The sequence below is a fragment of the Thalia democratica genome, chromosome 8 (genome assembly GCF_965202585.1).
Source record: "Thalia democratica chromosome 8, ktThaDemo2.hap1.1, whole genome shotgun sequence".
Classification (NCBI taxonomy): domain Eukaryota; kingdom Metazoa; phylum Chordata; class Thaliacea; order Salpida; family Salpidae; genus Thalia; species Thalia democratica.
The window spans coordinates 21372668-21444756 of record NC_139172.1 but is presented as its reverse complement, the minus strand read 5'-3'; the positions used below and the strand labels follow the sequence as shown (position 1 = coordinate 21444756).

At 26.0% G+C, this 72089-nt stretch overlaps 3 protein-coding genes across 3 annotated transcripts in view; 1 reads left to right on the top strand and 2 right to left on the bottom strand.

The window, feature by feature from the left end:
• LOC145842665 (tRNA-dihydrouridine(16/17) synthase [NAD(P)(+)]-like) overlaps window positions 1-2307 on the top strand; it is a 3060-nt gene extending 753 nt beyond the window's left edge. The window contains exons 1-2 of the mRNA XM_082950138.1: window positions 1-1096; window positions 1475-2307. The exon at window positions 1-1096 is cut by the window's left edge and continues 753 nt beyond it. Of these exons, the coding sequence (XP_082806264.1) occupies window positions 1-1096; window positions 1475-1591 (1213 nt within the window). The 3' untranslated portion in view covers window positions 1592-2307. The remainder of the gene's footprint in view (window positions 1097-1474) is intronic.
• Window positions 2308-24193: 21886 nt separating this feature from the next.
• LOC145843000 (glutathione peroxidase 1-like) lies at window positions 24194-36379 on the bottom strand. Its single transcript, XM_082950469.1, has 5 exons — window positions 36331-36379; window positions 35577-35728; window positions 31070-31112; window positions 25435-25616; window positions 24194-24487 (listed from the first exon to the last, which is right to left on the bottom strand). The coding sequence occupies exons 1-5, from the start codon at window positions 36377-36379 to the stop codon at window positions 24194-24196; spliced, it is 720 nt and encodes a 239-aa protein (XP_082806595.1).
• A 6445-nt stretch (window positions 36380-42824) lies between these two features.
• On the bottom strand, window positions 42825-47535 carry LOC145842734 (uncharacterized). Its single transcript, XM_082950212.1, has 3 exons — window positions 47410-47535; window positions 43617-43780; window positions 42825-43276 (listed from the first exon to the last, which is right to left on the bottom strand). The coding sequence occupies exons 1-3, from the start codon at window positions 47510-47512 to the stop codon at window positions 43217-43219; spliced, it is 327 nt and encodes a 108-aa protein (XP_082806338.1). The 5' UTR covers window positions 47513-47535; the 3' UTR covers window positions 42825-43216.
• Window positions 47536-72089: the final 24554 nt, after the last annotated feature.

The following is a 72089-nucleotide window of genomic DNA, read 5'->3' as shown; positions in this document are numbered from 1 at the left end:
GACCAACCCGGCAATATTTCAACCGGCAACTTTCCCCGACGTGTGCGATGTCGCCGACGAGTATTTGGACATCGTTGAAGGGGAATTCCCTCATACGAACGTGAGCCACGTGAGGGCGCATTTGTTCAGGTTGTGGAAGCACTCGTTCAAGATTCATACCGACGTTAGGGACAAGTTCGGACCGGCCAACAGTCTAAAGAGGTTCCGGGAGCTGAACGAGGAAATGCGTCGGAAATGTAAAGAGGACCATGAGCAAGGGAATACCGGAAAGTGGGCGATTTGCAGCGGTAACAAATACGACCTGCCGCACTGGAAGTGCCAGCCGTACGTCAGGCCTGTGAAAACTGAGGAAGAAAAGTTCGCTGACGGAGTGGAGAAAGTTAAAGAGAGTTGCCATGGTGACGAGAAAGGGGAAACACCAGAAGAGGGACTGACGAAGAACGAAATGAGGAGGCAGAGGAACTACCAGCGCAAGCTGCTGGGCAAGAAGCTCAAGCGGAAGAAGATGCGGGAGAACAAGAAGGAGAAAGTGCGCGAGTTGAAGCTGAGCGGGGAAGTCCCTGAGGTGACGGCGGGGGACAGGAGGCGGTGGAAGGAGAGGAGGGAAGAGAGAGTGGTGGCGGCGATGGCGGAGGGGAGCGGTGCGCTCAAGTTCTGCGTGGACCTGGGATGGTGCGAGCAGATGAATAAAAAAGAAGTGTCGAAGTTGGCGGGTCAGCTGGCGAGACTGTACGGCGCAAACAGGAACTCCCCCAATCCGGCACATTTGTACTTTGCCGGGTTTTCCACTGAATCGCACTTGAAAGAGGAGTGCCGCCGCAAGCACGAGGGATTCGACGACTTCAAGGTGACTATGACGTCACAGCCGTCAGTGGAAATGTTCCAGGATTCCAAGGTGGTGTACCTCACCCCTGACGCGCCGGACGCTTTGGAGAAAGTGGACTGTGACGTGACTTACATTGTGGGGGGCCTTGTGGACGAAACGGTGTCTAAGCGGCTGACGCTGGGGAGGGCGGAGGAAGGGGGTGTCCCTGTTGCGAGACTGCCCATTGAAGAACACATGAGGAGGAGCGGCTGCCACAAGAACTACTCTCAGGTGAGTTTTTTTAAATATTCTGCCAGGATTTTTTTTGTAGTTTTAAAATGAAGTTTTGTTTTGACTGGTTGCCGCAATAACTTTGTTGAAACAGATATGCTGTTTAAGTATTTATTTGCATCCGTAAACTTATGTAATTATTATTTTTTATATAAGATAATTCTTACGATTACATAATATTTTTTGGATGGTAACTGTAAAAAAAAGCAGTCTTTAATGCAGATTTTTTACAAATCAATGACAACAGTACTCTAAGTTTTAGCCAAGCTGTTATTTGACTATTGCAGTTTTTATTAATTTTCGTACATATTTGAAATCTACAGCGAGTCCGATAGATTTTTAGTTTTTTCTATTTTTATTTACAGCTACTTATTTCAGGTGCTGGCCGTGAACCAGGTGTTGGAAATTTTGCTGAAGTACGTTGAAACTGGTTGTTGGAAGAAAAGTCTCGTTGTGGGGATGCCACCCAGGAAGGGATTTGTGCTGAAAGAATAAGAAATTTGAATAAACTTAAAGTTTAAATTGCGCGTTTTTATGTTATTAAGTTACAACAAGCTTATTTAGTTTCCTATAAAACTACTGGTTTTAAACATTTGCACATTTTATATACTTTAGTTTTTTAATTTGTTAACACGCACCAAAAATAGCGATGGTTATTGTATCCCCTGACACGATGCACTGTTGAGTTAAAAAGGTACTAAGTTACTAAGATTTTATTAGTAAAACTTAAAAGTTTAATGTAAAATTTTAAACGCACAAGTTTAAAATAAACGACTCACATAGTTTTTATTTATTGTTAATGTTTCTTTTTAGGTTAATCTACTTAGGGAATTGTATTTTACTGAAGTTTTTTATAATATTTAGGCTTTTATTTATTTGAATTAATTATTAATGTTCTATTAGTTTTAGTTTTACAATTTAGTTGTACATTGAAAATATTTAAAGTAATATACTTAAAATTGAACAATGTAGTCATTCAGACGTTTTTTGTTCTAAAACTTTTAAACACATTTTGTTATGGAGTTTTTTTATTTGAAATGTAAACATTTTAAATTGTTTTGGTTTATGTGTTCTCGTAGATAAATACGTACAGACAAATAAAGGAAATATTGCTTTTTTCGAAAATTTTGAGCTACCTTGTTTTTGTTTATGTAAGACTAATAGCTGAGTTGTGCAAGTTTTTCTTGTTTATATTTATTGCTTATATTTAGTTTAACCAGTTTTCTTGACACTGTGGTATTTTTTTGTAATATTAATATTTTAAAATATTTACTTGGTTTTAGAAGCTAAAAAAAACAGTATAAGTTTGCTACTGTAAAGTAATAGAAAAAATCGTTATTTACAAAAATAATCAAAATAACGAACTTGGTTTTGAGAACTATTTATATGTGTTTTTATTGCAAACTACAATCTAAGTTTAATCAAAATGAGCACATTAAATATAACACATTATTAGTTATAAAACATTAAATCTTATAGAATGTTGTAAACTTATTCAGTACATTTTAATGAAAATAAAGTTTTGAAGCTAAACTTCTTTATAAGTAAATACTACAATTTCGTTTTAACTTAAATGTTTTTGTTATTTTTCTAAAGACTTATGCATATGTAAAGATAAGAACGCATTAAAAATGAGTTTTTTTTTTTACTGAAGGATTTTTAATAAACAGTGCTCATTTATTTTAAAATAAAAGTTATGGCTTTTGAAATCTGTCACATATCAAATATTTTTTTATTGTAACAAAGTTGAATATTAATTGTTTTTAAAACCCATGTTGAACGATTGATGTTTTGTACTAGTTTTTGTCTTAACTATTAGCTAGACTAATTATTTTCTTAAATATATTATATGATTTTTTAAATTCATATCCTTACCATTTTTGAAGTTAATTTATTAATGATTAGATTTGAACAAAGCTTTAGTCCAGGGGTCGGCAAACTGCGGCCCGCGGGCCAATTGCGGCCCGCGGGCCAATTGCGGCCCGCGAAGGATAAATCTGCGGCCCGCGAGCACCTTATTTTTTTAAATGGAATGCGGCCCGCGAAAGAAAATTGTGTGGCCCGCGAGCATGAAAATGTGGCCCGCTGAGCAAAAAAATATTTCAAGTTAAATTTCTTTCAGTAATTCGATTTAATTTAATTAGTTTGGTTCTAAGTCTCTGTATTACATTTTAAAATGATTATAAGAAATTACTGCTTTTAGTTTTAAAATGTAAAAAAGACAGATTAGCATTCTAACAGGATAATTTTTTCATTTTCATAAAGACTTCTTTTTACAATAGCAAGTAATTATCTGAAAATTTCTGATATCTGATATTATATGTTAAATTTTAAGTTTTTCAGCTGATATAATTCAAAATTTTATTTATATTATTGTTTACATTTAAGTGTGAACAATCAGTGTTGCCAAAAAACTTGAATACCGGAAAAGCTTTGAATTTGAAAATATGTGCTTAAAATTCTGGAAAAAAAATTGAATTGGAGAAATATTTTAAAAACCCAAAATTTCAAACAATTTTTATATGTAAAGTAATGAAATTTCGATTTGACACAAAAAATTTACCAAATAAATTTTTTTTATTAATAAATATATTAACGTAGCTTAACAGTATTTTTTTATATTAATATACTTTTAAGAAATTTTTTAACTTTAATTAAACTTTATACTAAAAATAAAAGAAGAGTTGTACTTTCAAAAACTTTGTATTGGTGCATTGCACCTTTACTTGAAAAATTTCACCGCTTGTTGTGCTTGGGTTTGGAATTAAACGAAGAAATTCTACCAAATTGTCAAAGTTAGTAAAAACATCTCTAATAAAAATTCTCAGATAAGCAATAGTTTTTCTATCAGTGCTCTCATGTTAACAGATTGATTAAAATCCTGTTTTGATTTTTGCGACTTTATAACCTTAATGCAATTCCTAAACACAACTTCTTGATGTCATTGTAGAAATAAACATAAGTTTTTTATTACCGCCAACATAAATTCTTTAAAAAAGTTTTTAATTATATCGGTATCTCATTTTAAGTAATAAATTTTGCTACTTTATAACTTGCCTTAACAATTTTTTCTGATCATTCTGTAGTTACTGAAGATAATCATGTGCTTTGTTTGAACTGACCTTGGTGATTTGTTTTATTATTGTTTCTCGCAATAACTCCTAACAAACGTTTTTTTTATTCTTGTAGCTCGTCTTTTATTTTACAGTTACTATTTTTTAATGCAATATTCTTATTGCAGATAAAGAACTGTGATAATGCTTAATAAAAAAAATTTAAATTTCAAATATAAATAAAAAAGTTTTTCTTCTTCGTTAATTACTCAATAAAGTTTTATAGTTTTGTTAAATTTGTTTAAGAAACTTTATTGTCCATTTCAGCTGACTTTTATTTTTTTGGCATGTAATTTATTTACTGTTAATAACCTTCGTTATTTCTTTATGTTTTGAACTTTATTTTAACTGGGTTGCTACACAAACAGGCTGTTTCAAAAGCTTTAAAACTTAGGTGTGTGTAAAACTTTTATTTAAAAATTCTCAGAATAGTTTTTTAGACTGTAGTGTAGTTAACTAATTGTAACTTTTTCTTGTTTTCTTACATTTTCTTTACTTTCTGATAATGATGATATTTTAACTAGGTATTTAAGCTTGATTAACAACTATTTATTAGCTTTTTTAACTTTTAATAAACTTAGGCTGGTATGATACAACTCAGAAACTTTTTGCTTTTTAAGTGGCAACGTAGTAAAAGTCTAATTACTAATAAGATATTATATTAAAGTATTCGAGAATGAACTATGTTAAAGAATTTATTTTTGCTTTCTGGAATACAAACAGGTATAAATTTTATTAAGTTAATTGATCACTAAATTCTTTAATTAGTGTAAATTATTTAACACGCAAAAACTTTTTTTGAGGTTTTTATCGAGAGTTAGGATGTAAGTAAAATTAGAAAAGTATTAAGTTTAACTTATCAAGTGCTTATGAAAGTACATAGTTTATTAACAATTAAGTATAGTAGTCAATGTAAGTTCTATTCTAATAAATGTTAAATTAAAGAGGCATTTTATGTATAGCTAAAAGTCGTTTAAAATTATATGGTGAAAAAAAGTAAATTTTTTCTCTAGTGTGACTAAAACTAAAAGATTATTCAAATGTCACTAAAACTAAAACTGCGGCCCGCGAAGACTTTGGAAACTTGAATTTTGGCCCGCGACCACCTACTGCCTGCCGACCCCTGCTTTAGTCCAATAAGGCAGTAAGAAAATGATAAAGTAAGTATGTACTAACAAATTTGTACTAGTTTTAAAAGTATAATGTTTTGTAAAAAATCTATACTAGTTTTTTTTCCTTCACAAGCCAGATATTTTAAAACTTAATTATATTGTTTATTGAACGAGCGAAAAAAAAAAGCGCTCAAATATTTGGTCCAAGGACCTGGTGTACGAAAAAACCTTTCGGTTACCGAGTCATACACCTGGATACAGTTTAAAGTCATGTTAAGGACAATTACTTATAAAACAACCAATTAAACAAAATAATAAAGGAAATAAAACTGAACGAAAACTAACTGAAATTTGTGTTTAATAATGTACTATGAATCTTGTTTTGTAACATAAGAAAACTTTAAATTAACTTTTAAAAGGAGATAAACAACACTAATAGCAAACGTGTGGATATTTGAATTATAGGTTACAACCTCTAAAAAGAAAGTAAAATGTAATACGCTGAAAGATTTTTATTAAAAAAAAAATTAAGTATTTTGTGCTAAAAAGGTAGTTTTTATTTGATAATTTAAGTTAAAAACTTTTCAAATTTGAATAGTTAAATAAACTATTGTAGAACTTTTAAGAATGTTAAAGAAGTGATTTATACATTAACTGAACTTAACTTTAATAAATGAAGATAAGTACTGTAAAACTTATGCTTTCAATAAGAAAAAAATAACAATATCGATGTTAACAACAACAAATTTCTTTCCATTATATCAACTAAAAAAAACTCTAATATTACAGTTAAGACTTAGACAAGTGTTCAAAAAAGATAAAAGAGTTTTTTTTTTCAAAATTCAAAAGCAAATTTATTTTTAAAAATCTCTTTTTGAGCAATTCAATGAAAAATTATTCTTTTTTATGTTTGCAGATGTTGTTTTCTTTCTAATATTAAGACTTAAACAACATTTGCAAACATAAAAAAGAAGAATTTTTATTTGCTCAAAAAGAGATTTTTTGACATAAATTTGCTTGAAACAGTTATCTCAGCTTACTTTTTAAACACTCTATTTTCTGCTAAAATATAAACATCTATAACTATTCTTTTTACGTTTGCATGGAAAATTAAAAGTTGTAATAATAAAATATATAAAAAAAGTTTGTAAGTATTCTAAACTTAATTCAAAATAGTAATCTTAAAGAATAATTTTAAAAATAACTAGACAGAAAATGCTAAAATCTCGACTAAACCAATGTTAATGTAACCAAACAAATCTACTTTCCAACAAAAATGTTAAAAATAAAAATTTGGATATTAAATGAATTATTAAATAGTAATCTTAAACTACAATTTCAAAAATAACTAGATAGAAAATGCTAAAATCTTGACTAAACCAATGTTATTGTGACCAAGCAAATCAACTTTCGAACAAAAAAAATAAAATATAAAAATAATAGAAATTTGGATATTAAATGAAAAATACTATTAACTCCTTAAACAAAGTAAATAGGCGAGTATGAATGATCACTAATGACCTTGAGAATCACTATTTAAAAGATAACTTTTAAGTTATTCTGGAACTTTCCAAAATGACTTATATTTTTTAGATATAATGGTAGCTTAATCCATAACTTACTTCCTTGGTAGAATAGCGATTTATGACCTATTTTGCTGTTGAATCTAGGTAGGAAACAATTTGTTTCCGAGTACCTCGTATGATAATTATAGACATTTTTTACACTTTTATAGAAATTTTTAAAAATTGTCTGGTAACAAGTTATTGTTAAACTTAAACATAAACAGACCTATTTCATATAGATACAGACTTTAAATAATTAATATTTTTTTCTGAGCTTTTAATTCTCTTACACTATCATCATATTTCTTATAATGTATGCATCTAAGTGCTCTGTTTATAAGAACATTGATATCATTTATTATTTGCTTTTCCCAAGCACAACAAGCCATATCTAACATTGCTTTTAAATAAAGAACTAAATATTAAATATAATGCTTTTTAATTTATTTAGAACTTACTACGCTGAGCCAATATACTTTAAAGGAAATTTTAATAACTACTTTAACTAACCTCTCCGTTTAAAACTTCGTATACAAGATTATCAACTCAGGTGAAATTTGTTTTCATGTCTTTCAAAACAGTCATTATCCTGCAAAATATCGTTTTAAAGATCCAAAAATAGAGCATATAATAAATTGTTGATAAAGTAAAGATGTAAAAAAAAATATAATTTGAAAAATGTAAAAAAATAAAACTAAAGATGTTAATAGTTAAAAAGCCTTAAAAATAAAACTATTAGTAGAATAAAATACTGTAGAACTTAATTTTTAGAGTTAGAAAAAAATCATTTATAGGATTATCAGTTTGTTTAAAAACTCTGCTTAATTTATAATTTACATCTTTTATGACCAGTACTTGTTTTAGTATAGGTAACAGTGTTCTTTTTGTTACAAAAATACGATGTTTACAATAAAAGTTCTTTATTACATGCACTAGCTTTTACTAGCACTAACTATGTATATTTATGTATATTAAATACAAACTTTACAATTCTAAAAAGATGGTAATTTAACTAGTAGTTAAATTTTTTGAAATATGCATAATAATAATAATTAGATAAAAAAAACTCAGTTAAAATAAATTTAAACACACTAATACTGTTGATTAACAAACTTACATCTTTGCTTAAATGTTTCTTTGTATAATAATAAGTAAAAAAAAAATTGTTATTTTTTACAGTTTTAGGCCTAGCAAAATGGTAGTCTTCAAACGAAATAAACTGCTCTGTTCTTGTAATCAATCACTAATAATAAACATTTAAAACCGCTATTAGTGTGTTATACTTGTTTTTTCATTTTACAATTGTGATAGAAATTAACGGCAAAAAGGAAACAGTTTTTACCATAATTAAGTAAGTTCAATTAAAGTTACATGAGATCGTCTGACTGTGGTACAAAATATTATATAACGTAAAGTTTTAAAAAGCTTTTAGATAAGATTAAACTTAACTTTTTTCTTAGTACTGAAAAAAGAAAGAAGTTTTCGCCTCAAATTGAAAAAAAAAGTATCACTTTGAATGTTTTTAGATGTCAGGTTAAACATTTTGAACTCTTCGTTAAAATTTTTGTAATAAACTTGATTGTTGTAGTCAAAAAAGCTGAAATATCGTTGTGTTGTCATTTTATACTTTTTATAGACATTTGCATAAATACAAACATAAACAGTTCGTATAATGTTTTTTTTTTTCAAAAACAACATTTTAAAGATAAGTTATCAGATAACACATAATCTAAACTAGAATAAAAAACTAGACATATGATCAGCAAATCTTATACAAGCTATTTTAATATTTATGCCTCAGAAGTTATTTATCTTCTAACTGCAGTTGTTACAAAAGTAATTTAAACATAAAAACTTGATAAAGTTATAGAAAAAAAACAGAACTAGATTATATTCTAAACAAAATTCGTTGGTAATGTTAAACCTTTTTAAGTTAAAAGCATAACAGTTTGGTTGCTTGTTATACATTTTTTGTTCACAGCCAAGTAAAAAAAAAAGGTTTCACTAACTAGTTATTTTGTAGTCTATATCAAATCGAGACAAATTATATTTAAAGTCAAAATACATATGAATAGTAACTGGAAAATTGTCTTTATCTATAAATGACTATGTCGTTAAAAGATGTAATTTTCTTTGTTTACATGCGGCAATGTTATGCTAGAGTTGGATATCCGACCTACGTAGTTGTTTCCGCAGTTGCTTTTATAAATGTATACTACAATACCTAACTTGTGGGTAAAAGTGGAATTTTTCTCAACTCAGTTTAGCGGGCGGTTGGTGTTGTACACAACACGTATCGAAACGCATTTAAACTTTTATTTTATAGATAATGAGGTTTGCTTAGCCAACCTAATTGAGTTTTCATCCATATAAGTAAGGCAAAGGTAGACTGGGCAAGGATGTGGGCCAAGGAAGGTAAGCGATTCATTTTGAACTGAGTTGTTTCGATTCTCTTCATGATGACTGTTTTCGGGGTATCCTAATGAGAATTTTTTTCTAAATATTGTCCAATTCTCAATTTGCCGTTTAAACTGTAATGGCTTTATTAGTTATGCATTGCATGGTCTTTTTTTTTGGTTGTACAAAATGAATTCCAGGAAATGTATTGGGCAGCAAAACTGTTTTTTCTGAACATGGAACTAATAAACTTTTTGTTTCTATTTCTAATAGTTTTTATGTTTAAGAAGTTAATTTTTCCGAAAATTTCTTCTTCAAAGGTTAAAACTATGCATTTATGCATCTTTTTTAGCGAAATAAAGAAGTTTAAGACGTTACTTTTAGCAGGGAAGATAGCAAAAAGATCATCAACATACCTAAAATACGCAATTGGCGACTGTTATCTATTAAGAGAAAACTATTTTCATGATAACCGACAAAACTATTAGCAAGAATAAGGCATAAAAGTCTTCTGATCGCAATACCATCTATTTAATGTAACTTGAGATAATTAAAACTAAATTGCACAAGTTAACAAAAATTAATAGTAGTTATAAATTAAAAAAAACTATGCAAATAGATTGCTTAACCAATACAACTAAATGTAACTTAAATTTAGTTTATTGTACTATTAACATTTAAATCTTCTTAATACATGCGTGCAAAATTAAAGGCAATCATACTTATACACTGATATATGTTTAGTAAACTTAACAATAATACTCTTTAAATTCTTATTGCTATAAAGTTTGTAAGTTTTTTAATTATTCTGTAAATTTTTATCACTATTTATTTTTTGTTTGTCGATCAACACTATAAGACTACCATTACTTTATTTAAAAATACTTTTTTTTGCAACTTCGAACCTAGTAAAAGAATATCTTTAAAGTTTGATGTGTCAGTTTATCTGCTTCGAAAGTATTAGTTTTATTTTTATCAGCAGGGTAACTCATAAACAAATATACATCTAACCACTTTATAAATGCTCACCATGTTTGAGCAACTAAATCTATCTTCAAAAGCTATTTAATATAACAAAGAGTGCATTTTAATTTATATTGTTTATTTAAGTTTAGTAGTTTATACAAGATATAACCTAACAAAACGTTTTGTTTACTAAAAAATCGAGTAACTTACATACACTATAATGTTTGGTCAAACGAAAACTTAACATGTAAATGTAAATAACTTTTTAATATTTTTTTCAGATTGGCTTCATATGGGCTAAAAATGCATACCAATACAATTTAAATAAACTGAAGTAAAACAAAATGTGTGTAAGTAAACATTTTTCGGAAATAATTAATTTTGCTCAGCTTTTAAACAGTTTATAAACTATTGATTTTCGTTTTGATTAAAATGACTTTGAAGTTATTTGATGATAAATTTCGAACAGTTGACATGTTTGTTGCTTATTAATATATATGTTCAGTTTGACAACTTTTATAAAACACGTTTTAATTTTACCTTTTAAAAATGTTTTTGTATTTTTCAGTGTAAAATATTGATTATAGTATGATGTATTGTTAATATAAAAATATTTTAATCTTAGTTTACGTCAGTAATGAAGTGTATTTATATGATGGTTTTTATTTTGCCTGCTTATACAAAAAAAAGCTTTACTCAATAAAATTTGCTTTATCAACAATCGTTGTCTTTTTTTTAAATATAAATTAGTTTCTTTACAACTTGAAAACTAAACCTTTGATTGAAACAGTTGTTGTAGTAGTCATACAGAGAGATTTTTAATTTTACATATAAAAATTTATACTAAACACAGTTTATTTAAATTACTACTACATAGTTTAGGTCATAAAAGTAAGATGACTGAAATAAACTTATAAGACTATTTTTTGAAGTATAAAAGGAATTATTATTTATTTTGAAAGAACACAAAAAAAAGACTTAAATTTACAGAAAGTCAACTGACAAAAAAAATTTTAAACGTAAAATCTTCAAAAAAATGTTTTAGGTAAAAACTTTTGTTCAACTAAAGCGCTGTTTTAATTCAAAACATAAGTTTTTAAGTTAAAGCTAAATTAAAACATAAAAGCACGAGTTACATTTTTCACAAGAGTAATAAAAAACAGAAAAAAAAAGAATTAAAATTAAACAGAAAAAAAACTAAAAGATAATTTAATATAAATAAAAAAGAAAATAAAAATTACTGACTGGGGGTAAGAGTTAGGGGTAACATTGATAGTATAACCAAAAACAAAAACTAACAAGAATTAAAAAAAAAAAAAAAAAGCCACCGACCGAGAGTAAGGGTTAGGGGTAATAGTGATAGTAAAAATAATAAAACATAAAAAAAATATATTAAATAAAAACTAAATAAAATTAATAAGAAAATAAATAGCTTACCGACCGAGGGTAAGGGTTAGGGGTAACAGTGATAGCAAAAAAATAATCTAAATTAAAAAAGAAAAAAAAAACAATAATCGAAGTATAAAAGGGAAAAAAAATAACTCGTGCAAAATTTTCTGCTTGTGCAAAAGTACCTTCGTGCAATTTTATCTTCGAGCACTTTTATCCCCTCGTGCAAAAGTGTCTTTGTGCTAAAGTATCTTCGTGCAATTATGTGCACTCGTGCAATTTTGTCCCCTCGTGCAACTTTGTACGCTCGTGAAATTTTGACAGCTACCCAATTTAAATACCACACAAAAAAATTTAAAGTAAGTTTTAAATCAAAACAGACTTAAAGTTGTAAAATATGTTTTTTATAAAAAGACATTATTCTAATTCTATCAAAGAACTTAAATTATTTTAATTAGGGTTTCTCAGTTTTCGATACAATAGAAAATCCAAAATAAATGATATAAAAGTTACAAAATAGTAATAAAAACTGTTGAAGTTTAATTGCAAATTCCAGTTGTACTTTCCATCTTGATTTTACTGTTTAGATTAACCAAGTTGTTTGAAGAAATAAAGATAATTCGCTGTCGCTGTGTTTTTAAAAGTCTAAAAATACTTTAATTAATACTTTTTTATGATACTTTAAGTAAATTTTACATTAATTTAAAATAACAACCTACAGAAGAAACATCTTTCTTAATTTTCAATACAAAGTTATTTGAACTTAAAAACGAATTCATTTTTCAAAAATTTTTTAGTGAATTTTTAAAAAAATTAAAATTATCATATATAAAATGTTAAATGTTTTAGTTTTAAGAAAACAAACAGAGAGATCTCAACTACTTGAGGAGGAATAATAAATTTATTCTTTCAATAATTTAATTTACAAACTAAGTTTCGATCAAAGATCTCGTCAGTGCTTAAATAAATCTTTTTCAATATAAATCGATATATATCGATAAAAACTTGCGTTTTGCTTTTATAATCACATTTACAAGTCATGTAGGTTTACTATTAATTTTTTTTCTGCAAGTTAGTATATATATTTTATTGAAATGACGATTTTAAAAATACTGGAACATATGTTTCATAAAGACAAAAAAGATTGTCTTTAATCTTCAGCCAGTTTAAATTGAAAATAAAAAGCACTTTGGTATACGAAGATGCAAAAGTTTACAAAAAAACAAAAACATTATGACGTAAGAATTGAACATTGTACATTACAAATATTCAGTACAAAAATCGATCTACCATCTAACTAATCAAACAACTAAAATTAACGAAAACAATAGTTAATTGACTATAAAATACTTCAAAATTTGTTGTATTTTAAAAGGAGCTTTTTCATATGTCGACAAGACGATATGAATTCACTCCTCTTATTTAAACAACCAGGCTGAAGATTAAAATTTGAACTGGCTGAAGATTAAAGAAAATCTTTTTTGTCTTTATGAAACATATGTTTCAGTATTTTTAAAATCATCATTTCAATAAATTATTTTAAAGCCCTTCAAGTGGGCTCAGTAGAAGGTGTTCAAGTTTGAATATTAACCTTATTCTATATATATATATATATTGTTTATTGAACAATAAAAAAGCGCTCAAAAAGTTTGGTCTAAGGACCTGGTGTACAAAGGAACCTTTCGGTTATCGAGTCCTACACCACATGCTTATAAAGTTTCTTACGAGCTATTACACATAGTTTTTTTTATCATTTAAATATTTAAATCTTTAGTAATGAACAATTAATTAAACGAAAGTAAAAACGGAAGTGCTGATAGTTTTTATTTTGATATACTTTATACTCGACAACTTTTAATTTTTATAAAAAATTTTGACAGTATAAATTGATGGAATGGTTATTTATCTGCTGTTATCAAAAGCGCATGGTGTCACCTTATGTTTGAAGAATAAAACCAGTGCTTTATATAAAATACTGTATGTGTGTAATGCGTAAAATATCCTTTGTTAGTACTTCGGCGAATAAAGCTTTTCTGGATTATAAAACAAATTTGGTTAAAAAAAATAAAACAGAAATTATTAACTACTCCATTTAATAACCAGGTTTTGGTGGTAAAACAAACTGATCTGTTTTTCCAACTGAAACCTAGTAATAAACAAAATAGTTAATTTGCTTGTATAACTTTTATTACTTAATTTTGAGAAATATCTAACTCATCATAAATAACTATTTAAAAAACGTGCTAAAAAATCATCCTTATGTTTCAATCAGGAAACCTATTTTTATAGCCTTTGACATAAATATTTTTTTAATTAATCTTGTATAAAATCTTGTTCCCTGAAAATTCAAATAACTTATCTTACTATATTTATATGTAAGATCTACCAATAATGTTTTTTAATTACTTTATGATTTTTTTAGTTTTTATAACATTTACACTTTTAAATGGTTTTATATAAAGAAACATTCTTTTACATGTACTTGCATTTAAATAAGAAAAATGAAAGTAGCTACGATGGTTTCATAGAATAAAATTTTCAAATAGTAAAAAACAAAGTTATGAAACAAAGTTTATCTAAGAAACAGTTTTAAAATTTTTCGCATTCTTAGCTAATTAGTATAAGTCAGTTATAAAATTCTCTCATTCTAATAGCAACAAAAGGATATGGCTACTGAGTTAAATTTTTGTCTGTAAAACTAAGTTTTTATTCAAAGGTCTCATTTAACTTTAAATCATTTTTTTCTTGTTTTTGTAAGTCGATCAGAACAAAAAGCACTTATAATTCAAATTTGTTCAAAGGTTCAAAGTGTTCAAAGGAAAAATCAACCCAGGACATGCCGACCGGGATGAGCGCCAAGCTGGAAGGTACCCTGTACCGGATGATATGGTGCACGCTGCAGCTTACCGCATGTGACGTCATACTCGTGTTCGTGTACGTCACCTCCGTCATGACGTCACGCGTCCGCGACCCCGTCTGCGTCTTGTGTAACGTGATCGTGGACGCGCTCATCAGTTAATCCTTAGGCTTAGTACTTGTAAAGCTGGCTCTTTATTAAGAAGTTAACAAAATATTAAGCTAAGATAAAACTTATTATTAACAGTTACTTCCAATTACAATTTATTTTTAAATTTTATACTTGATTGTTATATTTTATGAAGCTATATTCACAGACTAGCCTAAAGGTTTAATGTTTTTAAATTTTCTTTTTATAAACGTTTAATGGCAAAAAATATTTTTAATTGATATTTTTTAGAAAAAATGTCGTTAATGTTTGAATATTATAAGCATTATTAACTAAATAGTTTAGCTTAAGCACTTACAAAACAATCTATTGGTTTATATTTTTTATATAAAAATTTTACAATAAAATTTGTTAGATGTTTAACTATCAGACAATTATTTAATAAAGTTTACTCATTAATTACTTTTAGTTTACTTTGACAATAGCAGTAGAAAAAAAAAAGAATAATGTATTTTTGTTCTGTTCAAGATCTTAATTATTTGCTTAACTAGATCACTGAATTTATTTACAATAATTTAATTACCAGTTCTTGAACTTTAATCCAACCTAGTAAAAATGTACTTCTATTTCCGTTCGGTACACTAAACTATTAATTAAATAAAAGTATCTAAGAGACAAATTTTACTAAAACAAACTTGACTGCTTACTTTTTTTAGTTTTTATAATATCTTGTATCTATAAATGGTTCTATATAACCATGCTTGCATTTAAATAAGAAAAATGAAAGTAATAACGATGGTTTCATAAATTAAAGTTTTTTAAATAGTAAAAAAATAGTTATAAAACAAAGTTTAACTAAGAAACTGTTTTAAAACTTTGCGCATTGTTAGCTAATTAGTATTAGTCTGTTATAAGATTCTCTTATTGTAAATACAACAAAGGGATATAGTTAGAGAATTAAATTTTTATCTGTCAAAATAAGTCTTAATTCAAAGGTTTCATTTTACTTTAAATCATTTTTTACTTTTTATTTTTTTAAGTCGATCAGAAAAAAAAGCACTTATTACTCAAATTTATTAAAAATTACAAAGCTTGTGTTCAAAGGAAAATTGTGTAAAAATGATTTCAATGATTACTATTTTTATAAGTATATTATAACTTATTGTTAATTTTTGGTTGTGGTTTATATATAGAATACATAATCAAGTAAAAACTAAAAAAATAAAACTTTTATTACGAAAATAAGAATATCAAACTAGTTTTAAAAGATAACAATAAAAGTTGTCAAATTTTATGCGCCTCGTGAATTACTAGTTTCGTGAAAAAATAAAAAAAAATTTAAAATTTTGTTGTACCATACCTGATACATATTATTTAGAAGTCGTGAAACGTGTATATTAACTTGAAAATTTTATAAAACATCTTTTAATCTTACATTTCAATGACAATTGGCAATGAAAAAACTTTTTGTCAATAAAAAAATTGATCAAAAAACAGTGCAGGTTGTAAAGCAGACACGTTGCCAAACGTCTTTTTAGATCAGATCTCAAAGTGGAAATTTATATATATCAAGAATTTTAAAAACTTTAAAAAGTTTGATTAATTAGCTATTTTTCTAACATAAAACCAACAAAAGTCTTACTTTAATACTCAAATTTTCACCATTCTGGTTAAAAATTTTCTGAATTTATTTTACAAACTAGACAGTAGCCAAAAAAAAAGCGTGTATTTTACAACATAGTAACAATCAAAAAATGTAAATGTAGAAAGAATAATTCTAGGCTTCAATTATAGTTTATAAATACATATAGATAATATTTTTAAAAGTTTTAATTAAAAAAACTAACTTAAAGTAGATGACTATCGTTTATGAAAAAAGGTATAAAAACGACTGTTGTTGTAACACAAACGAGTATACTTTTTTTGCTTTTTAAAGTTTTTTTTAAACTTAAAATTTACTACTACTGTTTTTTCACAATTTTAAAATTAAGTTTTACGAAAAAATAAAGAAAAACTATGTTGTAATAGTTCATAATCCCGTAGACTAAACTCTTGTATTAACCTGGTAAATTATTGCTAATTAAGTAATTAAATTTAATACTTCAGAATTACAAGAGTTTTATTTTATTTAAATCAGTCTTATTAACAAGATTTTATTTCTCAATTGTTAATTAAACAATTTTTCATAGTTTTTAACACCTTTAAGAGTTAATTTAGATTGTTTTTTAAGCTTATCATTGTGCAAAGATTTTTTGAGTTAAAAAAAAAGAAATTACAAAGTTTATTTTTTTGAGAGTATAGTTGAATGTAATAATTTTTTTTTTTACAGTTTTTATTTTCACCAATAAAGTGTTTTAATATATGTTTGCATTTTTTAGTAAAATTAAAGTAGAATTATCAAAAACTAAAACTAACATTTTTTATAACTTGCCATAAGAATTTAAACTAACCGTAAATGATACTTAAAATAAAAATAACAAATAAAAAAACTTTTTGTGAGTTTTACAAAAACATTGTTTGTAAAATATAGATTAGAAACCAAATTTTTTTAAAGAGTTTTAGCTTTGATTTATTTTTTGGAAAAGTAGTAAATTTTGTTAAACTTTATAAGCAAATACTCTGAGCTAAAATAGACTGAGAGACTTTACCAGCTTTACAAAAATAACTTCTTGCACCATCGTACATAGTTTAGTTTGTTGCTCTAAAAAAGGTCAAAATGCTAAAAAATACTAGAAATTTTTTCTTGAAATAAAATCAAAGGACAACTTTAATTTTTTCTTAGAAGACTAACTTTTTTAGCTCAGTAAAGTTTTGATAAAGTAAGTCTTTAGTGTAACAAAATATTTTTAACTTTTTTGTTTACTGTTAAAGTTTAATCACTTTGTTTGGAGTACACACTTTTGTGTATAGAATACAGAATTAAAAGTTACTAGGGTAGAAGAAAGTACGTGCACTCATGCGAAAAATTATAAAAACAATTTAAAAAATTCATTTAATCTAATTTTTATTTTTTATTTTTTCTATTTTGCACATTTTTGTTATTTTTGACTAAACTTGTAAGGTACTTGCTACGTATGACTATTAAGCTCATCAGTCTTTGTTGACTTTATAAGGTTTTTAATTTGTCATTTAGGAGTTTGTTTTAATTTACAAAATAATAATAAATTAAATACAGTTAGATTTTTACCAACAAAACAGAATTGTTAGATTTATTTCAAGTAAATTTAGATTTGGACTTAGGTACTTTTTTACGTTTATAGGCTCAAACTTTATCATTTAGGATAGTTAAATTTGTATCTAATAATCTGCTTTATTGTACGACGCACTCGTATAATAAGTTAACAGTTTAATTGTATATTTAAGTTGATTCCAATAAAAAAATTAGGTTAAGTGTTAAAGTGTTATTACTACTTAATTAAAGTAATGTTAACCTGCTTAACAGGATTAAAAAAAACTATAACGCATAACTTGTTTATACGCTAAACATTAGAAACATTTTACTTTTAATTTTTTTATAAGTTATAAGTTTGTGAAATATACAAGTAATAAATTTTTGTTTGTTTTAATAGTTTTGTAAAGTAAATTTTTCAAAAGTTAAGAACTTATTTAAGATGTGGATTGCTGTGATAAACACCTTAAAACATTTGTATGAAAAACATGAATTTTATGTGCATTCTAAAAAAAATAATTGCATATGAAAAATATTTAGCTATAAAAACTTTTTATTAAATTTAAAGTCGACATAACTAAAAGCAAGCATTAGGTAGTTTTAGATATTTTATACTTGTTCAGCTACGTAATTTTTTGAAATGACTAAAAAACACTCTAAAAAACGTCGTTTTAATCATTAAATTTTGAAAAATTGGCAGCTTTTTAAGATTTTAGTTTAAGTTTTCATGCAGATATGCTTTAAGCTAAAAAAGTACTTACAAGTATGTATTGAATACTGAAGCTTTTGTTTTGATTTAAATTTTAAATTTTAAATTTTGAGAAATTGGAATACTTAAAATCGTTGCTAGATTGCAAGTCAAAAATAATTTTTAAATATAATTCTTAAAAGCATTCAGTACCGCCAAAATATTTAAGAAGTATATGTGAAGTACCAATCTAACAGGGAAAATCGTTAGTTTAAAGTTAAAGGTTTCTGCTATGTATAAATTTTAAACTTGTTTGTCTGTCAAGGATTTTTATTTAATTAACAAAACTAAAACGTTGTTTGAGTAGTTCTATTTTTTATTTTTCAAAATTTTAGATAAGAATATGCTACCGTTTTTTATGTAATTTTACACTATTTTAGTGATACTAATAAATCAAGGCTTAAATTGTTAAAAAAATAAGACTTTTTAAAATATTATTAGTTTTTAATCTTAATCTTAAACTAATTTCAAAGGTATACAGAATCCAATAACTTAACATACTTTGGAAATAAACATTATCTATTAATTAAATTTACATTATTACATTAACTCTGCGACAATAGAGCATTTATTTACTAATTCATACCAAAACAAGTTTTGAACAAATTTTGATAATTTTTGTGTTTTTATAGTTAAGTAAGTATAACAAAAATATTTTAATACGTTGTTTTTTTAAACAAGATATACTTTATCAGAGCCTTTTACACTATTAATAAACTATCAAAACCTTTTTTCATTACTGTCTAAAAATATTAAACCCGTTAACAAATATTATTTTCAGGTTTGTTTTTCAGTAATCAGCTGTTCGAAATTTTTGTAACTGCTAAAAGTATAACTAAAAAAAACATTCGTACCAAAAGTACTTAACAACATATGCAATGGATCACACGGGCGCAGCGTTTTTTCTCTCTATCGCACTTTACTTGGCAGTTGCCAGCTTCACTTACCTCGTAAAAAACTACAAAGGGGGGAGGAGGAAAGAAAACTTGTTCGTGTTCTTCTGCAACTTAAACTGCTTCGTCCTATCAATTTTCATTTTCGTGTTGGAACTTTTAAACGGAGGGTACGAGTATAAATTAGAAAGCAAATTTTTGTGCGCTCTAGTCCCTCTGGTGTTTAAATTTTTAATCATTGCGAGCAAGGTTTTTCAGAACCTGATCTTCACGTACCGCTACAAAGCGGTGAATCGATCTATTAAGCTGACGGCTGCCAAAAGAGCCGGCGTCTTTTCAGTGGTGATCGTCATTTTCTCAATACTGGAGTTCGTAGCCGACGTAGCCTACTTCGCCTACGTAAACACCAACTCTGACGACTGCTTCAGCGACAATAAGTTTTACGAGAAGAACCTCTACTACGGCTACGTCCAGATCGGCGTTTTCTCCTCAAAAATTTTCTTCCAGACGCTTGTCTCCGCCTACGTCATAAAGCCTATATCCTCCCACTTCTTCAACCAGAAGATGCCGACCGGGATGAGCGCCAAGCTGGAAGGTACCCTGTACCGGATGATATGGTGCACGCTGCAACTTACCGCCAGTGACGCCATACTCGTCTTTGTCTACGTCACGTGCGTCATGACGTCACGCCTCCGCGTGCCCGTCTGCGTCCTGTGCAACCTGATGGTGGACGCGCTGATGCTGATATTTTCGTACGGGGACAACAAGAGGAGGTTGTTCCCCTTTGTTAAAACTTCAAAGGGAGAGCAACTGAGCAACAGCCTTGTCGAAAGCAGGAGCCACAAAGTAAGGAACAAGAAAAGCACCGAGTCGAGCCCGGTGTGAGCTGCTGTGGATTGGAAGAAATGTATAAAAGGTCTGTGATATATCCGAGATCGAAAAAATTTGAGAATGCCTTGTTTTTCAATAAAAAAGAGTTGATTATGAACTTTTTGTACAATTTTTCTTTTTAAGATGTCGGTATTTTTGCCAATTTTTAACGTTGAGGGAATGTTACTTTTTAGACCAAACGGTTTTCAATAAAAATAACATAGTTTTTCTAAAGTTTTACTTTTAAGATGTTAATATTATGGTTGTTACTTAAATACTTAAACTTTAGTAGTTTAAAATATATTTTATTTAAAATACTTTGAAATATGAGTTAATTCTTAGGCTTAGTACTTGTAAAACTGGCTTTTTATTAAGAAGTTATTAAAACATTAAGTTAAGATAAAACTTGTTATCAACAGTTACTTTCAATTACAATTTATTTTTAAGTTTTAAACTTGATTGTTATATTTTATGAAGCAATATTCACAGACTAGCCTAAAGGTTTTAATGTTTTTAAATTTGCTTTTAATAAACGTTTAGTGGCAAAAAGTATTTTTAATTGATATTTTTTTAGAAAAAATGTCACTAATATTTGAATAATATAAGTATTATTAACTTAATATTTTAGTTTAAGCATTCCAAAAACATTTTATTGATTTTTTTATGATTCAAAACTTTTACAAAATGTTTGTAAATACTTTACTATTAGAAAATTATTTCGTAAAAAAAGTAAAAAGTTCAAAACTTAAGTTTACTTAAACAAAATCAGTAGAAAAAAATTGAATAATATACTTTTGTTCTGTGCAACATCTTAATAAATTATTTGAACTAGATCACTCAATTTATTTATAATAATTTTCTGACAAATTCTTGAATTTTTATCAAACCTATTAAAAATTTACTTCTATTTTTATTTGGTTCATTAAACTACGAGGGTTATTTTGGCTCGAATAGCTTATTTTTGCAATTATTAAAAAATGTCCAAACTTTAGATCCAATTCTTTTCCAGATCTTTAAAGCTAATTTAGATTTTTTTTCTAAAAATTTTTCCTTTGCCTTTAATTTTAAACAAAATTCATAGGATTGGGGTTTGAATTTAGTAGTTGGGCCCCTTTAAAAATTTAACATCTTTCTAATTTTTTTTCTTATTTTAGTTTTTCTAAAAAATAAAATAGGATTTTTTTTTGTTTTTTTTACTTATTTATTAAACTAACTTTTTATAATGGAAATATTTTTTTTTCCGTTAATTTCTTTATTTTAAGATATCCCCAAATAAAATTTTACAAAATATTCAAAATTTATCATGGCTTTACTGCAAATATATAATATTTTTCAAATAATTTTTTTATATTCTTATTTAATTAAGTTTTATATTAAGGAAATATTAATTTTTCTATTATTTTTTATTATTTGACCTATTCAAGTTTTACATAAGTTCATAGCACTTGACTCAGAAATCCCTCTAATAATATAAATTTATGTTAAACTTGCATTGGTAATAAAATAAAAAAATTAAAAAGGGAAAAATTAATATTTATTCAATATAATACTTAGTTATATAAGAAGATCGATAACATTTTTGTTTTAAATCTTTTATTTTTGCAATAAAGCAATGTTAAAACTTGAATATTTTGGAAAATTTTATTAAGGGATATTTAGAGATATCTTAAGAAATAAATTTTAAAGGAAAAAAAATCATTTCACTCATAAAAAACTTAGTTTAACAAGTAAGTTAAAAAAGAAAAAAAATCTTGTTTTATTTTTGGAGATAAGCTAAAATAAGTAAAAAAAAAACGTTAAATTTAAAGGGGCCACTACTGAATTCAAACCCCAAATCAATGATTTTTTTTTAATTAAAGGCAAAGGAACGTTCTCTATAATTAAAAAAAAATTAAAATAGCTTTAAAGATAAGGATTATAATTTGATCTAAAGTTTGGACATTTTTTTTTAATTGCAAAAAAAGCTTCTCGAGCCAAAGTAACCCAAAGTTAATTGTATATAAAACTCTAAGAGACAAATTCGGCTAAAACAAATTTTACTGCTTACCATTTTTTCAAAGTAAGCTCATACGATAAGAAAAATTTATACATCCATTCTATTTTAAAACTCTTTTATTTAACTTTGTATTATATTAGTTACGCAACTGCGTTATATGTTTCTAATTCTTAGGAAGTAGGAACGCTGTTAAGTTACAATTTAGAATTTACCGAATTAAAAGCATATTTAAAAAGCATATGACACTGTTTTAGTGTGAACTATTTAAGAAATAATAAACCATTTTTTGATCTTTTAAAATTATTTTCAAAAATAAATAAAGTTTTGTTTTTAACAATACACTTTCTTTTTAACAGCTTTCGTTAATAATTCATAAAACTTTAATTATTAAACATAATAATTGCAGTAGATTATTTTGAAAGCTGTTGTTATTTTTTAACAAGAAAACGTCTAAAAACTATTTAGGCCATTTTCTTTTAATTATTTTATACTGTTTATATACAGAAGCAAAACTGTTATTGTTTATTTCAAAACAATAAAAAATCTAACATAGTTATTTCATAACGAAATTTTTACAGAAGTATGAGATAATTTAAACAAAAAGTGTGTACTCAATTTCATTTAAATTAACTTATATACTGTTAGTATAAACTTAAGAATAAGTTCAATGAAAAAAAAAGTTTTTAACACATCATAAAATATTTATATGCAGTAATAACTATTCAAAATTGTTATTGGTTAAACTTTTTATTTTAATTACTTAATTAAAAATCTAATTTAGTACAAAATAAAAAAAATGGTTGTGTAAAAAACTAAAAAAAAAATTTACTGTTTTATCTTGTTTAAGAATCTTTCTTAGTTAAATCTAAATTTAAAAAAGAATGTTTATTTTCCGTTGAATTCATAACTTAATTTTAACATACAATACTGATTTGATAACTGTTTTTATTAAATGATCTAACTATAACAACAACATTACTAGTCTATAAAATTGTGATCTAAGTTTTGAAAAAATATTTAGCGAGTTATATGAAAATCAATATAATCGTTTATTGAAGGACAAAAAAGCGCTCAAAGTAATTTGTCTTAGGACCTGGTATACGTCGATAAAAATTTTCGATTTCCGAGTCGTACATAACTTACTTTTTTTTAGTTAAGTAAATTAATATGTAAAAAGTAAACTAAGTATAAACTACAGTTTTTATAAATAGATTTCAAACACACGTGATTTGTTAACGTGTAATTAAAATAAGAACTGGTGTAATTTATTAGAAAAGGTGATAAAATAAAATCAGAATTTATAATTTTAGCAGAAAAATTACACTACTAAATAGTACCAAACAGATTTATGTAAAGTTTAAAAGACTGAAATAAAAGTCTGATAACATCTGTGTTAGAAATTTTGAACATATTTATTTTTCTTAAAGAATAATTTTCAAACATAATTGTCTTAATGAAAATGAACATAAAATAAGAAACACATAAATGTATCAATTGAACAGTTCGGTGAAAAACAAACTTTTTTATTACTTAACTCCAAAAAAGTTACCTCGCAAATAACCGATCAGCATTAAGCAAAAGTCTCACGATTTTCACACTGCTGAGCAGTTTACTGAAAATCGGTCATAAACAAGTCTGTATCTCAATCAAATAACTCATTTTTGTGTTTTGTTTAAATTAAGAAAAAATCAGAGTGCGTTGTACTTAACTATAAATAAAAGACTTGACCGTAAAAATGAAAATAAAATACATTTAATTATTTCAAAAACTGTATATAATTAAAACATAAGTTTTTTTAACAAATATTTTAAATAATAATAAGTAAGAATCTGATGCTAACAAAAATTGTATAAAAATATCTTTTGTTTTTAATTTATGCTACAAAGTCCTAACACATACAACAGTTTTAATTTTTTACAGCCCTGACACCGGCTTGTCCAATTCCGCCTTTATGTCCTTCTCAAAGCTTTTCGGCGCGTCCTTGGGCCCGTACCTTTTGGCGGGAACACCGTCGCGACCAATCAGAAACTTAGTGAAGTTCCACTTGATGGAGTTGGTGAGCAGGCCTTTGCCGTTCTTGTGGGATTTAAGGTATCGGAACAGGGGGTTTTCTTTCTTGCCGTTCACGTCCGTCTTCTCGAAGAGGTCCCAAGTGGCCCCGTGGGTCTCCCTGGCAAATTTTTCAATCTCCTCATTTGTTCCCGGCTCCTGTGAGAGAAATTTCAAGTTTTATAGGAGTATTTCATAGAAACAACATCTTGTATTTTGTAATTTCTATCAATTTTTATTTTAATTTGTATATGTTTTTTTTTATATAGGTATATTTGTTACTGTGCTTTAAGTTATTTACAATTTAAAAGTTATTGATATAGTTGTAATACTTTGTATGAACATAAAAAACGTACTGACACAAACAATGTCTATTGTCAATAGTTTATAATAATATTGTTGTTATAATTTAAATATAGCATTAAAACTACTTCTAAAAAAACTAACTTTTTTTTATCAAGTTTAAGTAATTTTCTGTAAGGCGTAAAATACAAAAAACAAAGTATTAACCTGTAAATACTATACTTATACAGCTTCTAAAAGTTAGGCACACATTAAAAAAAGAAAACTAGAGTTTTGAAACTTAGATTTATTTTTCAATATTATTTAAATATTATTTTCTAATATGTTTTCTTATTTATTTCAAGAATTTAAAAAGAACCTTCATTTAAAACTTTAAGCAATTTAAATTGTTAAATCTATGTTAATTATTTTTTTCTAATTTGAAGCTATGTGCCTAATGCAAACATAAAAAAAAGAAACAAACATGGTTATATTTAGCTTGGTATTTAATAAAATATTAATAGTATTTTTTTAAACCTATATTATATGCTGTTTGCTAAACAATAGTAAGCCTCCGAATGTTTAAAGATTAAATAGTACTTTCACTTTAGGATCAGAATGTTCTAATATAAGAAACTAAGTTAAGGTGTTAGATTGTTATAAAAACATACTAGCAATTTTTTTTTTATTAAAAAAACGTAATTTTATACATCTTGGTTTTTGAAGATTTACCAATCTCGAAAAAATTGCTAATCAAACCCTAAAAAGTCATAAAATCAAATAGCTGTGCTTAACGGCGAAAACAACAAAATAAAAAAGTTTACTTGTTTTCCGAACTGGTTGCAGGGAAATCCCAGTATCCTCAAGCCCGCCTCCTGGTGTTGGGAGTAGAGTTGTTGGAGTTGCGAGTAGTTGGATTTGGTGAACCCTCATTTGGAGGCCACGTTCACGACGAGGCACACTTTTCCCCTGTACTCCTCCAAACTCACGTCCTCACCTTTCAGATAATTTTTATCAGAAAAAACAATTATAAAAAGTTTAATTTTTTCACTGACCCTTGATTTTGTAAATTAGATTTATAAAAATAATATCAATATAAAGACTTTTTTATATTTTTACTGACCTTTTATTGACTTCAGTTTAAACTGGTAGATTGTGTCCGACATATTTTTTGTTCGATAAAATGTTCTAAAGAGAATTTGTTATAAGTAGACTAAAAAAAAAACTTTTAATTTAACTTTTCATTGAAAATCCTAAACGTTAAACAAATACTTATGTATTAGCATTTTTTGTCAATTTTATTTGCTTAGACTATACACTAAAATGATTATGCTTAAAAAAAACTTCAGCTCCAAGTCACTAACATAGATAGATTGTATTAATTCTGTCTAGAAGTTTAAGTAAGTAATTTTCCAACTAAAATAAAAACTTGTACAGTAGATATCTTATAAAAAAAATACAACCCTTAGAGTTTGATAAAATTATTTCAATAAAATATTCTAGCGTAATGGTTTTGTGACTTGACATCAAGTATACATCGCAAATGAAACAGAAAATAAGTAATTAAGCTTAGAATATGTTGTTTATTGAACAAAAAAAAACGCTCAAATATTTGGTCTAAGGACCTGGTGTACGACAAAACTTTTCGGTTTTCGAGTCATACACCAGGATACAGTTTAAAGTCATGTCTAGGACAAGAAAGTGAAAATAAAAAATATAAGTCTTAATAAAAAATAATTACTCATAATATTTGTATAACAAAATTTTTAATCCAATTTTGTTTTTAGGTTGTGCATACTGTACATAAATGAATCATCATTTTAATGTTATAAACTCAAAATTAACCAAAAATGCTTTAACGTTTTTTTTGTAAGTAAAAAGTTTAAAATTTGTTTAATTTACAACTTTAGTTTTATAAAACGTTTAAAAAACAATATTGTTTTCTTATCTTTGAGCAAGCATACTTTAATAAGATATTTTTTTCGTACTTATCTACTTTCTTTTGCTAGATTAGCAAGTTCATAATACTTTTTTAGTATTAATTAAAACAATTATTAACAGTTAATTTTTGAAAAGTAGGAATTAAAAAAAATCGGATTTAAAATATCAAAATCTTAAACTAAATTTAAACTAGCTTTAAATCTTATTTTTAGAACACAATTGAAAAATGGTAAAGCAGCAAATATTTAAACTTTTAAACCTATGGAAAACCATAAAAGTTTTGCATCAATAAAGCTTAAACAAAATTCTATGCTATAGATAAGCAATATAATTAAATTTTTATGAGAACTTGGTGAGTAATTAAATGCATTTTATTACTTTTATTTTTTAAATACAAAGCTTAACTACGTTTATCATAACACATCAATTAATACTTAAACAAAAAATAAATAAAACAACATCTCTGCAAGATATGATGCTTACTCTAAGTTAAGCAAATTTTATTAAAACTAAATAGCTAAGAATAGCTTTGTTTTTAATTTTATAGTCAAAAATTAGCTAAAATTAAATAAAATATGTATATCCCCTGTGGGTGTTTAATAATTAAATCTCCACATTAAACATATACTAACGTAAAAGTAAGCAATTTTTTACGCTTATTTGTTTATTTTAAGTTGCTCATTAACTTTCTGGTATGTTAAAACACAACTCATGTTAAACATACTTTTTATTTGCTTGTTTAAACTTTTAAGATAAAACTTAAACGTGTCAATCATTGACTTTTGTATTTGTGTTCGTACAGTGTTTTTTTTTCTTGTATTTTGATAAAAGTATCTAAAATACGAACTAAATTAAACTAACACGGTTAATGCTTAGTACAAAAGTTTACCTGTGTTTAGCTTTAATATATTCAAGGTTTTCGCTGCAAAACTAAATGTATATATTAAAAAAAAAATGAAAAAAACTCCTTAACCTTGTTACATAAACTGTTTATTAACACAAAGCGGTTTGCATACTGAAAGGAGGAAGCTTTAATTGTCAACTATAAAAAGTGCTGCTTATAATGAAATAGCTTTTTACAACTTGCTCATAAAGCTTTTTTTATGAGTCTTGTCTCGCTTTTGGCAATCAATAAGTACTTTGAAGCTATTTGGCCTGAAAATAAGCTTTTTATCTAATTTATATCATATCTGCTTCTCAAGTAAAACTAAGGTTGTAAAAATTTAAAACTATTTTAAACTTATCTTCAATTCCGTAAAAAAGTCTAGAATAGTATGAAAAGTAGCTATGTTTGCATAGAATTTACTTTAAAGTTTGTTCTAATTAGGTAACTAATTTAGTTTTTACAAATAACTTAGTAACTTAACTAATTATAATAATAAACTTAAAAAATAGTTTATTTACTTTGAATTCAATTTCATGCTAATAAATTTTAAGCGAGTCATAATTTTTTATTTGTACTTATCTGCTTAAAAGATATAAACTTATTTATGTGTTTCACTTTCCAAAACAGTTAAAGTAAGTTTTTCAAAGGTTTTAAAAACCTTTTCTGAATTTAAAACTTAAAAATAAGTTACAACAAAAAATTAAGTAACTCTAGTTAGAATACTTAAAACTTCAATCTTATCATTTGACTTCCTAAAAAATCTTACAAAAATAATTTTCACGATGTTCGATAAACGATTTATAAAAACTAAATCTATAAATTTGAAAATATAATTATTGTTTTATAATTTGCATCTAAAAGAATTAATTTTGAAAACTTATTTATAAGCGTAAGTTTATTATGTGTCGAGGAGATGTTTTATCGTTATATTATTCTAAAGGTATTACCTTACACATTTGTAGTATTATACATGTTTAATATGTTAAAGATATATATAAACAGACTTGCAACAAATTGTTTATTTCCCCTTTAATGTTGAAATGTACATAACATACTTTATTTAAACTACTTAAAGTTTAAACTACTTGAATCATAGCTAAAATAACAGTTTAAAAAGAACTCCAGTCACTACAGTGTAGCAAATGTAGTGAGTAGTTTTAGTTTATTTTTGTGCATAAGCAATAAACAACGGTTAAATATTTCAAATATGGTTCACTTACTAATATCTTTTAAAATCACACTTTCGTGTATAATTACAAATTAATTGAATAATAATTTCATTACAAATTTTGCTTCGCGAGAGTTTTTTAAAGTTGTGTATATAAAGTACAGGGATATTTTTTTTATTAAGTCGGGCCTACGAAATACTTTTTTTATAAATATGAAAACTAGGAAAGCTGCTCACCCCTAACCTAACATCATAGATTATATAGTTAGACGGTATTTGTATTTAATTTTCAATACTTAAACTTGTTTTGATCAAACAAAATGTATAAGTTTTCAACAAAACATTTTATATTAATTTAAAGTGCCTTTTTTAATTAACCTAATAAATTTAAACTAACTTCTAAATTATATAAAAAATTTCAAACAGTCACGCTAATATTTCTTAACTCTTAGTTTATATTTTTTATGTTTAATTTATTAACAGAATTTTATGTTTTTTTTACTTCTAGTTTATACTTTTTATGTTTAATTATCAACAGAAAACAGATAAATAATAAACAACCATGTTAATGTATGTATGTTATGTTAAATGATAAGATATACATATTTTAGAATAAAAGACAAATGCTTCAACATTGAGTTAGTTTATTAAACATAAAACATAAATAAAGTTTATGAAATTCGTAAAAATCAAAATTTTAGTTGGCTCTGATGTCCAACTAAAATAATTCCCTCCAACAAGGAACTCTTTTTCTTCGGAGAAAAAATTATTAAATATTGTCTGCAATCACTGTAGCGGCTTTCCTCCTCCCGAAGACCTTCCTCCAGTTCTTCCACTTGAACACTCTCCTGATTGCTTTTCCAAAACCTCTCAGCTTCTTCCTGACCACCTGTCCGGCCGTGAGCCTCGCTTCAACGTACAGGTACTCGCTCCTCCGGTACTCCATCAGCTCCTCGTACAAGTCCTCCGCCTCCTCGAACATCGTGTTGTCCGTCAGCGAGAAAGTGACCTTGCTGGAAAAGCGGTCGGCGGACAGAGCTTCGACTGAAGTGATAAACTCGTTCGCTAAATAAGGTTGGTGAAAATCGTCGACAAATAGTCCGATCAGCTGCGCATCGATTAAATTGTCACCAGTTAAATTGTCACCACTTAAATTGTCAGCAGGTAAATTGTCAGCAGGTAAATTGTCACCAGTTTGATTGACAGCAGATAAATCATCATCAGGTAAATTGTCACCAGTTAGGTTGTAACCAGGTAAAATGTTACGAGTTAGATTGTCAGCAGGTAGACTGTCACCAGTTTGATTGTCACCACATGCATTTGCCTCATTTTTCTCATTTTTCTTTCCATCTTCGTATACTTTTCTTTCAACGACTTTTCCTTCTTCATTGTTTTCACTTTCGATCAACTTTTCACTTTCTTCACACAACTTTCCTTCTCCTTGGTTCTGATTTAAAACCAAACTTCGCTCGAATGCCACGATTCTTTCTTTTTCAATGCACTTGTACATTTGTTCGATGATATGATTCTCGATCATTTTGTCGATAATGACTTTACCGACGTTGAAGTGCAATTTTGTGCCTAATGTATAGATCATTTTGATACTAGTAGATGAATAAGTATTTTTTCTGCAAGCCAAAACTGTGTTTTGTTCACCAAAAGGATTTATGATTTTTTTTGTAAAATGTTCCAAAAAGACTCTTGAGTTCTAAATACGTCATAAAACATAAAATTTTTACTTGGATAACAAATTGCAATATTTTTGTGTAATTATTGTTTAGAAAAACTGCGGCCCGCAATGCACTTTTTAGCCTAATAAAACATAACTTCTTAAAACGACGAGAATAAAAGTTTTAGTATTGAAACTTACAACTAAGCTCTTAATTTAATAGTTAGTGATTTATAGTGCTTTGTTATTACTTACTTTATCATATTATTGCTTAAAAAAATGTTTTTGTTTAAATTAATACTGTTTTCAAAATAACTTAGGCCAGCGAGAATTTTTTCTAGAAAAACTGGCCCGTCATTTACACAAGGTTGCTGACCCTCCGTTCAAAATTTGCTTCAAAGCCGCATTTTAGCTCTTACCTAACAAAAATAACATAAGAAAATATTAATCTAAATTTTTTCAATAATAATCACATTAATTATACTTCTAATACTTTAACAATTTTTATAGATTTTCAGTAACCTTTCTGAAAACAAAAAAACTTACATTTTTACCAAAATTTAGCTGCTCAATACAACAAAAAATTGTTTTTTTTTATGGGAAATATGTTTAGGGACATTAAGACTTTAAAATAATTTTTATGAAATAGGAAAAATCAATATTTTTTTACAACTCCATATTTAAGCGCCAAAAACACTGTAACTGAAGTTTTAAGCACTAAATTTAATCAAAGCAACTTTTAAAGCGAACAAGTTCACTCACAACATCATTAACACTCAACTAACATGAACTATTTTTTTACCTTCCACTTATAAAACCTTAGCCTTAAGCATTTGTCCTATGATAAAATTTAATAAGCTCAAGAAGGCTAAAGCTGCTTTTGCATCCTTCAAAAAGTACATAGACGAGAATAAATAGTTGTCGGTTACAAATAAACCAACAATGTTTAAACATACAAGCTAAAAAAAGCATGCAATTGCCACATACTATTTATACTAAAATATGCTTTATTTTTAAAAACAAAAGTTGTTTAACTGTTAATATTTTAAATTAAACAATATTTGTATAAAGTTTAGGAACTTTTATAATATTAGAGACATTTTTGACTAAGAAGTTAATTAATAATATATATAACAAAAGTGATTCTGTTTTAGATAAATAGTATTAAGTTGATTTATCAACTTATATTCAATTTATTTGTGTAAGTTACTGTTTTACGAAGTTGAAGAAAAAATTCTTTGTTTTTACAACTCTTGCTTATCTCAAAGTTCATTCATAAAGTTTAATATAAGTAAGTGTAATAAAAAGTATATCAGCAGTAACTAATAAAATAACGATTACAGCTTATTTTAAAATATACAGTTTAGTACATTTATCTATTATTAAATGATAATGTTTTATAATTATTAAAGTATAAATTTCGTAGTAGCTTAAATTTCATTGGTTTTAGAAATCGTACAAAACTGAATTAACTTTATTATATTCTTTCTACTATATCTTAAACTAGAAGACAATAATTTTTGTGTGGTTTAACTGCTAGTTAACTATGATAAGTCTTATTTTGTGAAAAAGTTAAACATTTATATAAACTTGTGTAAAGTATAACATATTAAACCATACAATGTAAGTCTTATATGTAATTATTTTAAAAACTAAGAAGTATACATTCTGAGTTGTTATACTTACGAACTATTTTGAATATTCTAAAAATATACTCAGTAATTTATTTACAGAAATAATAATAAATACCCCGGAAAAAAACTTATCATGTACGATTTAAAAGATAAAATAGTCAAAAATACAAGTTTGTACACATTGTGGTTTATTGCTAACAGTTATAACAAATAAATCAGTTAAAAGTTTCAATTAATTATAAACATTTAAGCTAGCATTAGTTAATTAAACTTGATTAATTTATATGAATAAATATATTAAATGTTTGAGCTACATTTATCTTTTAATTCATAGTGATAAATGCAAGTTAAAGTAACATTTGAACTTCTGTAGTGGTGGCTACAATTGCAATTATAAGTTTGTTTTATATGTAATACACATTAAACTAATTATTTTTCAGGGTGAAATCTTTAACTGTACTAACTTATTCATATCAATTTAATGTTCAATTAACTTCTAAAGTATTTTACCAATCACCGTTGCCAAAGAAAATTTTATAACTACAGAAAATAATTAATAACCTAGTTCAGACTTGAAACTATATTTTTTTAATGAAGAGATGATTATATTAGTTGTATTAAAAAAAGCTTTAAGCTAAAACTAAAAGCAAATAAATTATACTTTTTTTAACATTGATGTAGTTTATTATGATGATTTTACATATCTAACCTTATATAAAAACAAATGACATAGTGTCAATCTAGTATGATCACTTATGCAGTATCTATGACTGTAAACCAATTATCCATCGAATTTTAAAGAATTAAAAAAAAACTAGTTTCTGTTATAAAACGAAGGCATAATAAAACATTTTTATACTATTGACATTAAAGTGTCATATGATTTTATTTCAAAAACTTAACTGGAGTTAACAATAGTTTTTTTTTTTGTGAATGAAACAGTAAATAGAATAAATTTTTGTAACACGAGTTTTTTTATAATAGTGTTTCCTTAGAACTTCTTTTGAACACTAAACCCAATATATCTTTTGTATATCGTATATTTTAAGGCGAGAAAACAGTTAACCATATTGATCTTTAAAAAGAAAATTTACAGTCCATAAAGGAAGGCTACCGAAGTGAACTTAAACTAAAATTTAAAACTCAGTATTTTGGCGTTATCTAGAAAATTTGTTCCCTTATTTCAATAATTAAAACATTTAAAGTATATTGGCTTTGGTTTTGACTGAATTACTAAAAAAGCAATGCCAATCATGATCTATACATGCTAAAACTTTATTCTACTTAGTGATTAACAAATATAAACAACGGCTTTAATTTCTTTAAAAATAGAAACTAAAGTAGCTGAAAATTACAATAAATGCTGTAAACAAAAGTTGTAATCAACATACTGTTTAAAGAAAAAATTTATAAAGAGCTAAAAACCTAAACAAATAAGTTTGAATTATATACTTTTATACTAAAAATTAAAGAGTAAAGTTTATAAATAAAAATAAGAACGGTACATTAGCTTGAAGATTCATAACATTTTATATCAACAAAGCTTATCGTTTATATTTAATCAATAACTCCACATTTTAAGTTTAAATGTTTTGGTCAACATTAGCTAAAATACAAACTTTATGCTTTATTAAAGTTAGTTACGAGTAAAAATTATTCAAGGTGCAACAACGATTTAGGATACAATACTAAAAAATATTTTGTGCAGACAAGATATGGCATATAATTTTACTAAGTAGTTGGTTCAACTTGTTGAAAATAAATGAAGAAGACAAGTAGTAACACATTCAGTTAGTTATAGAATATTGTGAATTAAGCTGGTCGTAGATAAAACTTCTACTAGTCCAAATTAAATACCCAATATGAAATTTCCAAATGAATAAAACAACGCTTTTAAGTCCTGCCTGAATTCTCCACTTCGAAGAACAGTTACTATGACGTGAAGAAATCTAAAAAAAATCACAATATTGTTTCTTTATTTTTAAATTACCATTTATGATAAAACTAAAAAGTTTGCTGAACTAAATTTGGAACTTTTTCTGCATAAATACAACATAGTTTTAGAACTGAAACTACCATATATTTGTTTGAGCAACTTACCAGAACTCTATTTCTTATTGTAAGAATATTATACACAAGTATATAAAGAGTGAACTACAATTTTATGCTTTAATGGTGTAATGTATCATTTTTACTTTTAAGTATTTCTAAATTTTTGGCACTTAAAAAAACTAACACTAAAATACTTTTAGCCAGGATACACAGTTTATATTTTAAACTATGTATTTGCATAAAAAAATTATTTGGAAACATATATGCAACGTTATTTTAACTTAGCTTTTTTATCACAAACTACTTATAGTTTCTTAATCAAAAACATATCATAAGAACTCAATAAAAAGGTATAAGCAAAAGATAATTAAGTTATTTAACTAACCCAAACAAAGCTTGAGTGTACAGGCATATTGTTATGTACCAGTCTCTTTGTATTAACTCAAACATTTTCAATGTGTAAAGAACAACTATTGGTGCTGTTTGGTTATTTTATTATTTGTTTGTTTAATTAGCTTCTTGTTCGTAAAATAAAAAAAAAAGAAATCATGATCATGTCATAGCAAAATTTAGTTTGAGCATGTTTATAAGCTCTTTTATTTTTTTTTAATGTAGCAATACTTTAAGATTAATCTTTTGCAGTAAAGTGTTTAAAACTTTCGTGTTAAAAAAGTGCAAATTAGTAAATATTTTTTATTTATAAAATATTTATCAATGCTATATGGTGGTTTTTTAGAACAATAATATTAGTAAGTAGATTATGACTAATAGAAATAATCACAATCAATAGTAAAGATGTTAAATCTTTTTTATAAATTTTGATGCACCAAAACTTTCTTAAACAAGCTAAATAACTAACCAAAGTTAATATTTTTTTTACAAACCAAAAACAACTAAAGTTGCAACTTGCATATACATCAGATAATGGAGTATTTCTCTGTGCCTTTGTATTTTGATCTTTCTTGTTTCCGAATTTAAGTTTAAAGAATTTCTGAACTCCATTTTTACACATTTTCTTGTTTTTATTGTAAAATGTATCTAAAAAAATATAAAATTTTAAATGAAATAAAACTAATTTATAACTTAGACTTTAGTCAAAAAAGGCAATTAGTTGTTTTTTATGTTTTTTGATGAATTTGCTTATCATATTTAAAGTTTAAGTATAACAATTAATAAAAACAGTGAATTTTTACTGTACATGTAAAATGATTTTTCCGAAACATTTTTTTCTAAACAAAATGATTTAGACCAAGGTTTCCTAAACTCAATCTTATTCGCAAAGTTGGCTAAAAATTGAAAATAATTGCCTCAATTATTGTGTATCACCATTTTAACTAGTAGATTAATCAGTAACTTTTTGTTTCCTTACTAGTTATTGTCCCCTGGTTGCTAAAATCTTCCCTTATAGAGCTCATTCAACTATTTCGGAAAACCTCGATTTAAACAATGTTAGAGAATGCAATTAATTAATTCAACTTCTTTCTTTAGTTTTAGAAACACATTTTAATTTAACTTAAACAAGTATAATATTACAAAATACATACTATCAGCTATTTTCTAAATACTTGTTTTCAATTTATCAATTTCAATTTTGAGTTTATCTTGTTTCAACTAACCATAATAACCATTGGTATAGCCGCAAATATGAGCACAAACGCCGTAACACAAGCATAATCAAAAGAACTTTCAAAAGCAGTTAGGTCTATCGTGTAAAAGTAAAACATGATTGCTCCATAATAGCAAGTTTTTATCCACTTTTGCATGTAAACTGATGTTTTATATTCAATATTTTAATTAATTCTAATGTAGGTGTGATTCAAAACAAGTAAAGTGTTTAAAACTTCATATTGAAAGTTTAACAAAAAACCAGTTTAAAGTCTAAATATACTGTATTTGAAAAAAGAAAGTCTTTAGCTTATACTTAATAGGAATAGTTTTTAATATAAATATTAGAATAGTTCAATCAACCGGTGTTAAAATTTAAATTTAATTTCAAATGAAAAATCTAACTATAGTCTATCCTTATTTGTAAAGTAAAAAATGATTGCTCCATAATAGCAAGTTTTTATCCACTTTTGCATGTAAACTGATGTTTTATATTCAATATTTTAATTAATTCTAATGTAGGTGTGATTCAAAACAAGTAAAGTGTGTAAAACTTCATATTGAAAGTTTAACAAAAAACCACTTTAAAATCTAAATATACTGTATAAAAAAAAAAAGTCTTTAGCTTATACTTAATAGGAATAGTTTTTAATATAAATACTAGAATAGTTCAATCAACCGGTGTTAAAAATTTAAATTTGATTTTAAATGAAAAATCTAACTTTATTCTATCCTTATTTGTAAAGTAAAACAAATTAAACAAACGTGGGTTGAAGCCTCCGAGAAAAGACAAAGTCCAAAGCACTGTCGCCATAATATTAGTTTTAGTTTTACTCAATTGCCGCATTTTAAACACGTCCTTGATGGCGTAAAATCGAAGAACGCTGAGCAACACCAAATGGTAAAGACAGGCGAGGAAAGCGGTGGTCAGCAAGCCGACGCAAATGGGACTTTGGACGCCCCAGTCAAGTTTTTCGGAAACGATAGATTTTGGAAATTTAGAAAGTTTTTGGTTCAATGTCCAAACAACAACTGGAATGAAGGCGAACAGAATGGTAATTGCTAAAATAAATATTTAACTTTAAAACAAATACTTAAAGGAATATTTTTGCTAAGGAACAACTTTATAAAGATTTATTAGCAATAGATTTTCTAAAACTAAACATGAGCTCCTTGTTATGTTTAACAAATTAAAAGTTATGTTTAGTAGAAAATTCAAAATTAAAAATTACTCTAGTATTAATGTCTTATTCTGACATAGATGGTTTACAAAAATATATATTGTAGTTTAGCTCTGTGGTCGTCATAGTGTGCACCAGTGTACACTAGTGTGCATAGAAATTTTTTTACTGTGCACAGAAAATTTAGTTAGGTGATTTTTTTAAATGACGTTTGTTTTGTCTATTTCTATGACAAAAAGAAAGTTATAACATTAAAGAACAATTTTTAAACCGTTATTTATATATTAATGCACTCAAAACATGAAAAAATTGTATTCTTTAATAACAACTAGATATTTTTTTACTGTCTAGTGTGCACAGAATTCATTTTTCTGTAACTTGCGTGCACAGCTTTTGAAAGGGTTGAAGGCCACGGTTTAGCTCATAAATAGTAAAGTTTAGGTAATCGAGTGAACCTAAAAAATAGGTTTTATGCTTAATTTTGATATGTCAACTTTTTTGTTCAAGTTACCAAGAAGAACAGAAGCTACGGATTGCGACAGGTAAAAAGTTTTCATCGGCTTAGAGTTAGTTTCTTTTTTTTGACGTTTGTTGGACCAAAGCAGTGCAGTATTTAAAAAAAGCATAAGAATTCCACAAAATACCGCAGCAGCTATCAGAGATACGGCAGATGCTGTGCTAAAACAAAAAAAATATCTTTCCAGTATATTTAACTTTAAGTTCTAATTTTAGTACAATATGTTTTATAAATTTTATGTTTAACTAGTGCATATATTTTTTAGTTTAAAGTTTTTTAGTAACTAAATTTCGTTTAATTAGAAAACATGTTGAAAAACCTAAAATAGATACAAAAGTAATTCTAAATATTTTAAATGCAAAAGTATTAAAAAAACCTCTGTAGTAAACATATTTTTCTAAAACTTTTATTTAAACAATATTTTACCTGCAATTTTTTGATTCATACACAGTTGTGTTTTGTTCGTCTTCATAACAAGCAAGTTTACAAATAAGTAAGGGAACTCTTTTCCATCGACCGTTTTTACAGTTTGTCTATAAGCAAAAATATATAAGTAATTAGTCGACCAACAACAAAAGGTAACTTCATTAGCGTAAATATTAAATTTAAAACAAAAAAGTATCTTATAGTATATTATGGTTGTATATTAAGGTATATATATATATCAAGTAACGAAGAATAATTTACCGTATAAAACATACTTATCAATCAGCACTAAAATCCGCCAACTACAAATTTAAGCTTCAAAAAACAAATGAAAAAACAACAAAAAAGCAAAGAAAAATTATTTATTTCAACCCACTTTTTTCCCTAACCGTAGCAACTAAAATAGGCAAAGAATTCTTAAACCTGGTAAATAAAAACTTTGACACAAACCACCCATACCACAAAATCTTTAACAGGAACACACTCAAAATTTCTTATAGCTGTATAGAAAGTTTTAAAACAAAAATTCTTAAACACAATAACAAAATATTAAACAACCTAAACTTCAAAAAACAAGAAAAAACCTGCAACTGCAGGAGAGAAATATGCCCGTTAAACAATAATTGCCTATCAAAAAATATATTCTACCAAGCAACTATAAAAACAGAAGATATAACAAAATTTACGTAGATTCCACTAGTACAACATTTAAAAACAGATATAGCAACCATAAAGCAAGCTTTACTAACAGATTAAAAAGACATAATACCGAATTATCGAACTATATTTGGGAGTCAAAAGACGCAAAAATAGACTATAGTTTAAAATGGGAAATACTCTGCAGAACCAAAACAAAACCGAAAAACAAAAAAACATGCCATTTATGTTGCTTGGAAAAGTACGAGATGGAAAAAATTAAAAAAGATTAATCATTAAATAAAAGAAAAGAAAGGCAGCAACCCTGCCTCCATAATCAAAACATGTATTTTAAAAGAACAAAAACCACTAAATAATAACAAAAAAATAACAACAAAATAAATCTAAAAACAAGAACAAGCAAAGCAAAAATAAGTTGACTTGCACATAAGTTGTTTTTAAAATAGGCTAACTAAAATTATTCAATTTTAGTTGAAACGTCACAATGTGTTTTTTGTGTGATTCTTTAAAATTTTTACTATGTTCTTTATTTCGTTCTGAGGATATGCACAAAGCATTGAAACTAAGTAAACGATTTAAAAATTAGTTGTTTTTCTATATTATAAATTTATATATGATTTTATTTTAAAGATGATTAAAAGTATACACGACTTAAGACCTATAAACTTCAATTATTCATTAAAGAGCATACCAATAAGTAGTAGTAATAAAGAGTTCAAAATTAAAATGTACGAAAAAGTAGATAAACTGATAACTAAAATGAGATGGAAAGCACTCCATTTAAGGGATGAAAACACAGAAGCTAAAGTTTCAGATTATGACGGATTATTTCCAACAAAAAAACGAGCTCCCGAGGATAAACTTTTAACAAATTTTGAAAACGACCTATACGAGTTAATAAATAATTTAAAGTTCCAAAAATACCAAAATTCTATTACCCGCAAACTTAACAAAGACTTAAAGGAAATAAGGTCCACCAAAAAAGTTTTTGTTTTTGCAGATAAATCTCACAGCCTATACAAATTTAGTCCGGATAAGTATAAGAAATTAATCACAGAAAACATCACATCTACATACAAAAAATCGGAAAAAAGTCTCATCAAAAAAATTAATAATGAAGCAAAGGAAATAGTTTTGAAAAATAAAATAAAAGGTAAAATTCCCAAACTTTCTCAACAACAATGTTACATTACTTTAAAAGATCATAAACCAAGTTTCGAACTAAACTAAGTTGTAGAATAATTAATCCGGCCAAAACTTTTATTGGCAAACCTGCAAAAACAAATTTAGATAAGATCAACAATTTTATAGGAACAAAAAGTAATTTGATACAATGGAAAAATACTTATGAGGTATTGAACTGGTTCAATAACTTAAGCAATAAATCAACTTCAAGGTTTATCAAATTTGATATAGTGAGCTTTTATTCAGCAATATCAGCAACAATTTTGGAAAACTCCTTCAAATTTGCTGCAGGCCTAACTAAAATCACGGAAAATGAAAAAGAGCTAATCAGACATTGCTGTAAATCAGCACTGTTCCACGAGGGTGGACCATGGTCGAAAAAGCATAACAAGAACAGCTTTGATGTACCAATGGGAAGCTTTCATGGAGCAGAAATTTGCGAACTGGTTGGCCTATATATTTTAGATATATTGAAGAAGGAAAAGATTTTTAGAGATGGTAACTTTGGTATATACCGTGACGATGGTTTAGCAGTGGTGGACATTCTACCGGGACCAGATATGGAGAGAAAAGTCAGACATCTAAGAAAAGTCTTTAAAACATTGGTTTTGATGTCACCATCGAAGCCAATCTGTTTGTAACAGACTTCTTAGATGTTACTTGAGATCTTCAAAATGAAAGTCATAAGCCGTATAGAAAACCAAATGCGCATACGGTTTATGTGAATAGCAAGTCAAACCATCCAAAGCATGTGTTAAAACACATACCGGTGGCAGTGAATAACCGCCTCAAGAAGATTTCTAGCAGTCAAAGCATTTTTAAGTAAACAACCCAACAATACCAGGAAGCTATAAGAGAAAGTGGGTACGATCACGAGTTTGCCTATAGCCAAAAAAGCGAGAAGGGTAAGAACAAGAAAAGAAGGAGAAGAAATATTCTATATTTCAACGCTCCATTCTACAAAAGTGTGGCAACACGGGTTGGGAAGCGCTTCCTAGATATTGTAGACAATAACTTTACTGAAAACCATCCATCCATATTGTACAGTTTTTAACAGGAAGACACTAAAAGTGTCCTACTCCTGCATGCCAAACATGAACAACTTATAATGGCACACAATCGAAAGATGTTAGACACGCAGGACAAAGAGAGGCGAATGTGTGACTGCAAAAACAAGAATGCCCGGTAAATGTAAGTTTCTTAATGGAAAATATTATATATAAAGCTACAGCCATAACTGAAAACCAGACCAAGTTTTATGTTGGCTCGATTGGACTATCGTTCAAGAATCGCTACACAAAGCACAAGTACAGCTTCAAACACGAAAAACATAAAAATACGACAACTTTATCGAAGTACACTTGGAAACTAAAAAATAACAAAGTTAATTTATAAGTTCAGTGGGAAATATTAACAAGAACGAAAAATAAATATAGTTTAAAAAACGGATGTAAATTGTGTAATGCAGAAAAAATCGAAATTTTAAAAGTTAATAAATCTGAATCTCTAAACAAAAGAAACGAATTACAAACTGGCTGCATACATTATCGTAAACAATTTATCTAAAGACTATGTTAATAATTTTGTCTAAAATCAACTATCTATTATTACGTAATACCTAATTTTGTATAATTTTATTGCTGTACTTACAAGTCTGCTTTTCATTGAATAAAACTTGGCTGAAGACGCGTATTAAATCAGAAACAGCTGTCCCAAGCAAAAGTTTATTTTGTGTATTTTAATTTTATATATATATATACTTAAAGATTTTCAGTTTTTATCTTAAGTAAACTATGATCAAACTTTTATATCAAAACACCATGTTTTAATAATCTCTAAACACTTATTTCAATTATTTTATTGAAACTTGAAAATACTCAAAACATTAAGGGCTATAAATACGTCAATTAGTTCTATACTTTTTAAATTAGAAAATTTTTAAATACTTGTTAAAGAAAATATGATCTTACAAACTATGAAAAACTATTTTAACTAAAGTAACTCAAAAAAGTAATTAACGAATGCAAAAATTCTCTTTTAATGTTAATAACGGTTATATAAAGCAAATTTAGTAACTTACCTTCATTATATTTTGTAAGCTATTACTAAATTTATGTTTAAAACTTTATCGTCTTTTATTTCAACTAAAACTAAATTTAGAGTAGCTTATTTAAAATTTAACTGGTCTTAAAGGTGTTCAGTAAAAAATAGTTCTCTCAATTCAAAAGACTAATAAAAGTCAACATGAAGTGATTCGCGGACAAAACAAATAGAACAATAGAAACATAAGAGAAACAATCAAGCTAAAAAATCACACTTACTGTGTTAAAGGTTGCACGTTGTTTTTAATAGATAATAAAGTTCATATTACAATAAAAAGGTTAGTCTTTTACAGTTTTGTTTGAAAAGCTGAAAATAGACTGGACAGCATTTATAACTGATCATATTTTTCGTTAGATAAAACACTAAATCAAATAGGAAAAAAAAGGTGTGTATAATTGTTTTCACTACTTATTTGTCAAATTTTTTTTTGATTTTATTTTAAAATAAGGTGGTGTATGCATTAAAACACGACTTTATTTAATTTCAAAGCTTCTTGAAATAAAAATTTAAGGTTTTATGAATAAATTTTGATGTAATACTTTTTTTATGAAAAAATGATATGTTATATATTTTATACTAATATTACTTTTTGATTTTTAACTAATTTAAGCTTATATTATTTTTTCATGTACTTTATTTGTGTTTAAGTTTGTTTTTTCTAGCTACAGTTCAAAAAAATTAACTAAGTTTATTTCCACAAAAATTAACGTAAATTACTTTTTACAAACTTATAAGTCTAAAATTAAAGTATTTTTATATCATTTTAACATTATCTAACTTCAACAATTAAAGTGTTTATTTTACGAATAGTTCCTTATAAAACTGAGTTACATTATTTAGTAGCAAACTGTAGAATAATAATCAACTAAACTTAACGTAATGTCGATAAAATCCCATTTTTAGTAAGTAAAAATTAAAACTTAATTAAAACAAATGAAACATAGTTTTTTTTTTCTCATCAATTACTTTATATCTATTTTACTGGTTTTCTAAAAAGAATTATTCAAAGCTATAAGTTTTTTTAGTTTACAAATTAAGCTCATACTTGATGCTTTTTTAGTTTAAGCAGTATTAATGTGAACCTACACAAAACTTACACTTACACAAAACACATAACTTTTTCAGCGCTTTTATTTTTACATTTTTACGAAAACAATTCACTGATTGTAATTTAAAATTTACAACGGGAAAACTTGTACTAGTTGATTTTTATAATAAGTAGTATTAACTTCGTAATACTTTTTAGAGAGATAATTTAGTTCAAAAAAAAATGTTGTACAGTAAAAATTCTCGCATGTAACATTCAAACTTGTGATTAATTCTCCTTTTTTTCTGATTTAAAATTTTCAAATTGATTCATTGTTTAGTTATGTTGTAATTAATATACCGTGTACAAAAGTATTTTTAAACCCAATTTATTGCAATTGATATATTAATTAATTTTTGTAATTTTTTTTTTCATTATTATTAACTCAAAAGTTGTTTAGTAACAAAATACACCAAAACACATTTTGAAAAATTGAACTGATTTATTTTGTGCACAAAATTGCTTTCATAAGATTTTTGAAAAAATATAGATGTTTTATTTCCCACCAGTTTGTTCTATTTGACTGATATCATTCAACAAGTCCTTAATCTTCGCCTGTAATGATGAAATTGAGTGAGTGCTTAGTTTAATAATATTCCTTACATATGTATTTGAAATGTAAAAAAAAATACGAGATTAATATCTTTTTATTTTTAGTTAAATTTTGAAAAAAAGTTAAGCTTTTTACCAAAAAATAAATTCAATTAAGAAATCTAATTTAAGTTTGAAAGTGCTATTCTTACAACTTGATAAAAGGTGTACAAACTATCTGCCGAAAAAATTTACAAAAACGTTCATGTTTAAACCAGCTCGTTTTGGACAATAACTACTCAAATTGTTTCTCTTACAAAGAATTTCTCATTCAATAAAGAATTTCTTAAAAATCAAAACCAACAGCGTATTGGAAAGCCCAGTCTCTCGGTCCACCTATGGTCTCGTAAACCTCTTCAGTGTTGCATGTTTCGTGGACGCATTCCTCCCACAACGTTCCGTCGCTGTCGAAATATCCTCTCCTCTCCCTCAATACTTTGTTCGCTTGGTGGCGCGGGAGACTCACACCTGTTTGTTGTATAGTTCTGTTTTTTTTTTGTTTGTCATTTGTTAACTGCCGTTTATCATTTGCAATATTGTTTAAGTAGGACTTAAAAAGTTGAACTTGAAGTTTAACTTGTCAAATCATACTATTTTTTAGCAATCACATTCTTTTAAAATATTTACGCCTGTAACACTTTTTTGAGTTGCGCATGTATTTATTTTGTATGCCATTCTAAGTTGGGCTTCAAAAACGTAATTAAACGTTTTATTAGTCAAAACATACTTTTTTGACGATTAATTTTCGATTTTTAGCCTGTATTTTGTTTTTTAGTTGTATTGATTTGATAGTCGTATTGTAGACTTTTGTGGTTTAAAGAGTTGTTTAGGAAATACAGGTAAGGTTTCATGCGTATGAATATACTTAAATAACATTCGTTTGTTAAAAATTGTGGTTGCGCTTGTCACAAAACTGTTAAATAGAAACCAGGGGTCAAAATATTTTGTAAGCATAAATGTTCGGATTATCTATAACTATTAATAACATTTTGAAAAATGAAAGCTTCAATTAGATAAGTAAACAAATTTACCGTAATTTAATTTTTTTTTTTTTAAGAGCTTGCTTATTTTATTATTACTAACTTATAGCTTTTTTGCTTTACGTAATATGTTTTATTTTTTATTTTATAATTACAAATACACGCAACCTTGATAAACTTTTTTGTTTTTTAACTCTACCTATTTTACTTAAAGGGCTGCCGCAGCTTGATTTAAACTATAAAGTATCAACTTCGAACTTATATGTGTGTAAAACAAACGTTTACATTATATTTGTATACACACAGAATCAGCTTATTTACTTTTTGAAAGTTTGTTTTTTGATTGGCATATGCGAAAAATTTTATTTTAGTTACAAACGCAGTGGTAGTAAAATTTGAACGTTTATATGCTTTAAAAACTATACTAACATACTCTTTTTTGTTTTAAACTTTACTAGCTTTTAAGTAAAAAATTATATTGTCTGAGAGGTGATATTGTTTATTGAACGATTAAAAAAACGTTTAAAAGGTTTGGTCTAATGACTTAATGTAGAAAAAAACTTTTGGTTACCGAGTCGTAAACAACATGCTTTTATAATTTCTTACGAGCAAAAAAAAAAGAATTTTTATAATCTTAACTTTTAAACCTTAAGAAATAAAACCATCAATAAAATTAGAGAAAGAAAATAAGACAACTTATGCGTCTACTTAAAAAAAAATTCTTTATAATGAACTCAAAAACTTGTCTAATAATATATAAAAATAAAGTCTAAGCCTAAACTTTAAGAAAAAGAAAATAAATGTAGAGAATATTTTTAGAACTAAAGAAATAATTTAAACTTAAATGATAATACGAGATAAACAGCATTTATGGCAAACATGAAAATATTTGATATATAGGTCACAACTTCTTAAACGAAGAAAGATTGTAATAAGCTGAAAGAAATTTACATTGAACATTATCAGTATTTTATGGTAAAAGTTCAACTATTAACTTTTTTCAAACAATTTAAATTTCAAAGTTGAATCTGCTAATGAAGTTTATATATGCTAACATCATAACTTAAAAAATGATTAAATATTAACAAATGATATTTTTTTAATATTTTTTTTTTTATGTTTTTTAAAAGTTTTACTGAGCATTAATTAGGTTCAACTGACCCAAAAAAAGTTTAATTCAAAACACTAGGAATAATTACAAAGTAATAGGAAGCAATCCAGAAAAAAAGCCTTTTAAGTACAAAACAGTCTCTTCATAATGTAACATGTACTACGGTTGGTTAAATGCGTTCTATTTTGTTGGAATTTTACTTTGAAAGTTAATTTTCTCAATTATACTTCAAACAATACTTGTCATATTTTGAACTTTTATTTAATAAAATACGACTATTTAAGTATATGAAAATTATATCATTATCTAATCTTTAGTTAGCCATTAAAGTTATATATATATATATGTTATACATTAATTCTCTAACTTATAATAACTGTTTTTTCATTTCCTCATTTTAGTTACAATATTTTTATACTGTTCTTAAAAACACTAATAATTGTTTTGTGTTTTGTTTGATAAACTTTTGAAAAAATAAAGTAACAGTGCTGTGAATAATAGAGTTTTTTAAACATATCACTTTCATATATACACCTTATAATAAAATAAAAAAAACCTTCATAATTACAAAAGCCTCAAACAAATAAAAAAAAAAACTTAAATACTGTTAGCAATTTAAGATTTTAATAAAACGATTTTACTTAAATACTACTACTTCGGTTTACAAAAAGTTAAAAAACATTTAAAATTGTCTTCAGGTTGTAATAGTACTTTTTAAGCATTAAATATTTTTCAAATTTATAATCTAAAAATAGTTTTATTATTTGTTTGATAGTGACATTTTGTTTGTAGCTTTTACTGATTTCAATTACTTACTAAAACGTTTCAAATAAAGTTAGCACAAAACGGTTTAGAAAAAAGTTTTCTAATATTAAAATTCTTTTGAAAATACGTGTTTTCAAACTATCGGGAACCAAATTAAGAGTAGATCTTTTTTATAAAATATATAAAAAATAAAGTAACAATGTTGTAAATTATAGAGTTTTTTGAACATATTACTCTCACACGTCAGTTAGTCAATAAAAAAAATTATGTTTTTGTAATAAAGTAAATCTACAAAAATGTTTCAACAAAGTCTATTTATTCATAGTTTTGTTTGACAGTACTACAACATTTTGGTACTTTTAAAGAAGATTAGCTACTTAAAACTTTAAAACTTTTGCTTTACTTTGAGCACTACAGTACGTATACAACAATAACTCCTTACCTTTAAAGTTTTGAGTTGACAGTTCAACTTTAATTCAGTTATTAAAATATTAAAAATGGTACTACTTGTTAGTTAAAATATAAGAATTTTTTTATTTTTAATATTGCTCATGAAACTCAAAACTTTTGTTTTAACAAATTGCGACGATAAAGTTAGCAATGTTATTATTTTTGTGAGTATTATTTCTACTAATCATGAATTCTAAACATTACAGTTTAATTTATTCTTTGAGCCAAACTTTAATCATATAGATTTTCTTAAGAACTTTTCTAACTAGTTAACATTCTTCAAAAAAAATCAAAATTCTTTTAACTATAATTACTTCTTTCAAACCACTAAAAAAATTTTATTCAGCTTAATATTGAAAATGAGTTCGAGTTGAAATCTTTCAATTTTTTTTTAAGCAGTGGTTTTATGCAGTGTTGGAGTAGTACTTTTGAAATAGTTTAAACAACATTCAAATGTATAAATGATCTAAACATAACTAAAAATGAATAGCATAATTTCTAACAAAGTAACAGCAATTTAATAGTAGGAATCTTCCGAAATCAAAAATAAACTTTCTAGTAAACATTTGGAGTTAGTTATTCTATACTAAAACAAACAAAAACTACGGCAACATTTTCTACTTATTTCAGCACAATATATATTATGATTCAAAAACTACCGAGATTTTGATTTTAAATCAAATTTTAAAAGCCTCATATAATTTCTAATTCAATTGGCACCGAAAATGCTGACTAACTATAACAACATTCACGTAAAAAACTTCATAAAGAACAACGTAAAAAAAACCTACTCGCAAGAAAGTTGTTTCTTTCGTGTCCCTCACCGTGGTGGCTGCGTGGGTGAGCTGAAGCCAAATAGAAAAGAGCCAAAAATGTCACCAGGAAATTTTTCATTCTAACTGTTGCTACCTGTGCTGCCTTCTTACTAATGTTGGAAATACGTTTGGCAGACAAATACATGTTGGAAGTAAAAAAAGGAGGTAAGCATTGTAGCTATTAAGTCATGCGAAACTTATCTCGTGATGTAATAAAATATTTTCCTAGGTTTGCTGCTTTAAAAATCATGTTAATTTTTCATTAAAAAATAATACAATTTTTTTGGTGTTTAAATCGATGACCGAAAAGTCTTTTTATACACCAGGTTCTTTGACTCGGAGATGTGTCAAGCAATAAGTTTGTAAGACATAGCTATATATTCAAAAAATCATTGTGAAAATAAGGTAAACCAAACAAAGTTATTTAAATTGAGATCAAACAATAAATTTCAGATTTGGTTATTATAAGGTTTGCATGCAAATATAAATTAACTTATGATTTTTTAAATAGTAGTTGAAACTTTTAGGGTTCCATGAAAACATATCTCATTAACATAAAACCTCAAGAATTTCGGGTGCACGACAACTTAAATTCGGACAATTCAATAAAAAAAGATATATGTTTGTAGGTCTTTTAAATAAAAAAATGGCCTGTAGATATCAATAAAACTTACAAACGTACAAATTTATTAAGTTTTCAAATATACATAACTTTTAAATATATAAACTCTCAATTGTTTTTTAAAAAATTTAAATTGTCATGTAACCAGAACTTTTCTTTAAAAAATGCATTAGTAAAAGTGCTTACGTAGTCCCACTACTAGCGGCGCTTATCAAAATAAAATCTTGGGGTGCAGCGATTTCGTTTTTGCAGTCTAGTGCACACAGAATTTGATTAGCTTGAAGACCACTGATCTAATGTTACGGCCATTTATAATAAAATAAACTTAACTTTTGTTACGGCCGTTTAAAATTAAATATCATTATAAAAAATGTACAAATACACTTTTTCAGAGTTTGATTCGCTCTAAAACTCAAAACTCTTTAAATACCTTACTCAAACTTTGCAGTAATGTTTTAAAGAAAAGAAAAAAGAAACTTAAATCGTTAAACTAAGCAATAAAAAGTTGTAAAAATATTAAAGGTATAAAAGAAGTGACATTCCTAATACAGTAAACTTTCATTGTATATGTTAAAACACAGATTTATACTTTAAAAACAAAATTATACTTTTTTTTTAATTTAAAACATTAAATCTTTATATTTGAGTTCTTAAAGGTCTTATTTAGAGGTTTTCTTCATTTAAATATTATTTTACCGTATTTTTATGAGCAGAGAAATTTCTAATAAAATGATTTTTTATCGTTTATTTCAATGTTTAGCTATATACGTTCAAAAATAATTTATAATTATTTATAACTTAAAACAGTTAAACTTTATATTTGCATTTTTGAAAGTCTCATTTCATGTGTGTCTTACTTATTTTTGTCATTTAGTGACAATAATAAAGTAGTTTTTCAACGCATATTTCATTGTTAAAAACATTTATATACTTTAAAAAAATACTATACTTATTTTTAACTTAAAACTTAATTATTTTTATACTTAAAATACAACTTTATAAATTAAATCAAAATATCGTAATAAACTTTATAATAATACATTAAAGTTCAGGTTAATTCTTTAAAGAATTGTTGGTTCTAAAGCAAATCAAATTCGAACATACCGAACTGTATTGAAATATACAACTATAAACCATAGTACTAGAATTGTCTCAGCTCATAAAAGTACGGTAAAATGACAAATAGAAGGAAGACACAATAAAAATGAGACCTTCAAGAATGCAAATATAAAATTTCAATATCCTTAGTTAAAAATAAGTATAGTTTTCTTTGAAAGTATATAACAGTATTTAACAATTAAATATGCGTTGAAAACTACTTTATTAGAAATGTAACTAAATTAAAAGCAAGACACACATGAATTGAGACCTTCAAGAATGCAAATATAAAGTTTTGATGTTTTAAAATAAGTATAGTTTAGAAATAAGTATAGTTTTTTTTTTTTTGAAAGTATATTGCTAAATATTGAAATATACAGTGAAAAAGCACGTTATTAGAAATTTCTAGTTTTAATGGGTGTTGTTTAAAAAATTAAAGTTTTTTTATTTAAGTATAAAGCTGTGTTTGAACATATAAATATTCAATGAAAATTTACTGTATTAGGAATGTCACTTCTTTTATACCTTTAATATTTTTACAACTTTTTATAGCTTAGTTTAACAATTTAAGTTTCTTTTTTCTTTTCTTAAAAACATTAATGCAAAATTTGAGTAAGGTATTTAAAGAGTTTTGAGTTTTAGAGCGAATCAAACTCTGAAAAAATTGTATTCGTGCTTTTCTTGGAGTAATAATAATTAATTTTAAAGGACCGTAACAATAGTTAAAATTATTTTATTATAAAAGTCGTAAAACTGATTATAACTTAAAATATTTAAAAATCTTTAGTTCGTTATATTAAAATTTTTGGTCTTAAAAAAACTTAACCTGCATAAAATAGCTTATTTATCAATATTTAAACTAACCAATAATTAAGTTGGCCTGCCAAACAACCGAGTAAGTTAAAATATTGACCTATAGTACCCTATTTTTAGAAAACTTAGCCTAGAAAACCTTAGCCCAAAAAGATTGCAATGTCTTAGAACTAATTATTATGAGCGCATTTTTTGTAGTTCAATAAACAACTATGTGATCGTTGCCACCGATTAAAATTCAAATTTTAAGGAAGTTTTCCTTGTAACTTGAAAAAAGAATCTATCAGAACAAAACTTAAAAAAATATTGAAAGCTCATGACCATACAAGAGAAATGTCTTTGTTAAAAATTGAGAGTTCCATTTTTGAGATTTTAAGTTTTATAAAGATTAGACTGAGAAAGTTTTACAAAGACTGCTAAAAAATCTTAAGAGAAGATACAATTTTGGTAAAACAATCTTTTTTCACCTTTTTAGATGGGGCCATTATAAGGAATCTATAAGAAACATCTAAGTTTAATTGTTTATATCTCAAAAGTTGAATAACAACAAACGGTATAAAGTAGTTGGTACCTTAGTAGTTTATGCAGAAATAAGACCAATTAAAAGATGCTTTATCCCACTTCTGCCCATAGTAGTTTAAACAACACTTAATACTCAGTAATTACAGTAATTTTCCTCTTCAATACACACTTTGAACACAGCACAAAATAAATAATCAAAAGCATGACTACTTTGCTATAACTTTAAAACTAAGTTTTTAGTGAAAATAAAACACTTCTTTAAGTTTGCAAAAGCTGCTGAAGAAAAACTTATGTTTTTCAATGCTGAACAACTATTCAGATTATTAAACCTAAAAAAAAGAATATGAGATTTTTCTCTGTACCAGTTCTATTGGTCATAGTTTTGATTATTTTTTAATTTTTTTTTAGGCTGAATTTATAACGTGAACTTTTATTTTACAGTTACAAATTATGATAGAAAAACAACCAACTTACGATTGTTAGTACCTTCGATATTTTTTGCTTGCATATTGATTTAAACAGCAAACAGTTTCTTTCAGAATAATGTAATTAATTTATTATTAATAAAGTACATCGACTCTTAGTGTGTTTTGTTTTATAACTTAGGAATACGTTACCTCAAATAATACCAATATTTGTAAGTTTAGTACTGTAAGCTACTATTAAATAAGACTTGTAGTCTAGATAGGTACTTGGAGACCACATATTTAAGACCATAAACGTAACCAGTACCATAAATATATCTCTGTGGTTATAGCTGAACTGAAATTGAAAAAATTGAATTTAAAAACAAAGATATGCAATAAATATTAACGCTATGTACAAATAGATAAGATCAAAATCTGTCAAACATTTTTTTATTAGCTTCTATTTCAATTTTAAGAGCTAAAATTAAAAATAGTTTCATACTTTCTATACACTTTAGCAGTTGCTTGTTCCTGGAATTTAAAGAACTAAACTTAAAAATATTCATATACTTCTTATACATTTTAGCAATTGCTTTTTTTCTAGAATTAAATTATATTTTAAAATTACAAAGTTTAAAATTAAGTTTAATTTAGATAAAAAATGTAAAGTAAAAATAAACCAAATTAAGTATTAATTATTGTGTATTAAAGAAAGTTAAATAACAAAAAAACGTAACAATTACCTGTAGACATATTTGTAATACTTTTATTTTCACAGGATAAAATTTCTAAAACCTCATATATAAAAACACTTAGTTTAATTGTATTTTTTTACTAACTCATACATATTTAAACTATCAGTGTTTTCAAACATAAACAAAACTACAATGCTAATGAATATAAAATCCAGATTAAAATGAAAGTTTCAGTATTCAAAACATTTATTGCTTATATGCGCTGCACGCGCGCAACTGCCCTCATTTCGATCAGACGTTGGTACTGCGCTCTCATGTCTGACAGGTCTGCGGCTCGTATCAGTGTGCTGATCATGTTCTGCCGGCTCGTAATTTCGTTCCTGTGAAAGTTGCGGAGTTTATTGTTGCAGAATATTAACTTTGTTTTACTTTAAAGCTAGTATAGTATGCAAGATTTAAAGGTTTTTTTTTTTTAATGTCTTCCAGTATAAAAGTAAGTGTTAAGAACATAAACAATTAAAAGAACGTTTAAAGCCAGGAAATTTTTTAAAGCTTTATGTTTCAAGCTTAAGATAATATTTTACTTGTAAGTTTTCTAGCACTTTATTTACTGACTATAGTGTTTACCAGGGGCGTCGCGTGGGGTGTTGCACTGCCGCAACTGCACCACCTTGAAATTTTCTAAGAAAAAAAAAAGTATCTATAACGTTTTCGTTACTTTTTTGGACGAAATCTCTTTTAAAACTTCAACTTTGAAAACGACCATTTTGCCCACTTCACTGCCGCAAACTCTTAGCTGACTGCCGCAAATGAATTCAAAAAAGCAAAAATTCTTCAAGAATTACCGCAAAATCAATATCTTGCGGTAAGTAAGCTAAGTTGAAAATTCCCTAAAACAGGACTTGCTTAAGTATCATCTACAAGCTATTGTAAACATAAAATAAAAACAAAGCAAGCTACTGCAAAGGATTAAACTTGAGTTTATGTACCCACATGATTTTTTAAATTGAACAGATCACTTCTATTAAAAGATTTGTCATAAATTGCATATTTTGAAAAAAAAGTTAAAAACCCTAAATCACCAAAGTCTTAAAAATTTTATTTTTTATTTTAATCTGCATACATAAACTTAACTATAACTGATTGTTGTTCTCATAAAGTTAATAAAATAAATAATAAAATTCAAGTTCTGAAAAAAAGAATTAAGAAGTTTATTATAAACTTCTAGTTCACTCTTACAGAAAAATATTTTAGATTTATACTAAATAAAAAAAAGTATTATTGAAACAATCACATATTTAAATAAAGTAAATAGCCTTAATTTAGAAACTTTGATTACTTAGAGTAGTTTAACATTTTAGGAAAATTTAGTCTACCTCTACTTTATATAACTTTTGGTTTAATTTTTTCATAAACAAAGCAAAAATTTTAGATAAAATTGTTGAAACATGGTTGCCTTGCCTCATAATCAGGATAACTTAGAAATGTTAAAAACTCAAGATGACCCAAGATAAATTAAAACAGACCAAATTAGAAAAATATTCAGGCTGACTAAAGCAGTTTTAATTTTCACTCTGAAAATAACAAGGTTATTTAAAATTAAAAAATAAGTGCTTTACCCCTATGGCCACATGAAAACTAACTAACCAAAATTTTACTTCTATAATGGTTACATATTTGTAAATTATCTTTAAAATTCTTGAAAAGTTCAACAGCCTCACAACTAAACTTAAAAAAGTTGAGCTCCTGAGAAAAATACTGTCATCAAAATGAAAAACAAATAAAATTTAAATAAAGAAAAGATACCCTTAAAAAACTATTGAATTTTAAACCTCCAACAAAAAACATTAAAATTAGAAAAAAAGTTAATAAAAATGTTAATGCTTGTAAAAAAAAATGTGCAAATTAGTGAGGAGTAAGGGGGGAGGGTGTATAGGCACTTTTTTACATGTTGTTCTTATTTTAACTTTTTCAGAAAGCTAATAGTTACTCTTTAATAAACTTCCAATTTCCAATTAAACTTTTAGTTACAACCAGTCAAAGCCAGAGAGTACAATGGTTTATTATACAAGGAGCAAACCAAAACAGCAAAAAATACAATTTTACTGAAAACCTATATTCTCCATCATTTTTAAAACAATTTCTAATTAAACTTTTTCATCCTAATTTTTTTAAAACTTTATCCTTTTGTTGAAGAGAAGTTTTCAATTTTTAAGTATCAATATATATTTTTATATATACAAAAAAAAAACTTTTGTTATAACTTTATTTTTCTTGGTATTTTAAATATCTAATTTAGCAATTTTTTTTTGTTTTTTAAAAGAAAAAAACATCTAAAGATTTTGAGGCCAACTTAAAAAATAAAAGATATGATTTTAGTGATTTGATTTATTTGTTGTTTGAGTTTATATTATAAAAATAAGCATTCATTTGTACCTCTGACTGTGAATTACCATATCTAAAAAATTTTAAGAACTTTTTATATTGATAAAAGATGACTTGTAGTTAAATTAAAACTGTATAAAGTAATTTCAGTAAAATAATTCTAAAGTAGATGTTAAGGGCATAAAGGGGGGGGGGGGTAAAACATTTTTTTAAACACTGTTTTAGTTTGTGCCTCCCATTATGAACCTTTTGTTGCCTTTGACTTTGACCGGCTATATCTTAAAACATATACTGAATTTTTAAAATCTGTAAAAAGCATCTTGTAGCTTAGTAAAAACTACATAAAATAAGATCAAATTGTTTCATCCCCCCTATGCCCTTAAAAGCAAAGCTTATCTTCAGGTGTAGCAAAAGTTCAGTTGTTTTCAAACTTGACAGTAAAAACATATTTTTATTAAAATAATTGATATTTTTTTAAATTCTGCACCACCTTAAAAAAATACCACGCGACGCCACTGGTGTTTACATATATAACTGCTAGAAAAGGTGAATAAAGTGCGATAAAGTAAAATTACAGTTAGAAAAGAGTTTCAAAATGTTATTACAACTTAACACTGAATTAAAATGATAGTATCTAGTTCAGTTTTTATATTTAACAGCCAGTTCGTTACCAAAGCTGATCAATTTGTACAAAAAGCATTGTAAAAAAAACTCTATTAGCTTTTATTTAGACACCCCAACAACAAACCTCAACTTCCATTGGTGAAACAGATCTTGCAGCCACACGGGGTCGCTGTTGACAGCCACGTGCACCTCCTCGCCCTCTTCGTTGTACTCAGTAGTTTCCGGAACGATAAGCTGGAGCTGTTTGAAGAAATAATTTATCTTCCTTTTATCCATGGTGTCGGCTACGTACTTCGTCATTTTGGCAAGCAACAGCTCTGAAAACAAGTTGTTGAGTTTAAACTCTTTACACTCGCTTTTTATCTTTTTAGGAAAATATAAAATATTATGGGAATTGTATTGAAACTTCAACAACAAATCGATAACTGAAGAACAAAGTACACCAAAGTTAAAAAAAAATATTTTGCTTAGATAAAATTACACCGCCTAAAATACTCTAATTATATATTAAAAATAGATAATAGTACAATATGGTTACATTTATTTTAGGAAAGGATATATGCCCTATACGACGGAGTATTATTTATTTTTGTTTTTTTAAATACATTAGTACTTTTGAAAACTTTACTGATCTTTGGAATTTAGGATGCAAGATAAAAAAAAACTTTGTATAACTGAATATAACTGCATGTTTTTACTATATTAAACTCTCAAAATAAATGTAAAAGGTCAACGATTAATGAAAAAGGTTTAAACTATCTTTTAAAATCTCATCTAGTAGAAAAAATATTTGTAAGTATTTTTTGTTTTAATCCGATCTTCACCACTTTTATTATACTTATTTCTCAAAACTTAAAAAACAAAAAACAATTTCACAAGACAGTTTTTATATGTTAGCACTTATTAAGTAGTCGCGAATTTGCATTACAAAATAAAATTTTACGTAAATGTAAATTGTCCGATACACACGAGTCAAGTTTTTGTTTAGTGAATTATCTATACCAACAAAATAAAACATGCTTGACTAACTTAACTTTAAGAAAACGTATTTTTTATGTGATTATATTAGTTTATAGAATTATAAGCTTATTTTACATATTTTTGTATTATAGCTTGTTGCACATAAAATTAAAAAAATGAGACTACTATTAAACACTTCTTGTTTATTCTATATATTATAAACTCAAAAGTTTAAACGTTGAATTAAAAGTTCCTATGTTCGCAAAACGAACACTTAAAAAAAAAGATTTTCATAACAATCAACAGTTTCCTAGAACTAAAAAAACAATTACCGTTATACTGGTCTCCGTTGTAAGCAAAATGCTGACACGTGACCGGAACAAAAACCTCCTGTGAAACTGTTTCGGCGGAAACAAGCGTTTTCGAAAGGGACTTAACCTCTTGGCACACCTCGTCATCCTGTTCTTCCTGCGAGTTGGCGTTGCTGACCACCTGAGCGCATTTCACCTCGGGGTTTTCCCCTTCGAAACTCCTGGAGTTGTCGCTGTTTTCTACTTCTTCTCTCGGCTCGGTGATGCGCACCGACTTGCTGTAGTTTTCTTTAATTATTAGTGTTTTTTAATTTCTCTTGCAATATTATTTAATTGAAAAGTATGTGTGTAATTAAAGTAGTAAAACTTATTTACTTTTGTTACATTTGCAATTAAAGGAATATTATTATGCGAATGCATTAATCAATAATTCTTGAAATTGAAATTGAAATTCGCTTAACACTAAATTTTTTCATTCAGCTAGTATGTATTAAAATCGAATTTTTAGGTTCGTGAGTAAATCAGACTTGTTAAATTATAACCGTTCTAACTAAACACGACGGTATAAATTTTAAAACTGTTCTCTAAAACTTGTAATTTATATAAAATAGATTAAAAAATTTCAGTCTATATCAAATTTTAAAATACTTTGATAACAAATTATTTGCTTCACAGCTTTAACATAGTTTAGTATGAGTTAGTTTATAAACTAAATCAATATTTAAAACAGTAGAATTCTTTTAAGCTTAAATTTATACGTATTTTTTAATGCCACTTCAAATCAAAAAGTTTATTATCATTTTCAGACAAGAAATGTCAATAGAAGTGGTATACATAGAGAAGGTTAAAGATTTTGTTGAAAACTATTTAATTAAAGTATATATTTTAGGACATTTTAGCAAGATGTAAATTTTAAAATAACTAAAAATTTTGTAGCTTTTGATGTTAGATATTCAAAAAACCAAGCTTACTATTTTATAAGGTTAGTAAGTTAATTAGTTTTCATATATATTAAAACTAAGAAAGTTTTACCTTTAAATAACCTTTTTGTTATTATTATGTTATTTTGTAAATCGTTAAATTAATCTTTTCGTAATCGATGAAATCATAACGATAACAATTTCCTTATTGACTACGAACGTAAAGTGGAGAAACTAATAGTCGATTAAAAATTAATCTAAGTTGATTAACCTTGAGGGTAGTCTGCTTTTCCATAGTCTACTATTTGTTCAACCTCATCTATTTCTTTAATATTTACATCTTCCTCTTTGACTAATTCTTCATAAAAAGCCTGATTATCAACTTCTTCATTCATGTTTAAGTTGTTGTAATCACGGCAATTTTTTAATTAATTATTATTTTTACCCATTTATACATTACTAAAACTTTACACTAATGTTACGTCACTTGAGAGTTATTTACTTTATACTTTTTAATTTATAACACAACGATTTCAGATGGATTTTACATATATTTTGTTATAAATATGTGGTATTGATAATTACTTTTAAGAAAAGGATTATAAGCTTTTAAATCATAATAAAATCCGAATGGTAAATTAAGTATCTTTAGTTATATAGGATTTGAAGTTATATTTATTCTTGCACCTTTCGTTTACTAAAAGAAATAAAACTCCTTTTAGAGTAGCAAAAGTCTTACGTATTTATTTTTTAGACACAAAGATCTTAACAGCAATATAATTGGAAAAGTAAACTAAAAAAAATCACTTAAATGTTTAGTTTATCTAAATGAAACTTTTATTTGGTTTTTCAATAAGTCAAGCCTTATATTTGTAGTAAAAATAAAACGATTGTTGTATTCAGTTTTGTTCATTACTTTAAAAATGCAGGAAAAAACAGCATATACTTATTTCATGATAAATAGAAATGTTTTTATAAAAGTTTGAGATCAAAGAATGTTATACTTAGTAAAAACCATAGTATATTAAGTTTTAGAATGGTTAGTAAAGTATATTTTTTAAATAGACTTTATTAGTTTTGTAACACTTCCATGTTTCACTACGTTTAATATATTTGTTTAAAGCTTTGTTTTGATCATAAAAAGTAGACTAAATCAAAATCTACTTTTATAGGACCGATATGACTTTATTTTCACTTCTAACTGAAGGTATTTGTTACAACTTAAGAAGACATTTTTAACAAAAAGAAACAAAACTATAATAATAAATTGAGTCATTGAATGTTAAAATATGAATAATATATTTTTAAGTGCAACCGTTTTATATTTTTTCTATAAATTCAAAAAAAAATATATATAATTTTAATGTTGAAATAATTAGAACGTTACTATTAAACTTAAACAAAATTTAATTAATCTAAAAATTACAAGTTAATTTAAAGTTTTAATTAAATAAACAAAAAAAATAAAAAAATTCTAGCCAAAAAATATTTATCAAAATATGACGTGTGGTCTTTGATAAAAAACAAGGTTTAGTTGATAGAGTAGGTAAAAATTCAACAGTTTTAGTATACTTTCTTATGAGAAAAATGCTCAGATCTACTTTTTGAAGCATTTTTTTACAAAGAAAAGTTTTAAGCAATTAAAAAAAGGTAAATAGGTAACTGTCTTAACAAGTTTTACGGTTTAAAAAACTGTCCATTCGATTGACAATTGAATATGTTTTTTATCAATAATAGATCTGGATCAGTTCCGGTTCCCCTTTTTGTGGAACTAGTAGACCACTAGTATAATTCTATCTATTTACAGTAGATCATAAATATAATAAAGGCCTCTCTAAGGTAAAGAGACGTTCAGTTCAAACTTTTTATTGATTAAGTATTTCAAGTTCCAAAAACTTATAATTAGAAATAGTACATTTTTTTAAATTTTAATCGGATTAACTAGTCATAGCTAGAAGCATTACCATGTTTTCTGCTTAAAGTTGTACAATTTCTCAACAAATCTTAAAATTTAGATAAACAAAATTTTATAACTTAATCCTAACATCATACGTTGTCGATATTAAACTAGATTTTACAAATGAAACTGTTACTTAATTTAAACGCGAATGCTTGGTTTATCTATTATGTTAAGCTGGAAACAGCTTTTTAGCAATTATTATTTCCATGTTTATTTAAGTTAAATTGGAGTGGCTTTAACCAATATCAGTTATGGTAAACTTAAATGGTCAGATTTTGATGTAAAAAAAAAACAATATCATTATTTTACTTTATTTTATTAATTGAGTATATGAAAATTACACAAAGAAAGTTATTTAACTACTGGATATAATTTTTGTTTATCTATACTAAGTGATCGGCACATTTTCATTACTATATTACACTTTAATAAAAACAAACTATACAACAATCTTCCTTTATTGTACGAACATAGGTTTCTGTGTGTTAACAACGAATCAACACACTTCTTTTTTTATTTTTTTTTTATTTATAATTATTTCTATTTTTATTTATATTTATATTTATTAATATTACTTATATTTTTATTTATATTCCAGTGAACTTATTTCACTAGGATCTTTTGTTAGCAAGCGATTAAATCTACATTTTTGAACAGTTATATTTTATTTCATTGTTTTAGTTCTTTCCTGTGTTATTAAATGTGCTATATACACCTAGACACTTAAATACACATGTTCTAAATGCTATAGCAGGATTTATGCTAAAATTGTTTGAACCATATTAATACCAGTAATTTAGAACCACAATAATAGATCTATTCTAAAGTGAATAATACACCAGCTATTTTAATATGCGAATTTATTAGTCACGAGTAAACTTGGATACACTTGTAATACAAGGAAAAAACAGTTACTATTTGTAAAAAAAACATTTACCTAGAAACAATTGATGGTGAGCTAATAGATAAAAACAGATAGCGTAAGAATTTAATGTATAATAAATTATTCCAAGTCCTACTATTCGCTGATCAGCTGCACTTATTCTGTTGGCCACCATATTATGTTGGCAAATTGATCAAACTTATCGTGCGCAAAACTTTGAATCTTCTCAAACACCTCGTGCGTCAATTTGATAAAATCCACATTGTCTTCCTTGGCAGGATGTGGCTTGGACTTCTCCTTTTCAAAGTCGCGAATTTGAATTAGTACCTGGGCAAACGGTCGAAGCTCGTACCACTTGGTGGCGTCGTCGAAGTCGAGCTTCTTGACTTTTTCAAGAATTTTTCTTACTTTTTCGGTGCGTTCCGGACTCCACGGTTTTTGTGCAGTCTCGTCTTCGCACTCTTTTTCCAGCTGCGTCGTCAGCTGGTTCAGATCGGACACAAACTTGCTCGTTTCAACTTTTTTTCTTTTTGCTTTTGGCTTCTCTGCAGCTTTTTGGATCTCTTCAAGGCCATATTTAAATTTTTTTCGGTCACTTTCGTTTTTTTTTTCTCCCTCAACTGAATTTCTCTCCGGATTAGCCGGGTCCTGCTCCTTGAAGCTTTCCAAGTTGTTTTTGTAGGGATAGATTTCGTCTTTGCTCACAAACATGAAGGTGTCACGGCCGAACATGCTCACAAGGTAAGGTTTCTGGTACGGACCTCGATCCGACTCTTTGCGTTTTCTGGTGAGAAATTCCTTTTTCAAATCTAAAACATGCTCGACTCTGCACGGCCATTTAATTAAAAGCGGCTTTGGTTCTTTGCTCTTTTCCAAGTCGATGGTTGCAAATACGAGGTCGCCTGTCTTGTGCGAGAGTTGGGCACACGTCTTGTTCTTGGGGGTTTTTGGTGGCATTTTACTTTTTCTGAAGTTTGTTATCTGAAAAGTAAAACAAATTTAAGCGGGTTAAACTATTAAATTGACTGTTTGATGGCAAGTTATTACTTTTAAAATGATGGTTTCATATACTGTTAATATTGCTAAAACATATTTTATTAATGTATATAAGCTCTAATTGTCTCTTAAATGTAGTTTTAAAAATACTTAAAAATGTATTTAGCATCTTATAAACTTACACAAAACTAGAATGAAAATACTCGTAACAAAATTAAAACTGGTATATCTATAATATAAGTGTTAATAGTCTTTTTGTTAATTGATAACTTGGGTTAAAATTATTTATTCATATTCAGTAACAATTATGTCTAAACTTAACCATGAACATACAAAACTTTAGTTAGATAAAATATTAAGCTTAATACTTAGCTTTTAATTTCTTAAACTATAAAGGTTCTGTATTTGGAAAATTAGTTACATTGATTAAAGTCATTTTAAAACTGTTATATATATACTGGTATATATATATACCCCACAACAATATAGAAACTTTTAAATTAAACTTAATGATCATTTTAGAAAATTTCTTGGTTGTCTTGCTTTTACAATAACCGCAAACACCATTAGATTGTATGTTCAAATATGTCTTTTTACGTAGAAAATATTATTCAAAGAGCATTAAAACGACTGGCATTGTTTTTTGTACTACTGTTTTTAAAAATCTTCTAAAACTTTAAGTTTTTAAAACAACAAACTGTTTATTGCTTACTGTTTTAAACTTTCATTAAAACAACAAATAAAATATTACTTAATTAAACGACTACATCATTGATATTACATGTACAAACAATATAAAATATTGTGTAAATTTTGAAATATAAAACTATAGTTCGAACAGTATAAAATTAAGACATAAAATATATAACTAAACATATTTACAAACCACTAAAAAAATACTTTGCTAATAGCCATAAGTTGTTTATAAAGTTAGAGTAACATTTAAAACAAAAAACTTTAAATGAATAAATTTATTAAAAACATATAGATATTGTAATGGTCAGTTTTAACATCTTAAGAATTAATTAACTTTTTAGCAGCTATTATTAGTCAAAAAAAATAGTTTTACACTCTGTAGGGATAAAGTAAACTATTTTATAACAGAAAAAAGAATTTAAAAAAATTTTATGCACTTTACTTTATAATATGAGCGTTTATATTACATGGATTATTATTTAGATTAAACATAAAATTACATGTTTTATAACAGTGGTCTTTACGGTGTGCAAAGAAGTTATTTTACTGAGCACAAAAATTTTAACAAGTTCAAGAAATTACTTTTTGAATGACGTTTGTTTTTTTTTTCTTCTATTAAAAGCTGACATAAACTAAAAGTTGTTTTTACGTTATTTAAATATTAAAACTCTCAAATTATAACGTATTTTACTAATAATTTATTTGTTGTAGTCTGCTAGTGTGCATAGAATTTGCTTCTAAATTGTTTATCGTGCAAAGATTTCGAAAAGGTCGAAGACTACTGTCCTAAAGTAATATTTTTGTTTATTAAACAAATAAAAACATATCATTTTCTAAAAAGATGACTATGCACACAAAAAATTTCATATAAGCTTATTGGAGCAATTTTTACCTAAAAAATAGAAACTTTTTACAATAATGTAAAATTGTTACAAAAGTGTTCTCAAAATAAACTTTTATTTACAAACGATTTTTGGTAAGTGTAGTATTCTTATCTTTTTAGGTTGGTTTTTTATGTATTCAAAATAAGAGGATTTTTAAATACTTGTAAAATTTCCGCACTCCAAACAAAAGTAGTACAAGTCGTCATTGTTACTACCGGGAAAAATATAACTAGTTTAAAAGTTTTATTCGACAGTAGTTTTAAAAAAGGTGTGCTAAACACTTTTGTAAATACTAAGTTGAAACTTTAACAACATTTTTTTAAATATAAAACGATAACCTACTCAAGCTACTAAACTATTCACTTGCGCAAATATTAATAAACAACCCTTGTTAAAAAACATACATAGTTTGACAGTAAAATAAAAAGTTGTTAAGTTCTAGATTTTTTAATAAACAGAGTCCACTGGAAAATCTAAGCAATTACTTGGTACACAAATATGTACTACATTGACCTTCGACGTTTCAAAGAAAATTTTTACGGTGCCTATAATACACTAACGTACATTAAAATACATAACAATTATGTGTCTACGTGTCAAATATGCATACTATAAATATGATTTCGTACTATAAAAACATTAAATATTTTTTAGTTGTTTTTTTTATATGTTTTTTTAATCACGAACAAAACTTGTGTAATAAATCAGGCCATGTAGTTTTTATTATTGGTGCTCATCTGAACAAATTAAAATGAATAAAAAAAGTAAATATTTGTCTTTACAGTTTTCTTTTTTGAATTTGAAAGTCTAACGGCATGATTTTTCACTTACAAATACATGTTTATGAAATGCATAGACTAACAATTTTGCTTGCTAATTTTAGCGTTAATCTTTTACAGACTCCGTAAAGCTATTCATGTTTAATGAGCTCTGAAACGCCGTAAGTTAATACAAAAATTGCGTAAAAAAACTGTTGTTTAGCTCAACGATAAATGTTTTATCTAGTTATATGACAGCTTTCTACCTAAAAAACATATATAACCGCAAAGTTCTTCTCAAGATTAAAATATTAAAGTTTAAAAACAATTACTTTAAACCAATGTATTAGTACAATTTAAATATTTTTCTCAGAGTTTAGCAGAAAAGACGAGACTACTTATTTGAGAAGAAATCTCAAACTAACCATTATCTGTTATCACTAGGGTATATTTTTTCTTAAAATACTTAAATAACTTTTTTGAAGAACTTGCGAACTAAAAAAAAGTTTCTAATAAACACAAACTACAAGCTAAACTAACAGGTATGTTTTCTATTGCATTGTTCTTTACTTTAGTTAGACATCTAACTTTTAGGATAGTGTTTTAAACGCTTTTTACGTTAATGTTTCAATCATAAGGTATTAAAATTTTAACTGCACTGTTCATTATTTTGATTTATCTAAATTTTAAAAATTTAATAAAAAACTTATTTTTCCAATATTTTAGTCATGGGGCATGCTAATGTTAATTTCAATGTTTGTTATTACTTTAAACAAATAAACTACATAATTTTTGTTTTAAACTTTGGATTTGGTATATTAACCTATATTTATTTCGGCAATCATCAACAAAGTTGAGATGTTCGGGCCTTCAACAATAAATAATGAACTTCACCACACGACCAACAACAACAGCATCCGAGACAACCTACGACCGGTTTCGTCCTAATAGACTTGATATATTGTATAAGAGCTCATAATTTTTTTAAGTTTATGACTCCTTTAGATTTTGTTTTATTTTAACTTGATACAAGAAATTTTACTATAAAAAACAATATATTTGTGTTACTACTTTCAATTAAACGTTTTTTAAATTTAAAAGTAAAAATAAATTGCAATTTAAATACAGCGCTTTTTAGCTAAAAATAAATCGGTAAACGTACTCAAGCAGCAGGTTACTGTAATCATACAATTTAAATAAAACTTTAATATAAATTACATTGTTAATAAACTTTTTGTTGTTCGAACTTTCGCAGTTAGATTTTTCGTAAATTTATATATTACCGCAAAAAAAAAAAGTTAAAAATATCGTAGTTTGAGTTTTTAAGAACTAATCTTAATAAAACAAAAAGTCAAAATTTAAGAATTTGCAGCGTTAAATAAAAAATATTAACTAGATAAGCTTTTTTTACTTAAAAAACTATAGAACTTTTAAAATAAAAAAAGGTTAAAGTATAAAAACAGGTAAACGCTCAAACTAATTAAATAAAAACTTGTTTGTTAATTGTTTCAACGTATGTTTAAACTCAAAATCTTTATTTACCTAAATATGTGTTTAAAATTTAAAATATATCAGTTTTTATTAAGGAAGTATTAAATAAATCTAAAGTCTTAATTTCAAAAATTTAAATGAAACATACATTTGAAACCATTCTGTTACCTTGAAATTTGTACTAGAAACAGTACTTTTTAGAAACAGCTTAACAACCACTTTAACAGCTGAAGTTGAATTATATTTTTAATAAAACACTTTTGTTTGTTATTCAAAGTATCGCAATTTGATTTCTAATAAACTTTATTTCTAGTCGCTAAATGTTTCCATGCTAAATATGTCGTAATTTGAGTTTTTGTGAATAAATTTCAACAAAAATGTAAAAGTTTAAGCGCTTGTGTACAAAGTTTTTAACTAAATAAGTTATTAAATAGTTTTAGAACTATACAGTTTTTCAATAAATAGAATTCATAATTTACCAAATAAACGTTTAAAATAGTTAAAGAAAAGCTTTTACATTTACTTTTACGACATATGTTAGCTTACAGCATCTTTACCTAAAATATTTTTTTAAATACTTTAGATTATAACATATTAACTTTAAGTTATCACATAACAATAATTCGTGATAAATTAAAAGAAACTAAAGTCTGAATTTATAAAATATATAAATGTTCTTTTAAATCATTTTATTTCTGAAAAAATAGTTTATAGCTTAGATTGTATTCTCTATAAAACTATGTTTCTGCAAATAATTAACGATCTGTTAAATGAGCTTTAAATGATAATGCTTTTTACTTTGTAATTATATGCAGTATTATATCAGGCAGAAACAATATAAACATGCGTAAAAATAACATTGTATCAGTGGAGAGAACTTTCAACAAGGAAAACATTAAACTTTTTTAAAGTTATAAGTTACTATGATGTAATAAGAGGTAATAGACGATTCTGTGTTATTTTCATATCCTTAAAATCATAAAAATTTAAATAATGTATTTTTTAAATAATTCGGCCCGACAAAAAATCTGCTGAACGATGTATATTTTTATATTGTAAGAAACAACGCAAAACAAACATATTAAGCTTTAATAAAACAAACCAGCAAATATATTTGCACTAAATAAATTTGATTTGTAGTACGACTCAATAAACAAAAGGTTTTTCATACCTTAGACAAAACTTTTTAAACGGTTTTATTTAATCTTTCAATAAATAATAATAGTAAATAATCATTTATTACAAGTTGTTCTTTTAAATTTTTTTCTTATTTTTATAGAATGATTTTTCACTATTAGACAAAACAAAAAAACTTTTTTCTAAGTCCGGCGTGCGAATTAAAAAAACTCTTAAATTGTCAAAGTTTTATAAAAAAAATATGTGTTAATTAACTGTTATATTTTTTAAATGCTTCGCTTAATGCTTAAACGATATAAAATATGCAGATTCTTTTAAATTCAAACAAAAATTTAATTAAACTATTTATATTTTCAAATTTGAAAAACAAAACACCCCAAATAAAAAAAATGTTTTCTAATTCCGTTTTTTATTTATTTTATCAGTTTTTTTTATGGGATTAATATAATTTGAATATGAAATTTGGAAAATAAAACATTTTCAAACCACTGCAAAGGTTTCTTTTAAAGATGTTGAATTAAAATATGTTGTCAGATTAAAAACAGGTTTGTAAGGTTACATATCGTAAAAAAAAATAAAAAAATAATAATAAAACAAATTACTTAACAATGAAAATAAAATTTACTTCAAATTAATGTTTTTGAGACTAAACTTAAAGTTTCTAGTGAAATTTTTTTTTTAAATAAATCCACGACATATAGCATAAAAGCTTAAACAACTATTTATTGTCCATTGATCAATTTTTACTATGTTACGAATGGGTTATACTCAAAGGATGGTTTAGTTCCTAAAACTTTTGATAAATTGATAAAGTTTAATATGTTACGGGAATAATCGAACTTTAATTGAGAATAAAATATATTTTTACAGTTATAGGTTAGTTTTTATGCTAATTTATGAAGGTTACCGTTTAATTAATGACCTAGTTCTTTACAACAACTTTTTATTTTGTTCTATTTTTTTTATATAACACTCCTTTAATTAGTTATATATTGAAGTCTAATTATCTAAAAGGTATTTGTTTGTTTTATGATAATAAGCGCTTAAGATTTTATATAGTTTTCTAATAACTCTTACTTTTAGTCATGTTTTTTTCCTCTTCTATTTTTGAAACCCCTCTTCAATTCAATCAAAAAGTATTAAAAAAAAGTCTCTTGCTTTTTTTAGAATTGTGATGTTTTAATAAATAGTATATCAAATTCAATTAGAAATAATCAAGTGTAGTTTTTTAACAATAGTTCTATATGGTTTGTTACTTTCCAAAGTGTTTAAAAGAACCAGTTTTTAAAATATTTTTATTATATTATTGAGTCAATAATAATGTGGTCTCTATAAAAGTTTGTATTTGAACTAATATTTTTATGTGGTATGAGACAATTTTTATACCAAAATACTCAAAAAGTTGTTAAATTTAAAATTTAAATAGAAAAAAGGTACTAACAAGAAAAAGGTTTTACTACAGATGAAGTACAAAAAAGAGATTTAACTAGGAGCAAGAAAAGGGTAGTTAAAATTAAACTAACTTTAACAGACCTGTTGCGTTATTTGAAAATTATTTTTATACGTAAAATTTTTTATAAAAAGCCTTAATAAGATTTGAGATAAAACTAATTACTTTTTAAAAATTCTGTGTAAAACACTATTATAAAAATAACAAAACAAGTTTATATTTAATTAAGATTAAATAACCTCGTTAGATAAGAAGTTACTTCGAATTTTTATAATAAAACGGATTTATATCAACAAAAAGAATTTAATCATAAAGTTTTTTAATTAAATAACCAACTTGTTTTTTTTTTTTGTCATTAGCTTGATAATTGTTTTTAATTGTATTATTCTCATTGATTACTTATAAGATTTAGAATTTTTGTTGTTTTTAGTTAAAAAACTTTTTTTGTTTTTCTTAGTCTGCAGTAAGTTTCTAAAAAAATGTAGTGAAAGTATACTAATTCGTTTATAAAAAAGCATTGAAGTATTTTATTAATATTTCGATGACGCAAGTGTTTTCAATATTGAAATTTTCTTTTATAGTTTTCACACTAAAAATATATCATTTTAGTTTATGTTTGTTTTGTCAAGTTAGAGAACTTCTAACATAATACAGTACAAGCTTATGCGATTAAGAAATATTTTAAGCTTATTGTTAATATTCAAACGTGTTGTAAATAAATAATTTCGTTTTTAATAACATTTTTTTCTTAAATTTTATCTGTAAAATATACTTAACAAAATAAACACTTGAATGCTTAAAACAGTACTTTATCAATAATCACGATGTATGATTACATTAGTTTAGAATAAAATTTTAGCTAATTTAGCTTTATTCTGTACTTGTATTGGAATATTTTTTGTTGAATAATAAAAACTTAATTTTGATTATTTAACAAAAAATTACCAATAAGCATTTAAACAAAATAGAAATTTACAAACATTTCAATAACAAACTTTATTTAATTTTTTTTTTACTAAGATCTATTTCTAATTGATGAAATTTACTTGTTTAATGAAAGACTACAAAATTAATTGTAGTTAAATTTTTTAAAAAATACAAATAAACAATAATCTAAAAAAATATAAACTAAATGAAATACTATAAAACACAGACTCATTCCACATAAAAAACGATTATAGATTTGAAAAAAATCACTGATTATATTTTATGCCTGACGCATTAGAAAAAAAAAATTTTACTCAAAATACTTTATTTCAATATTATACACATTGGTTGTTTACTCTAGTAAAAAAGTTTTTTTTTTGAAAACCTAAGTTTAAAACGTAGTTTAATTACAAAAACATAATAGTGTAAAATTATGAGATATGTTATGACAGTATTTAATATTGGTAGCGTCTGTACAAACAATAAACAATCAAAAAAAAACGACCTATTTAGCCAGTACAGTAACCTCTCGCTTATTTACGCACATTGTGTCCACAGAAAAAGTGCGTAAAGATGCGAGAGGTACTCATCGTTTCGCAAAATTTTTCAGATAAAAATTAACCTAGTTTTAAGTTCACTATTGCTTGTATTATTTACAGTTTTACTTTTGTTTGTTCACTATTAAGAATTCGAGGTAAATATTTAGAAGTATTATGTTTTCAAAAAAGTTTTTAAGTACAAATTTTTTTTTTTTTACTGAAATTGTTACGTTTGTTCTGCAATTTAATTCATTATAGTTTTACTAAGTATATATAATCAAAAACAAGCTCATGAAAGGTTTATTTGTTTAATATAAGTTTATTGAAGTATTTGTTTAATTACTTTTATTTGTTTCCTTACTAAACCTTCTTATATAAATTGAAAATCTTAATACTGGCTTAATCATCTTTTTTTTTAAATCAACATAATTGTTTACATATACTAAACTTGATTTCATAATTTAAGTTTCAATTTAAATTCTGCATCAATAGGTCAATCATTTTGTAAAAAACAAAAAGAATACCTTTAGAGGTTATAATACCAATCAATACATTTAATGAATAACACTGGTTTCATTTTATAAATTTATTACGTAATTTTGAGCTAACTTTCAAAATTATGTTATTTCCTTATCAAAAACAACAAAAATACTCACTTAATATATAAAACAAACATTGTAAGGAAATTACATAGTTTATACAGCTAACTCCGATGTCTTTTAGATGGTAGTTTTTATTGGTTTTAATCATTTTAAAACGTTCATTTACTTAAATCTAAGCAATAAGCAACTAAAGAAAATAAAAGCAAAAGTTTTAAATAAGCTTATAGTAATTTTCAATTGTCTTTAACATAAGTTATAAAGTGATATGAATTGAAAATACATTTCGTAATGATTTATTTTATACTTAAGACTTAAGAAACAGCGACAAGTTAATTTTATTTAATTTTTAGTTAACTTTGTTTAAACTGATGTCAGTACAATCAATGGCAGTAATTTTTTAAACTTTATTGTTACTAATCTTCTTGTTTGAGTTAATAAGTTTTAATTTTCTTATTACTATTTTGATGTCACGTTTACAATAAACTAGTTACTTGTTCTTGATAATTTATCAATTCATTTCAATAAAACACATACTTTTATTTAAACTTAATATAATTTAAGTAAATATTCTTTTAACTAGGTTAAATTAATTAAGAGTTCAAATGTTGGTTTGAGTTTTAAATTACAGCGAGACTTGTACTTGTTTGTGTTGTATTGTTTTGAACTATATATTTATGAATGAATTACTTATATATTAAATATTAAGTTAAAATAGTTAGTCGTGCTTTTGTTTGTGTTTGTTTAGTTTTAAAAAGTTTGTTATCAACATATTTCAAAAGAACATCGTTTTTTGTTGTACCTTTGTTAAACTATAACAAGACGTTTCGATAAAAGTTTGTAAGTTTTAAACACTAACTTTACCAATTTTTAATTAGTCAATAACGCTTACAACTATTATTGAATTTTAACCACAAAAGTCTTAATTTTTTCTTATTTTGCAGTTACAACACTTTATTTAGATTATGTTAAAAAAGTAATTTTACCCTATAGTTAAGCAATTTTTATATGTTTATTCTTCATAAAAATAAAAACATTTCTAATCTAACCAATCAGGCTTACAATTCTTAATTCGTTCGAACTAAAACTCCTTAAACAGTTTTTTAAAGCTTTATATAAAACACCAAAAACAGACAGAACTAAAGTTGCGATTCCGAAATTAAAAACTATTAAAATGACAAACTATTCAAAAACAGTTTAAACTGCGAATCTGCAATAAGAAAAAATAGATAAATAAAAATAAGAAATTTTGCAGACTTTGTCTTTTTTTTTTTTTTGCAGAATAGCATTTTGATAGTCTGCTAAGAGATTAAACTGAGCAACTGCCGGATTTTGTTACAAATACAATTTTTTTTAAGTGTTTGAATCACCTAAACCAAAAAAAAACTTGATCAATATAACTATCAGATTTATAAAGAATTAGCGCTTATAAATTCAAAGATGTCTATTTTGCACACAGTTTTTGACAAAATGTCTTTTAGTTTGTGTTTTTATTTGTTATAAAAATATTTGTGCACTCTTTCATTGTTTTTTTTTAATATTGTGTAAATTTTGAAAAAAAGTACTTTGTACTTGAAAAATACAATTAATATGCATAGATTGACAGTGATATGTTTAATTGAATGTTTATAATTGAGATTATGAACGTGATTCATTAAAAAAGAACCATATTTACTTTTTTCATAATAAAGAATTAAAATAGTTGCTTGACTTTAAGGTTGTAAAAAATATTTTTTTATGTTTTTATTTAACATAATTTAAAAAATCAAAATCGTATTAGCAAGATAATTTGTTTATATGCATTTTTCTAAAAACTAAAGAAACCATAACCGTTATAGACAATGATTAAAAGTTTGACAAGATTAATTGTAAATTGTTAAATAAAAACCTGATTCTAAGTATCTGCAAAACTTCAGCTTACCAATTAGTTTTAAATAAATTAGAAAAAAATTATTAATACTATCAATAATGTTTTTTTCAGACTGTAAATTTGTTTTTGTTTGTTCACAACGAAACCTGATAAATTTATAATCAAACCAATTAATTTCAGTACATACTTGATACAGTTACCACTTTGAAATATTTTTACCAGTTAGTAATACGGAATCTTAGCAGAGTCTTTCAACTATTTTGATAAAATTACTGAAAGTACGACCCAATGATGAGAAGTTTCAAGTCATCGATTTTAAGTTTAAAATGTGAAGGAAAACTAAAGCCTAAAATAGTGTTTTTAGTTTTCACATTAGCTGCAATACTAACAATTTGTAAGTTCTTTTCAGCTCAACAATTAAAGTATTATTCCAACGAAAAGTTAGAGATAAGTAAAAACATTTGTAATGAAGTTTTACTTGTCAATATAACTCAACTAGACAATTTTCTTAACTCATTCTACTCTGGATCAAAGTTATACTACGGACAATACTTGGAAAAGTCTAATTCTCAAATAAAAAACAATTATAAAACACTGCCTAACTTATGTCTTAACAACGTGTTTGTCGATATAGGTGTTGTAAATTATATACCACTAAAACAGTACAGAACAAACAAATTAAAAAACTTCAAAGATAAAAGCAATCTTTTGCCTTTGAAAAGAAATTTGTGCGGAGGAAAAAGATGCAAACTAAGGCCTTTTAATAACCAACCAGCAAACCATAAAATTGTAAATAATCCGAAGAAGTTTATAGATGAAAAATCAGTTTCGACTGAATTGGAAACTTTGAGAAGTTTCGGTTTTTCTCATGGAGACGATGATTTAGAAAGCTTAGACTTCATTAAAGAATACTTTAGTAGCTTTAAAAACTCGAGTTTCAAAATTCCCAACTTAGTGCACTACGTTTGGTTTTCGTGCCACCAGTATAGCATTTCAGAATACTTGTGCATGCTTAGCGCCTTGAAATTTCAGAAGCCTGACTACATTCTGGTACATGGAGACTGCGAACCGAACGGAACATACTGGCAGCTTTTCAAGCGGGCTGCCGG

Coding starts and splice junctions, on each gene's coding strand:
- LOC145842734 (XM_082950212.1), bottom strand. CDS start 47,512: ATGAAAAATTTCCTGGTGACATTTTTGGCTCTTTTCTATTTGGCTTCA. Junction 43,781..47,409: donor AAGAAACAACTTTCTTGCGA/GTAGGTTTTTTT, acceptor TACAACAAACAG/GTGTGAGTCTCCCGCGCCAC. Junction 43,277..43,616: donor ACTGGGCTTTCCAATACGCT/GTTGGTTTTGAT, acceptor TCATCATTACAG/GCGAAGATTAAGGACTTGTT.